At 44.7% G+C, this 72,089-nt stretch overlaps 1 long non-coding RNA gene across 2 annotated transcripts; it reads right to left on the bottom strand.

Moving 5' to 3' along the window:
- Window positions 1-37,392: 37,392 nt before the first annotated feature.
- Window positions 37,393-67,465, bottom strand: LOC133260343 (uncharacterized). 2 transcript variants are annotated; one of them, XR_009740765.1, is made up of 3 exons: window positions 66,249-67,465; window positions 40,449-40,728; window positions 37,393-38,683 (listed from the first exon to the last, which is right to left on the bottom strand). It is a non-coding gene; the product is annotated as an uncharacterized LOC133260343 (long non-coding RNA). The 2 variants fall into 2 exon arrangements; XR_009740764.1 differs by having other exon boundaries at window positions 66,725-67,465.
- Between the last annotated feature and the right edge of the window lie 4,624 nt (window positions 67,466-72,089).

The following is a 72,089-nucleotide window of genomic DNA, read 5'->3' as shown; positions in this document are numbered from 1 at the left end:
GCTAGGCCCTGTCTCAGTCTCTCTCTAGGAGAGTAGGACAGCAGCCGGTTGACATCTTCAACTCACCAGAGCTCCTTTCAGGCCTCAAGCCTTCCACCTTCTTTGTGAGGCGGCTACAGCTCTCCTGGTGTGCCCTGCCCAATCCACTCCCATTCCTAACTAGATTCTCACTGGATCTTTGCAACATTTCTCCATCATTATCAACAACCAACTGAAGCCTTCCATTTCTGGGTCCCACCCACTATTGATGGAGCCATCCCAGACAGTGCTACTGGGTAAAGAATCAGCCTGTCAATGCAGGAGACATAAGAGACTCAGGTTTGATCCCTGGGTCAGCAAGATCCCCTGGAGAAGGAAATGGCAATCAACTCCAGTATTCTTGCCTGGAGAATCCCACAGACAGAGGAGTCTTACGGGTTGCCGTCCATGAGGTCCCAAAGAGTCAGACACGACTGAAGTGACTTAGCATGCACACAGGCACACACCCACTACTGAGATATTAGACCTCACATCCTGATCCTGGTTCATCCCTTGGACCCCACATCCTAGACCACCCTGACGGCCTTACAGAGCTGACCTTCTGCAGCCCCACAGCTTTCTCAGCCCCATTCCTTCCACCTGGACTCTTGCTTTTATCTTGGTTGCAGTTAAGGGACCAGCATGCCTCCAATCCTTAACAAGGGAGCTCATAAAAATCTAAGGTCCAGAATGGACACATGTATATGCATAGCTGAGTCCCTTTGCTGTTCACCTGAAACTGTCACAACATTGTTAGTCAGCTATACCCCAACACAAATGAAAATGTTCAAATTAAAAAAATCTAAGTTCTAGGCTGTATGCCCAAACCAAGTGCATCAGAACTTTTTAGGATAAAACATAGATATTCTACTCTAGGGCATAAGTACTCAGAATGGCATTGCCCCATTGCCAAGCACTTGAAATCCCCAAAAACTTCCATGGGGCTCAACCCATTGAGTAGATATTATACAGAAAGGCTGTGATCACTGGATAATACTGGAACAGAAAGAGATACCATGAGAAAAACTTGGGTTTTGATGACAGTCTTGGGATCAAATCTTGCCACCTACTCAGTTGTATAGTCTTGGCCATGACCCTTAACTTCTCTGGAGCTCTGGATTCTTGTATTTAAAATGGAGATAATAATACTTATCTTAGAACTGGTATGCCTAAGTGAAGGATATTAAAATCTAGCAGAATTTCTGGATCACAATAGGAGGGATCAAAAGTCTTTCTCCTTCCCTTCCTCCTGGAATTTACAGTTTAAATCCAGTTGCAGACGCCAAAGCTGTATCTTCTATGAATGGCTCCGTGGCCCTGGAAAGGGGTTAACTGTTTAGCCTAGATTCTTTAACAAGTGTTCACTAGATTAGTTAATTCCAGAAACTGACTCCTCAGTGATTAAAACAGGGTGGGGGAAGAGTGGAACTGATTTGGCTATGGCTTCCAGCCACTTGGTAGTGATTTGACTAGGTTAACACAGGCTGCAGCACAGAGATCTGGCCCCATGACAGGCTCCACAAGCTGCAGACGTTCTGAGTCTCAAACTCCTTGCCAAAACCCTTGTTTTCCTGCCAAAGCAGAGAAACAAGAGGCTCTGGTTCTCAGCTGCTTGGTCTTCCGAAGGAGCCCAGAGTCCCTGCTCCTGACCACACAGTGTTTTTTTCTGTTGTCCCTGTGAATTGGGCGGCAAACTCCCCTGTGAAATCTGAAGCCAGAATCCACTAGGAAGTGAAAAAGTCAGACTCTTCAAATGGTCTCAGTGATGATGTTGCATTTTGCCTTCCCCATGAGCACCCTATGGAATGCTGCTGCCAAAAAAAATAAAAAACAACACTCAAACCAAATTCCCCTTCCTTTGCACTTTCCACCTGTTCATTCTTCTAATAGGCAGTTTGCAAATAATCTTATTACAGTCCCCCTATGAGATAATAAGGGCTTCTCACATGGCTCCAGTGGTAAAGAACCTGCCTGCAAAAGCAAGAGACATAAGAGACACGGGTTCGATCCCTGAGTTGGGAAGATCCCCTGGAAGAGGGCATGGCAACCCATTCCAGAATTCTTGCCTGGAGAATCCCATGGACAGAGGAGACTGGCAGGCTACAGTCCATGGGGTCACAAAGAGTTGGACACGACTGAAGCAACTTAGCACATATGCACATGAGATCATAAAGACATCTTTATCTTTTCCCCATTTCTTTCTCCCCCACCTCCTTTCCCTAGTACCCAGTTGAATATCAGACACATTCAAACATTCATTTACTCAGTAAGTATTGATGAAACACCTGTTGTGTGCCAGACACAGCCCTTTACCCCCTGTGCAGGCTTAGAAACCGACACACAGATGGTGATCCACCAAGTGATCATTGTAGAGACCAAACTTATTTAGAATGCAGTTACACAAGTGAAGTAGTTGACAGATAAAATGTTAGCAAAATGCCAGCGGGCCATGGCCTTCTCATATGTCCTGAGTAAAATGTGTGATCCAATAGGAAAGCTGATATTGGTACTTTCCATCTTCATCATGAAAGGAATCGTAGCGTTCACTTAGTTCATTGGATTACATCTCTGGATCTCCTGGTGATTCCCAAGTACTACCAGGGTTAAAAATTATTCATCTAATCCAACCTCTCATCCGTAACGCATGTCCCTGATGGGGCTTCCCATGGCCCTTTTTATAGAGAACCCAACTGCCTCACCATGGTGTACATGTGTCCTACACGATCTTGCCGCTGCCTGGTTTCATCTCCAACGGCCCCGTCCCTCTGCTCACTAAGTCAACCACACTGGCCCCTCTTCCTACTTGAGCCCATCAGTCTGGACCTTTGCCCTTGCTGGTCCTTCTGATCATCCAGGACTTAGCTCACAGTTTATCTCCTCAGAGATACTTTCTCTGACCGTGTGCTGTAAAGTATGATTCATTCCACACACACACAAGCACATACAACATACAGGCACACAGAAACACACACACAGTCATCCTCATACACCCTCTTCTTTTACTCTTTACACCCTCTCTTGTAACACCCATCTCCAGCTGCAACTATCTTCATATCTATTTATTTAATTCCTTCTTGACGGTCTCCACCATGAGAAGGGAAACTGCATGAAAAACTGCATGAGGAACACCACGAGAAACTGCGTGAAAGCAAGGATCTTATGTCTTTTTCGGCATTGCATCCATGTATCAACCACACAGAAGATGCTTAAGAAGTACTAGTTAAATGAATGGATCGATCAACAAATCATTCCTTGAGCTGGAAGAGGGGGCTCCCTGGGCTGCTCCTTGCACACTTTCTTGCACATTCTAGACAGAAGCTTCTCTCTCCCACCCAAGGTAATCTCGCTTCCTTGTGGACCAGTTGAAATTGTTAGAAAAGTTTTCCCAACACCAAGCTGACACATGCCTCCCTCTCACCTCCAGCCACTGGTGGAACTTAACTCCCTATAGCTGGTTCCCCCACCACATAACAGTCCCTCAAATATTTGAAGAATGTTAACTGTCCTCCCAGCCTTCTATTGTCCAGGTAAACGTCCTCTGGGAGATGTTGTCAAGAAATGCAGCCGTGTTTGCCCTCGATGACTGCGCCTATAAAACACTTCAGTTTCCTTCATCGGTCAGTGGCCTGAGTTTTTATTTTTCAGAACAGCTGCTGATACATGCCAGGATGGGGCCGACACTTGCATTTTCCCATCTCAGAACTGTCACTGGTAAGGGTCCAGGTGTCCTCTTCAGAGGTCCCTGAGAAATATGCCTCTGGCTGTGTCAATTTTTATGAGAGGTTTTGGGGACTTCTAACAGAAAAACAAAGAGAAGGGTGTGGAACAGAGAAGCCCCTGCAGGAAGCCCCAGCATTGTGGGTGTAGTGAAAGGAGAGTAGGATATGTTTTCCTTCACCCTTTATCTTGATCTTCTCCACCAGCCTTCCCATCTTCCTTCCCAAAAAGCACACACACCCCACCACTGCCGATCATCTATCAGCACTTTCCATTCAGCTCCAAAGCTTTATTTCCTTTACAGCATATGGCTCTGTTTACCTATTTGGTCTCTTGTTTGCTGTCTGTTCCCTTAACTAGAACAGAAGCTCTATGAGCATAGGGACCTCACCTGTCTGGTGGAGCAAGGTATCACCAGGCCTGGAGTGGTGCCTGGTGCAACATCTTTGCTTCATAAGCAAAGAAAGAAGGAATGGAAGAATGCATAAGGGGTGGTGAGATCTTAGGCACATCACCTACGTTCTCTGAGCCTCAGTGTCCTCTTCTGTAGAATGGAGAGAAGGGACAGTAATTCCCTCCTCATCAAGCTCTTGTCAGGATCAACTCAGACGATGTCTGGAAGTCCATCACCAGCTAATAACTTCATCAATGCTCATGTTTGTTGTGCTGTATTGCTCACACAGGGCTGGTCCTCTAGCACAGAAAATCAGTGGTTGATCTTTGAATGTGATTTGAAGAGCCCGATTGCCCAGAAAAGTTTGCTTTTCTAGTTTGACTGTCTGAAAACCCCACCATTAGCATTCTTTTCGGTAAAGGCAGCGTGTTTCCACTGAAACAGAAATTCTTCCCTCAGTTTGAAGACGGGAGGATAGAGATAATGCAGGAGGACATAGCTTTCTTTCTCTTCATCTCTGCTCCTACCTTTCAGCTCCCAAGTCTTGCTAATTTTTGCAGCACTTCAAAGTCGGGAGCCTGGATTCCTTTCACTGCCAACTGTTCTTTAAATGGAGGAATCGCCCTGACTATCATCCACCTATCTTTCCAGCCTGGCTTACTTGGGAGGCTTTTTTCCATCTGGCTCTCAGTCCTCTCGCAACACACATTCCATGCGAGAGGAACCTCACCATGCAAGTGTTTCCTGCTACAGTCCTGCCAAAAGAAAACCGGACTCCAAAGATGGGACTGCAGGCAGAGCTCCGGCCCAGACGGGTCAGGCAGGATTATCACCGTCTGGAAGCAGAGGCGGGGTATACCCCGTGCTTTCAACGGTGGCGGGAAGAGGAAAATGTGGAAGAAGCATTAAATCAACTCCCCAGGGGGACGCCCACACCCCAGTCCACCCAGCTGCCTGCCCTTCCCACAGCCGTCCTGCCTTCTCCCGCCTTCCGACCTCTTTGTGATCCAAGCATCCAAGGCCAGTCACTTTAACAAGCAAGGGTCCAGCTCCTGCTCTGATCTGGAAGTGCCGGGATGGTGTTCTCCAAGACCTCAGAGTCAAGCAAGAGGAACGGAAGAAAATGGCAGGCAGAAAGCAGGGCAATGCAGCTATTCCTGGGGCAGAGATGTTCAGAGGATGAAAACTGAGGAGGGTGAGGCAGGAGGGTCTCAGAAAGTTCAAGGATGCTTATGACAAGAGGGATGAACTGAGTCTTAAAGAACAATGTGTGCTGTGCTAAGTCACTTCAGTTGTGTTCGACTCTTTGCAATCCCATGGACTGTAGCCCAACAGGCTCCTCTGTCCATGGGATCCTCCAGGCAAGAATACTGGAGTGGGTTGCCATGTCCTCCTCCAGGGGATCTTCCTGACCCAGGGATCAAACCCATGTCTCCTGTGTCTCCTGCTTTGGGAAACGGGCTCTTTACCATTAGCATCACCCGGGAAGCTCCAAATGTGCACCAACCCAGGACAGATGGGAAGAAGGGCGCTGCAGCCCCAGGGAATAGAATGTGCAAAATGAGAGCAGGACGTCTTCAGGGAAGTGAATGAGGCTGGTTTGGCTGAGAGAAGGGTAAGTATGAGGTGACAGCCAAGAGGGGCTGGGAAAAGCCACTAGGATCAGACGAGAAAAGCTTAGAAAGGTATGCTGAGAGGTTTGGGCTTATGTCATAAAGCAAAGTGGTGTGTCCCCTGGATCCTATAAAGGAAGTCACTGAAGGAATTTAAAATTGACCCGTGCTGCATTTAGACAAATTATCCAGCTGTAGTTTGGAGGATGGATTCTGAGGAAGGAGGTTTGATGGAAGAGTGGGAAAAAGGAAGGAGCTGTAATTAAAAAAAAAAAAAAAAAAAAAACACCTGAATGATGGTGACAATTACAATTAGGCAGTGGCTGCTGAGGGAAGGGGAAGAGCTGAGCTAAGAGCATCTTCAGAGTCAGATGGACTGGGATCCTTATCCTGGCAGTGCTTTGCCCACTGGTATGGCTCTGAGTGAGGCAACTAGCTTTCAACCCAGTCATTTTATCTGGAAAAAGAAGATGATAATACCCATCTTGCCAGATTCTGAAGATCTGAACTGCAAGTGCCAAATGTCCAGAACAGTCAGGCACACAGGAGGTCCTTGACATGCACTAGCGTTTATGTTTATCCCAACTGTTGAGGAATAGAAGACCACAATGCTGCATTGTTAATCATCTACTTTGGCGATGCCAAGTGCAGGGGTTATGGGCTACCCAACGTTGTGTGAGTCTTAGAACATCATCTGTCCTTATGAGGTGTGGGCAATTTATAAATAAAGGCACTGACTTAATAAGGGACCTGAGCCACTGACAGCCCATAGACATTCTGCCTGCCTGGCCTGGGACCAGAAACAACGGGGACCCAAAGAGCACAACAAAGTGTTGGGTGCAGCTCTTGACCTCAAGAAGTTTCTGGTCTGTTTGGGGAGATAAATCAGAAACCCATGTTTCTGATTTGTTGTTCACTGAAGAACAACGTCTCTTTTCAGTTCTTATCGTGGACTTCTTTATAGCCTTTGTCCCTCGTGACCTTGCCCTCCTTCCTGAAACTTGCTTCACCCTTAATTTCCAGGGAACCACTCTTAATGCTGATGCATTTTTTTTTCCGTCCTCTTTTCCTAGTTCTTCTTCCGTCTGCTTTTAATGGTTGGTATTCTCTGGGGTCCTTCGGTCTTCTTTTCTTCTCACTGCACGCAGCTTCCTACCCTATTCACAGCTACACATCCATGGGCAGCTACCTGGACCTCCGTACTGAGGTTAGAATGGAACTACTACCCCACCTTCTAGGTGATGATACTTGGGCACCCTACACATATGCCGGACACAATATTTCCAAGGCTGACCCATTGTTTTTCCCTCAAACCTGCTCCTCCTTCAGGCCTCCTGGCTTCATGACTTTACTGTCCACTTAGCTGCCCAAGTTTTCTTGACCAAGTGGTAGAGAGCACAAACTTGTGTTTAATTTGGTTAAAACACAAGTACTAGGACTAGGTTATCTGGGTTTAGTTCCCAGCTCTCCTTTCCTGATTTGCTCTGTGATCTGTAAGTTAGTAAACATCTCTGTCTCAATTTTGTCACCTTTAAATGAACACTGTAGTAGAACCTATCTGGTAGAATTGTTGAGAGGACAAAATGAGTTAACATCTATATAAAGTGCATTACAAACTGGTACACAGGGAGTGAAATATCAAGATTTACAATTATTATTACTGTCCTCAACATCATCTTAGATTCCCCCTACTCCTTCAAACCTCTACAAGTGATTGACTCTCACCTCCAGCAAATGCATCCTGTTCAGATTCTCACTTCTGCAGTCAAAGTGCTGCTCTCTGTGTTCGGGTCTTCTTTATCTACTGCGTGTGTGTATGCTAAGTCAACTCAGTAGTGTCCAACTCTTTGCAACCTTGTGGACAGTAGCCCACCAGGCTCCCCTGTCCCTGGAATTCTTCAAGCAAGAATACTGGAGTGGCTTGCATTTCCTACTCCAGGGATCTTCTCAACCCAGGGATCGAACCCACATCTCTTAAGTCTCCTGCATTGGCAGGTGGGCTCTTTACCACTAGTGCCGCCTGGGAAGCCCCACTTTACCTACTGCAGGAGTTGTCAAAGTAGCTGCAACTCATCCCACACCTACCCAGTGATGGGCCTTAGGGCTTGAGGTCCAGGTGTCATCTCACGAAGCTATTGTCAAGACCTTCTAACTCTCAGGTTCTCTGGTTCTAGAGCCTGATGTCCAATCCAGGTAAGCATGGGTCAGTGTCGAGTCAGAAAAGCCCCCTCTGCTTTCCCCCAACGCCCCCACTTAAATCCACTCTCCTATAAGCATTCTTCCTACTTTGCTTTTCTTCCTTCAGCCCTTTCTTTTTCCCTGGTCCTTTTCGTTCTAAAGACCAGTGGGAAAAAGAAAGCAATCAGATCTTTTGACTCCCTCTTGCTCTCCCCAAAGCACCGCTCCTTCTGAGTTGATAAGGCTGAGAACGGTCGAGCCACAGATAAGACTTCAGCTCCCCAGCAGCCTCCACTCCCTTGGCTCAGCTTTGAAGTTCCCCAAACACTGCCCCTGTAACCTGATTGTGTTATCTTGGAAGCCAAGGTAAGGGAGCCAGAATGACTTTATGGCTTCCCGTAAGCAGTCTTCCCCGGAGCCATGATTTCTTATAATGGGAGGGAAAGGAACTGGGGGCTGAGGATTGGGGAGGGAAGACCAGCAGCTTCTTAGCAATTAGAGTACTGGCTGGCCTGGACTAGGGCTTACCTGGTGGCTCAGTCAGTAAAGAATCTGCCTGCAATACTGGAGACCGCCTGTAATGTAGGAGACCCAGGTTCTGTCCCTGGGTCTGGAAGATCCCCTGGTGAAGGAAATGGCTACCTACTCCAGTATTCTTGCCTGGGAAATCCCGTGGACAGAGGAAATCATCAGGCTGCAGTTCACAGGGTCACAAGGGTTGGACATGACTCAGTGACTAAACCACCACCACTACCTGGCAGGGAGTAGGGGCCTATGAGGGTTTAGAGAGTGGAAGAGAGGCAGGTAGCAAATACTCAATTGACATCAGAGCAGCGGTTTTCAATCAGGATGACTGCACTCTCCTAGGGAAATTTGGCAAAGTCTGAGACATATCATTACAGCTTGGGGTATGCATGTCACTAGCATCTGGTGGGTAGAAGCAGGGAATTCTTCTAAACATTCCACAAAGTATGGAACAGCATCCCTCATCAAATACTTCTCCGGCTCAGAATGGAATAGTGTGGAGGTTCAGAAACCCTGCTTTAGAGATTGGAGGAAAAAGAAAAGGAAAGAGAGAAAGGAAACACAGAGATCTCACTTTTACTGCTCCCTTTTTAAAATTAGAGTGGGATTTTGGACGTCTTAAGAATGCAGATACTTGAAGATTAAAACAAGAGAACAAAAATGCCAGGGTAACTTGCCTTTATATTAGTAGAAAGATCTCTGTGCTTACACTCCATTGGTCAAAATTAGGCACCTGGCCACACCCAACTGCCCAAAGCCTAGGACAGGGAACCTAGCTGTGTGCTCCAAAGAAGGAGCAAATGCATTGGCATGAGGCCATGGCAGGTTCTGTCACAAGGGTTTGGTGCTCTGTATGGGGTCCTTGACTTTCAGAGTGACTCGGTGAGAGTCTGCCAAACACTCCTGTGGCCTCGAGAGGAGATCTGGCTGGCCCAGTCAGGATTCCAGCCAGTCAAGGTCAGATTCCATAAGACTGGAGCTGGGATCCAGAGGAGCAAGCAAGCCAAAGGCTCCTGGGTGGGGGAAAACTGAATTTGAATCTTGCAAAGACCAGAGTCCAGAGGGAGGAATTAAAGTTGAGTGGCAAAGCCAGAAAATCAAAAGACAGGAAGAAGAAGAGGAAGAAGAACAGGGAGAGGAAGGGGAGGTAGAGAAGAAAAAGGGTAGAAATTGCGAGAAGAAATGAGAGCCATTCCTAAGGGAAAAGGGGGGAAGGATGCAAGCACAATGAGCCCCAACTCTAACGGAGGTTCCTGGGCCATATTTAGAGGCCAGTGGCTGTATAGTGGGGACACAGGTTGGATTGGCTCAAAAATCTAGGACCAAGAACTTTCTGGAAGAGTGAGGAGAGGAGAACATAGTTGACTATCATGGTCTGAATTGTATCTTTCTCCAAATTCATATATTGAGGTCCAGACCCCCAGTCCCTCAGACTGTGACCTTATTTGGATGTAGGGTCGTGCTATATGCATTAGTTAATTTAAAATGAGGTCATAGTGGAGTTGGTTGGACCGCTAGTGCAATCTGACTGGTATCCTTATACAAAGGGGAAATTGAAACTCAGACACACATGTGGCAGGAACGTCATGTCAAGATGAAGGCAGAGATCAGGGTGAGACTTCTATAAGGCAAGGAATGCTAATGATGGCCAGCAAATCACAAATCACCAAAAGCTAGGTTGTGAGGCATGGAACAGTCTTCCTCACAACACTTAGGAGGAGCCAAACCTGACAACACCTTGATCTTGTACTTTTAGCCTCCAGACCTGTAAGAATATAATTTTTTTGTTTTCAGCCACCCAGCTTGCAGAACTTTGTTCCACCAATCCCGGCAAACAAATGCCTACGATGTTGCAGAGGAAGCGTCCAGGGAGTGCCGTGTATGCGCTAAGTCACTTCAGTCGTGTTCCACTCTTGCGACCCCATGGACTGTAGCCTGCCAGGCACCTCTGTCCCTGGGATTTTCCAGGCAACAATACTGGAGTGGGTTGCCATTTCCTTCTCCTGGGGATCTTCCTGACCCAGGGATTGAACCCACGTTTATTAAGTCTCCTGCATTGGCATGTGGGTTCTTTACCACTAGCGCCACCTGGGAAGCCCCACGGGAGTGCAGAGGAGTTGAACTCTGCCCAGAGTGGACACCATCTCTAGCCATCCTGGGACAGTATAGGACAAAAGAATGCTGGGGCAGAACCAAAGCAGGGCCACCTATTGCCACTGACTGTTACACTCTCTTTTCTATCAATTCACTTTCAGAATAGACTGTGCTCCCTGGATGTGCCTGGCTCCAAGGATCTAAGGAAAGAACACAGCTGGTGCTGTGACATCATCTTGCCAGGCGCATCCCCACTGAAGGAAAGCTGGCGTTTTCATAAAAGTTGTCATCTGAGCGTCTGAGTCAGCAGTGGTGAGCAGGAGGACAAGTACCAAATATAAAGAGGGGCTGAGTGAGTGGAAGGGAGATCAGAGGAGAGGGAACTGGCTGTGCCCAAGGCTGGAGGAAATGGGGACTGACCTGAGCCTTGAAGGTTGAGTTCATCAGGAAAACAGAGAATAGAGAGAGAAAATTCCAGTGCTGTGGACCTCTCTGTAGTACTCCTGCCACACATGGTACCACTTCCTCCTCCATCTCTGTCGTAACTATAACAACAGAGGATGCTGAACAAGCCGGCTTCATGGGGTGCAAGCTGAAAGTAACGTCATCATGCTCTCACTGTCCCTTTAAAGTATATTCAGGGACCTTCTGGTGGTCCAGTGCTAAGACTCCACACTCCCAGTGCAATAGGTGACCCAGGTTCAATCCTTGGTCAGGGACCTAGATCCCACAGGCCGCAACTAAGACCCAGCCCAGGCAGATAAATATATAAAAAAATAAACTTCAAATGTATTCAGCTGGGGAAGGCAATCATGCTCTAGAAGAAAAACATATACAACCCAATGAGTTCTCTGGTCACTCTTAGTTCATAAAAATTGATGTCCCTTTACACCAGAGTCTGTATTCAGATATTGGAATGTCTTGTCATACAAGGATAGTTAAATCATGTCTCCTTCCCGAGGTAAGGTTTGTGCTAGATGAGAAGCTTAGACCTGGGGTTCTCATTTTCTTCCATCAACCTGCTAAGAAGTTTCTTTCCCTCCAACCCCCACCACCCATCCAGAATCAGAGGAAGGGGAGGAAGGGAGGTAAGAAATGTGTGAAAATTCTTGCTTGTCTGGTGTTGCTGTAAACTGGCTTCATGCTATCTGAGCCTAGCAGATATTTAACTCTGACTTGTTTTCTTAAGGGATGCTTTTGTGAGTCCTTTGGTCCCAATTGCTGAGGAACCCTGGCTCATACCTCCCCCTTGATGCTGGAGATGGAGTGCTTTAGTTCCAGCTAATGGATTATTCCTTCCACATGTCCCAGGAATATGGCCATAGTGTCAACTGAGATCCTAGGTAGCCTTCGGGAACAGAATCAGCTACGATCTCACAGCAGCTCTCTTGCGCATGTACCCCAGTCTGGTCCATGAAAACAGTCACGCTCCCTTATTGCTGACAACTCCCAGAGAGTCAGTCTTGGGTCCAATGCAACCTCTAACTTCTAATCACTCTTCTGGTGGTCCTGCCATAGACCCCCTCCAACGATATAAGATGAGGCAAAGCATCTTGCCCCTGTCATTTCAGAGCATCACAGAGCTCAGCAAGCAAGCTGTTCCTGCTTCCTTCCCATTAAATCATCTCTTCTCACAACACCTTCATACCCTGATGTGGGTCAGGGGCTTAAGAGATAGCTAACTGACTCTTCACTGCACACTTTTTATAAATTCTTTGGATGGTGCATTTCAGCACATCATGATGTATCAGAATCTATTACCTTGGGGTCTCAACCAAAACATCCATGTTAATGTCCTCCTATAACTCTTCACTATTCTGTAAATTCCCCACAAGCAAAGTCCCCATCTTTTCATCTTTGTAGCCCAGCCCCAGACACACAATTCAAGAGTCATTAGTTGAATGAATGAACTGATGGATATTGGAGACTTCTACAAAGCATGTTGCTCAAACATTAAGACAGCAACCTGGCTGAAGGAGAGAGTTTGCTTAGGAAGGATCAGGAGCTACGTTGGAAAGATTCAAAAATATTTGGAGCATAGAAAACTACAGATTGGAGACTGGAAAGCAGAGCAGGAAAAGCATTAACTTCAGGAACAAATGAATGCAACTGGACACAGCTCTGTTGCTGAGGTTAACTGTATACCGAAGGCAAGTTACCTAACTTCTGTGACTCTCAGTATTCTCATTGCAAAATAAATACTACTGTTCCTATCTGGTAAGGTTGATACGGAGTTTCATGGAAACAGTGGGTACAAAGCACCTGCTGCGGGGCTTATCACAATAAATGATTGACATATGGTCATAATAACAATTTAAAAGCCATCTTTGAGTGCTTGCTATGGGTCAGAGACTGTGTCAAATGCTTTTCAGGCAGTATTTATTTAATCCTTATACAATACCCACAAGACAGGGAGCATGTTAGCCTGATTCTAGCATGAGGAATTGAAGTTCAGCACCTTGCTCAAAGTCACCAAGCTAGTGAGAAGCAGACTTGGGATTCAGAGGCACATGTCTCCTTCTGCAGAGCCGGCTGTCTGTCAGCCTGACTTCCTCATGCATCTTTAATTAAGGATCACTGCATGTCTCCCATTTAGAGACTCGAGGAAACACGTGAGAAACGGAGCCACATCTTAAGGCGCAGACATGCTTCAGCCCCTACCCTAAAAGCAATTATGAATTCTCTTCTTTTAATTAAGAACAGATCAGTGATGTTGAGAAGGAAATGGCACCCCACTCCAGTACTCTTGTCTGGAAAATCCCATGGACGGAGGGGCCTGGTAGGCTGCAGTCCATGGGGTCGCTAAGAGTCGGACACGACTGAGCGACTTCACTTTCACTTTTCACTTTCATGCATTGGAGAAGGAAATGGCAACCCACTCCAGTGTTCTTGCCTGGAGAATCCCAGGGACTGGGGAGCCTGGTGCGCTGCCGTCTATGGGGTCGTACAGAGTCAGACACGACTGAAGTGACTTAGCAGCAGCAGTGATGTTAGGACCAAAATACGTGTTGAAACTCTGTAAAGACAAGGGACAATAATAGTGTGATTGAACCACACCCTGTGGATAGTGGCCCCTGGAGAGGGTCAGATGAGAAAAATGGGTGAAAATACTTGGAAATCTGTGAAGTGCTTTTAAAGAGGGAGGCAGAAGCTTTCCAGAAGATTTGGGAGAGCGAGGTGACTCTCCTGCAGGCTTGAGTCCAACTCTCCCATCAAGATGTTTCTCCCATTGAAAGTAGAAGTTAACACTAAGGAGAAAATGAAAGGCCGGGAGAGGGGAGAATATTGTGAGATTCCCTTTCCATGCCTGCTATGCCCCAGTCACTGTTCTAGCTGTAGAGAATACAGCTATCATTAAAAAGGCAATCTCTGCCTCAGGGGATTTATAATATAGTGGGTGCAGATAGGTAGATAGGTAATAAATACACACCAGGTTCTGTTAACCTCTGCGGGGGGAAAAAAAAGCCATGAAAAGACACAGAGGAAACTTAAATGTATATTACTGAGTGAAAGAAACCAGTCTGTAAAGATTACACCATATGATTCCAAATATATGCCATTCTGGAAAAAGTAAAACTATGCAGACCATAAAGAGGTTACTAGTTGCCAGGGAATGGGGATAAAGGCAGAGATGAATAGATGGAGCACAGAGGATTCTTAGGACAGTGAAACTACCCTGTATGATCCTATGATGGTGGATACATGGCATTATATATTTCTCTACATTCACACAATGTATAACATGTACAGGGAACTCTAATGTAAACTTGGATTTTGGGTTATAATGATATACCAATATAGATGATATACCAATATATAATGATATACCAATATATTTAGATGTAATAAATGTACCACTCTGGTGAGGAATGTTGATAATGGGAGAGGCTGTGTGTGATGGGAAATCTCTATACCTTCTTCTTACTTTTACCATGAGTCTAAAACTGCTATAAAATAGATGGGTGAACAGATGGATAGATAATAGATAGGTGGGTGGATAGATAGGTAGGTAGATAGAGCTGGAAAAGAGACTGAGCATGACAAAGAAAATAGGAAGTTCTTTCTTTTCAGGTGGGTGTTCATGGGAGACCTGCCTGACAGAGTGACATTTGAACAGAGATGCGTGAGACAGGGTGCTCAGGGCTGGTGCACTGGGATGACCGTGAGGGATGGGATAGGGAGGGAGGTGGGAGGCAGATTCAGGATGGGAAACACATGTACACCCGTGGCTCATTCGTGTCAATGTATGGCAAAAACCATTACAATATTATAAAGTAATTAGCTTCCAATTAAAATAAATAAATTAATTTTAAAAAAAAGAAATAAGCCACCCACATGGAAATCCAAGGGAAAAGTACTCGAAGCAGAAGGAACTGTAAATGCAAGGCCCTAAGGAAAAGCAAGGAGACTGTGTGCAGAGTGAGAGCAGGAAAGAACCATGAGTGATGAGATCAGAGGTGCAGCAGCAAGGGGTGGCCATCAACCCTGTAAACCACTAAAAACTTTGGATTTTTCTCTGAGTGAGACAAGATGTTCTTGGAGGATTTTGAGCTAAGGGGTATGATAACTGAACATTTGTTTTTAAAATGTCATTCAGAGAATAGGCCACAAAGGGAGACAAATGGAAGCAGGGGGAGGAGTAAAGAGGTCACTGTAACAGATGAGGCAAGAGAGGAAGGCTTAGACAGGGTGGTAACATCAAGGTGCGATAATTGGTCAGATTCTTTATGTATTTTAAAGACAGAACCTCTGAAATTTACTAATGGATCCAATGTAAAGAGAAGAAAAGTCAAGGATGACTCTAGATCACCAAAGTGATCACTTGGAAGAAGGAGATAGTCATTGGCTAAGAAAGGAAGACTGGAGCAGGTATGGTCTTGGGAAAGATGGGGAGTTCAGTGTTGAACATACTATGTTTGAGATGCCCATTAGGCCAGTAGTTGGATGTATAAAAGTCAGCAATCCAGAGGAGAGATTCAGGTTTGAGATAACAATTCAGGGGTCATAAACGTACAGATGACATTTTAAAATGTGCAACAAAGAGAAGAGAACACAGACGAGGCCAGAGCTCTGCTGAGGCCCTCTAACACTTAAAGCTCTGGAAGGCAAGGGGGAACTTACAAAGTGAGACTGAGAGCAGCCTCGGAGGCGAAGGAGGACCAAAGGAGATGGGGGTTCCAAGTGAAGAGAGGATTCCACAAAGAGAGAAGAGTCAACTGTCACTGATGGCAAGCGAGGCCACTTTAAAGATGGAAGATAAAGCTGAGGCTGAGGGTGCTGAATCAATAACTGGATTGAACAATGCAGAGGCCACTTGTGATGTTGATAGAAGCTGGATTTAGGGGAATCATGTAACCAAGTTCTGCTTGGAATAAGTTCAGAGGGACTAAGAAGAGAGGAAATAGTGACAGTAAGTCTAGACAACTCTTTTGAGAATTTTTCCACAAAGGTTTATAGAGAAATGTGGTGGTTGCTGGTGGGCATCCAAAGTCAAGGACAAACTTCAGTGTCTTTTCATTCCATTTTCCAAAGACAATAATTGGAGAAAAAAAAAAAAAAACCATTAATTTCTAAGGGCTATAGAAATGCTCTACTGATTGATCCATGCTGACTATTTAATTATCTAGGGGTCTAGACTAATGAGACAGTTCCCTGGATGAGACACACTGGACTGCCCATATTTATAAAGACCAAAGAGGTCATGTTGAAAGTGGCGCATGCTGAGGTGGGCACAACACCAATTATCTACAATATTCCTAAAGCGGAAGGCAGGAGCCCAGTTTTCCTTTGTTTTTTGAATGGAGCGAATATATAGGACTAGGAAACTATTAAGATCAAAATTCTGAAAATTTTATCAAATCATTGTTTAAAAAGAAACATTCTCCTCACCAATCTCCAGGCCTAAAACTAGACAAAGGGTGGACTCATTGAGTCTAAAAGCATCATTTAACATATATACACCATTATGTATAAAATAGATAACTATTGAGAACTTCCTGTATAGACGTCTACTCAGTGATCTGTGGTGACCTAAATGGGAAGGAAATCCAAAAAAGAGGGGATACATGTTTGAGTATAGCTGACTCACTTTGCTGTACACCAGAAATGAATGCAACATTGTAAAGCAACCATACACCAATAAAAATTAAACAGATAAATAAATGTCTTTTACATTTACATCTGCTAACACATTAAAGCCACACAACAGCCTGGTGATGTAGATTAACTGTTGCCCTGCATCTGCTGTGTAACAAGCAAGCCCCAGTGTAGGGATAAGATCACAGCTATTTTGCTACACAAACAGAATCTGTGGGTCAGGACACACAGGGAGTAGGGTGGGATATGGCTTGTCTCTGCTCTTTATTGTCTGTAGCCTCAGGTGGGAAGATGCGTAGGGGCAACTCAAGGAGCTGGGGACTGTACTCATCTGACGCTTATTCATTCGCAGGTCTGGCTGCTGGGCTGGGAGGACTCAAAGGTTGTGGACCGGAGGCCTCTTCAAACAGGCATTCTCATCGTTCTTGGTTTTCTTATATGCATCTCAGAGCTCCACAAACAAAAGTTCCACCAAATGAGACTGAAACTGCTTGACCTTTTAAATCCCATCTCGGAAATTATAGCCTCACTTCTTTTTTTTTTAAGTTATTTACTTTTTAACTGAGGGATAATTGCTTTCCAGAATTATGCTGTTTTCTGTCAAACATCAACAGAATGAGCCGTCACAGCCTCACTTCTGATGCACTGTGTTGGTCAAAGCCGTTATCCAATTCATCCAAATTCAATTCCCCCAATTCAATTAAACTCTGCCCAAATTCAAAGGGAGGAGACACAGACCTCTCAAAGAACTTGCAGCCATGTTTTGAAATGACCACACTCTATTTTTGCAGAGGGAGGAGAATTAACACCAAGTGCTTAAGTAACTTGCCCAAGGTCATAGATCTGGGTTAAGTCTATCTGAACTACGCACCGTACTCCTTCCTGATCTCCTCGTACAAAGCAGCAATCCCAGCCCTCTCCCCAAGATTTACCCTGGTTGCATCACTTTTTTTTTCCTCCATAGCACTAATCACCCCAGACATGACCTATGATCATGGGGACTTTGTCTCATTTACTCTTACATTCCTGTCTACCAAGACAGTGTCTGGCATGTCTTTTTAAAATGATGCTTTAAAAAAAAGAGAGAGAAAAAAAAACTTTATATTTTACCAATACCAAATATTTAAGGAAACTCTAAAATTCCCAAGAGGTCAATCTTTCAAAATTAAGTTTTGCTCAACCACAAGCCTTAAAGATAAAGATTATAAGCCCTTCAAACACTCTCAGCTTTATCTCTATAGACTCCTGGACTCATAATACCAGAAGGCTGCATGTTTATGGGACATACTTTTTACTACTGATAAAGAAACATAGTTAATTAGTTCAGTCACTCAGTCGTGTCTGACTCTTTGCGACCCCATGAATTGCAGCATGCCAGGCCTCCCTGTCCATCACCAACTCCTGGAGTTCACTCAAACTCACCTCCATCGAGTCGGTGATGCCATCCAGCCATCTCATCCTCTGTCATCCCCTTCTCCTCCTGCCCCCAATCCCTCCCAGCATCAGAGTCTTTTCCAATGAGTCAACTCTTCACATGAGGTGGCCAAAGTACTGGAGTTTCAGCTTTAGCATCATTCCTTCCAAAGAAATCCCAGGGCTGATCTCCTTTAGAATGGACTGGTTGGATCTCCTTGCAGTCCAAGGGACTCTCATGAGTCTTCTCCAACACCACAGTTCAAAAGCATCAATTCTTCGGCGCTCAGCCTTCTTCACAGTCCAACTCTTACATCCATACATGACCACTGGAAAAACCATAGCCTTGACTAGACGGACCTTTGTTGGCAAAGTAATGTCTCTGCTTTTGAATATGCTATCTAGGTTGGTCATAACTTTCCTTCCAAGGAGTAAGCATCTTTTAATTTCATGGCTGCAGTCACCATCCGCAGTGATTTTGGAGCCCAAAAAAAATAAAGTCTGACACTGTTTCCACTGTTTCCCCATCTATTTACCATGAAGTGATGGGACCAGATGCCATGATCTTCATTTTCTGAACGTTGAGCTTTAAGCCAACCTTTTCACTCTCCTATTTCACTGTCATCAAGAGGCTTTTTAGTTCTTCTTCACTTTCTGCCATAAGGGTGGTGTCATCTGCGTATCTGAGGTTATTGATATTTCTCCCGGCAATCTTGATTCCAGCCTGTGCTTCTTCATAGAAGCCACCAAAACAGAGACCAGTTTAGTTAGCCTTTCTAAGAGCCTGTGGTTCTCTTCTACCTGCTAGATCATTTGCTGAGACCCTGTGACCCTGAGACCCTCTCATCCCTTCCCTGTATCCAGCATCAGTCTCTCATCTGTCCAACTCAGACCCAGTCATCCCCAAGTCCTTATAGTCCCCCAGAGATATCATGTTTCACCTTTACCAGAATGTGTTTCCCTCCACTCTTCCTTGCTTTCCTGGCTCAAATGAAGCATAGTCTTCCACAGTGGGCTGAATGGTGCCCCCCAAAAATGTTAGTTCCTAATCCCTGCAACCTGTGACTGTTACCTTGTCTGATTAAAAAAAAAAAAAAAATTGCAGATGGGGATTAAAGGGAAGATTTGGAGAAGAAAAGATTAGCCTGATTTATTCACGTGGGCTCTTCAATGCCATGATGAGTATGCTTATAAGAGAGAGACAAAGGGAGAACAGATACATAAAGAAGAGGAAGTGGCCACATGAGCCCAGAGGAGCAAATCGGAGTCATGTGTTAACAGTAAAACAAACAAACAAACAAAATAGCAGCCACTAGAAGCTAGAAGAGGCAAGGAGGGATCCACCCCCGGGACCTCTGAAAGGAGCCTGGCTGACGACATCTTGATTTCAGCTCGGAGCACTTGATTTCCAACCTCTGGCTTCCCAAACTGTGGACCTCCAATCACAGCTCTGCCAGCCCCCAGCGGTTAGTTACCTTCGGCTCAGACTCCAGACACTGAGAAGTAAAGACAAGCCATCCCTTCTGTGTTCCTGCTCAGATTCCTGACCTGCAAAATCTCTGAGCCTAGTGAGATGGTTGCTTTATCCCCCTAGGTCCAGAAACAATCTGTAACTCAGTTTATAAGTCACGAGTACATGCTGCTACTACTATTCAATGCCCTCTGTTTCCCCCCAATGACATGAGTGCCTAGATTAGCTAAATATTCTACTGTAAAAAATCCAGAGCGTTTCTTCTGATTTTTAAATTTTAGTGACTAGCCAAAACTTTTTCTAAAATTCAGTGGAAGGCAGAGAAATTCCATCTGCACTTCCCAATTGGCCCATGAGTCACCGGTTTGTGAACTCTTAAAGGAAATGACAATCCACTCCAGTGTTCTTGCCTGGAGAATCCCAGGGACAGGGGAGCCTGGTGGACTTCCGACTATGGGGTCGCACAGAGTTGGACACCACTGAAGCAACTTAGCAGCAGCAGCAAACTGTAATTAAGTACTACCTGTCATTCCCCCAGAGATTTGTAAGCTCACGAATATTTATCTTCATGTCCCTCCCACTTTACAGCCTGAAGATGAGGTTAACCAGGGACTTGACCTCCAAGCCCTGGATGACGTCAGGAGACCTAACCAGCAATGCAACCTAGGGCTTCCCTTCTCTTCCCTTAACCGACAAGTGGGGGCACAAGTATCGACCTTCACTGCTTCGTGGGCTGCTGTGAGGTTAGTTATAAACAAGCATGTGTGTATAAAGAAGCAATTTGTAATGGATGATGTGCTAAGTACTTTTAATGGGTTCATGGTGGATCCCAAAAAGACGTGTCCTAATCCCCAGAATCAGTAAATGTGACCTTGCTTGGAGAAAAGATTTTGCAGAGATCAACCAGGCCCTAAATCTAATGAGAAGTGTCCTTATGAGAGACACAAAGGGAAACATACATGTGCACAGGAAAAGCCCACATGAAAATGAAGACAGAGATAAAACATGCAGCCACAAGCCAAGGAAAGAGAGAGACCACCGGAAACTAGAAGAGACAAGGAATGAAACCTCTCCCTGGAGGTTCTGGAAGGATCACAACCCTGCCGATACCCTGATTTCAAACTTCTGGGCTCCCGAGCTGTGAGAGAATAAATTTCTGTTGTTTTAAGTCACTGTTTGTGGTCATCTTTACAACATCTTTTTAGAATACTAATACAGAACATAGCAGAATGGTCATGGCCTCACTATGGATTCCTTTGAGTGTTGCATCTTGTGGGCACTTTGTAATCCATTGGTCATCTGTCTGGCCACCCTAGCTCAAGGAGACTCCTCCCTGAAGTCACCCATCTGGTCATTAATCAGTAATGCCTTGTGAAATCACATCCGTTCTGGGAGGAATTACTCAAATCATGCATTGTTGTTCAGTATTATATTTTCTCTCCTAGTGAGAAGCTCCTGGAGGTGGTGAGTCATATAACACAGGAGACATCCTAGAAAAGTGGTCCCCAAACCACGCTCATCAGAACTGCCTGGAACAGGTCCTAGAAATGCTGAACCTCAGACCCTATCCTAGACTTAGGGAGTCAACTGCCAGAGGTGGGTAGGATAAGAGAGGGGATTGAGAATCAGTAGTTTGAATAAGCTCCCTAAGTACCTGCTATGCTCACTAAAATTTGAAAAACACTAACATGGGAAGGCGGAGAAGGCAATGGCAACCCACTCCAGTACTCTTGCCTGGAAAATCCCATGGATGGAGCAGCCTGGTCGGCTGCAGCCCATGGGATCGCTAAGAGTCGGACACAACTGAGTGGCTTCACTTTCACTTTTCACTTTCATGCATTGGAGAAGGAAATGGCAACCCACTCCAGTGTTCTTGCCTGGAGAATCCCAGGGACGGGGGAGCCTGGTAGGCTGCCATCTATGGGGTCTCACAGAGTCAGACACGACTGAAGCAACTTAGCAGCAGCAGCAGGAACATGGGAAGGAGCTATCATGGCCTTCAGTCAGATAGCCTGGGGCTGATTTCTAGCCCTGCTCATCACTATCCATAAAAGCTTAGGCTCTCAGGGACTTCTCTGGTGGCCCAGTGGTTAAGACTCCATGCTTCCAACACAGGGAGTCCAGGTTCAATCCCTGGTTGATGAGTTAAGATCCCACCTACCTCATGGCCGGAAAAATAAAACTTAAAACGGAAGCAATATTGTAACAAACTCAACAAAGACTTTAAAAATGGCCTACAACAACCAAAAAAAAAAAAATCTTAAAAAATAAAAGTCTAAGGGTCAGTTTACTCCTCTGTAAAATAGAGATAGCCAGGACGGCCTATCGAAGGGTTGTGCTTGCATAAATCATGCATGCAAATTTCCTAGTGCAGGTGTTTAATAAACTCCAGATATTGTTAGCTATGATGGGGGTGGCGATGATGACCCTTCCCCCACTAAGCAAATAGTCTGAGGTCGCCCATATTTAATACCAGGTGAGCCTCCTGAGTGGTCCTCTCCGTTCAAATACACCATTCGCCATCATGAGTCATTCACTGAAAGTTCTAATCTGATCCCATTTAACTGATTAAATTTGTATCACATTCTCCAAGAAAGAGGATGAATATAGTGATGATTCAAATCTCTCTCTTTTTTTATATCTTCTAAGACTACTATAAGTCTTTGGTATATGTTGCTGTGCTTAGTCGCTCCAACTCTTTGCGACCTCAGGAACTGTAGCCTGCCAGACTCCTCTGTCCATGGAGAGTCTCCAGGCGAGGGTACTGGAGTGGGTTGGCATGCCCTCCTCCAGGGGATCTTCTCAACCCTCAGTATATGTTCTTAAGGGTAAAAGAAGAACATCTTGACTCTGTCAGTCTTTTGCTTCAAGTCATCTGTCTGAGCGTAGCACACAGTAGCCCATGCGACCCCTTCAAACCACTTCCCCCAACTCATCTCATTCTGCCTTCTTCCTTGAAACATTTGCAACTTCTAAACAACCTGCTACAATTTCAACCCTCCGTGCCTTTGTGCCTTCTCTCCCCTCTACCTCCGATGCCCTCCTCCTTCCCTAGCCCTCGTCCATTCATCTGTAGCATTCGTATTCACTTTGCAGGGCTCAACTAAACCGTCACCTCCTCTCTGAAGCCTTTCCTGATTCCCCTATATTACTCCAATGATCCCCATAACTGAGCTCTTCTTTCCTTCTCTGTTCCACCCTCTTTCCAGTACGCACACTACATAGAACCTAGGGTCTCGGTTCTATTGCATAGAACCTAGGATCCCAGGCTAAAACCACAGACTACCTATCTTTAAATCCTAGGACCATGACTTAGTAGTTAGTTGCGTGACCTAATCTTTCTGGGCCTCTGTTCCCTGATCCATACAATCTGAATTGTTGCAAACCTTCAATGAAGTGACTCTTGGTAATCATTGAACATGGTGCCTGACACATAGTAAGTAACTAGAAATATTTACCACTCTGGCTATTATACTTTGGCTTCATCTAAAAATATAAGTAAAGTCACCTCTTTCTTTTGCTTTCCAGACACCCACAGAATAGTTTGAAAGACCATCAGTGATTCGATGTGTGAGTCATAGAAGCCTGGGCTTGGAAGGAACCTCAGGGATCATTTGCTCCAACTCACTTTTAACCACAGTAGGTCAACATCACTGTCACTCAGGGTAGAAGCCAGAGGGCTCTGTTTACCTGACTGACGGGCCCAAGACAAAACAAAACACCCTGCGAACTTCACCGCCACAACTTCCTTGAGAAACAGGTGTGGAGCAAGGACTCAGAGCCCCAGTTTCTAAATGAAGAAACTGAGTCATGGTAAGGTGACCAGCAAAAGGTCACATAGTCAGCCAGGAGGGTCAGTTCCTAGAGAACCTCCTCCACCTATCAGTTGACAATCTCAAGACGAGGAAGTTGTTTGGGTCACAAATAATGTTCTTGTGGGAAACGAATGTGAGGAGATAAACATGAGGTTATGAGAACCAGAGCAGTAAGGGAACATTCTGGGTTGTTCTTTACTGAACATTTGCTTTCATTCCAGAAAAGCCTTGTAATGAGAATAGGCGAGGAAGCAACTCGGAAAGCAGTGTGGGCTCAGAGGAAATAGGGAAGAGTTATCATTAGACAGAGCTCTGCCTCAGTCCCCACACTGCCTGGCACTGGATGGATGGATTTGGCCCCATCCTGCATGCTCTTAGAGCTTCATCTTCATCTGTAGGATGGCAGTAACGGTAATGCCTCCCTTATGGGGTTGTCAGTAGAATCTTGGATGATATATCTAGAACCCTTGACACATAATAGGGGCTCTAAAAATAGCTACTATTGCTGTGATTGGGGGTGTTAGGACACCTGTAAATGTAAACTCTTTAGAAGGAGGTGGAAAGTGCTTGAAAAGACTGATGAGTGTTAGTGTTAGGGAGTTAGTACGTCCAGGAAGTAAATATTTGTGGAGCACCAGCTATGTGCCAGGAACTGTTCTAGAACCCTACAAGTGTGCCTTCACATTTGTAACCTCCTCCCCAGGTACCGTGCCTAGGAAGCAGTCAATAAATATTTGTTACTTATTGCATAAGTTGAAGGTATGAATTGAATGAACCATTCATTCATATAATCCTCACAGATCTACTAAATAAATATTATCATTTGCACCTTAAACATTTAAAGAACAGAAGCCTGGAGCAGAGAACCCACTTCTCCAAAGTCAGATAGTAAGCAGAGGAATTGGCCAGGTAAGGCCTCTTTCAAAAGTGTTTTTAACTAAAACCTCTGGTGGCTCAGACAGTAAACAATCTGTGTGCAATGTGAGAGACTCAGGTTTGATCCCTGGGTCAGGAAGATCCCCTGGAGAAGGGAATGGCTATCCATTCCCATATTTTTGCCTGGACAGGATCCTGACAGGCTATCATCCATGGGATCGCACAGTTGAATGCAACTGATTGACTTTCACCTTCAGAAGGTGAGATGGATATAGCTAAGGCAAGAGTACAAGGAAAGAATTGTAGGTAGAGGAAACAGCCCACGTGAAGGCTGTGAGGTAAGCTGGAGACCAGCATGTTGGAGGAGCAAAGAAAATGCCAGTGCATCCCGAGCACAAGGACTGTGGTCTAAGATGAGTTTGGAGGACTTCTCTCATGGTCCAGTGGTTAAAAATCTGCCTTGCAATGTAGGGGACACAGGTTCGATCCCTGGTGGGGGACTAAGATCCCACAGGCCATGGGGCAACTAAGCCCATGAACCACAACTACTGAGTCCTTGTGCTGCAGTTACTGTGGCCCAAGCACCCTAGAGCCCAGGCTCCGCAACAAGAGAATAGCCCCTGCTCACCATGACTAGAGAAAGCCACACACCGCAATGTAGAGCCCGTGAGCCACTACAAAGACCCAGCATAGCCAAAAATAAATAATAATAAGATGATTTGGGGCAGCAAGGTGGAGCTCAGAGCAAGTAGATTATGAGCTTCGGTCAAGACTTTTGGATTTCATTCTAGGCACAAAGGGAAGCCTTGTCTTTAAAGCAGAGAAGAGACATGATTCAAATCTCATCTTGGTGTTGATTAGAGAATGGCCAGGATGAGAGCCAGGAATAGACTCCAGCAGGTTGTCAGAGCAGAAGCCCAGCCAAGCACTGCTGTGGCTGGTCCCAGGTTGAAGGAGTAGAGATAAAGTGGACAATCGGGAGGAAGCCTTGGATAGTGTACCCAGTAGATCATGCTGATGGTTGGTGTGAATGGTTATGGGAAAGTGAAAAAGGAAACACAATCCTCTGGCCTAAGCCATTTTGTGAGACTCTAAAGTCTAAATGAAACGCAGATGGAGGGAAGATTAAAAGCCTCATTGGGGCATGTTAGGTTGAAAGGCTTGTGAGACACCCAAGTGGAGGTGATGTGATGAAACCTAAGGGTTAGCTGGAGACATGCCTTAGAAAGTTCTTCACATAGGGATGATATTTAAAGCTGTAGCAATCCATGAAACCACCTGGGTTTGGAGTGGAGGACAGGGGAGTTCAATATAGCATAAGAAGTGGACCAAACCCTGGGGAGCTTTCCTGGTGGCTTAGATGGTAAAGAATCTGCCCACAATGCAGGAGACCCAGGTTCAATCACTGGGTTGGGAAGGTACCATGGAGAAGGAAATGGCCACCCACTCCAGTATTCTCACCTGGAGAATTTCATGGACAGAGAAGCCTGGCAGGCTACAGTCCATGGGCTCGGAGTTGAACTCGACTGAGCAACACTTTCACTTTCAAATCCTGGGGAACCATAACAGGTAGAGTCTGGGAGGAGTGAGAGAAGGAAAATAAGAAGCAATTAATCACCAAGGAGGAAAACCAAGAGGGTCTGGGATGCTTCAGAAACCAGGGCCAGTAAGAACAGCCATCATCAAAAAGCCTACAAATAAATACTGGAGAGGATGTGGAGAAAAGGGAACCCTCCTGTACTGTTGGTGGGAATGTCAACTGGTATAGCCGCTATGAAAGAGGGTCTGGAAATTCCTTTTAAAAAATTAACAACAGTTACCAAATGATCCAGCAGTCTCACCCTTGGGCATCTATCTGCAAAAGACAGAACTGTAATTCAAAAAGATTCATGCACCCCAATGGTCATAGTAGCAGCACTGTTTACAATTGCCGAGACATGGAAGCAGCCTAAATGTCCATCAACAGACGAATGGGTAAAGAAGATGTGGCATGTGTATACAATGGAATATTAGTCATAAAAAAGGGGAATATTGCCATTTGCCACAATAAGGATGGACCTAGAAATATCGTACCAAGTGAAGTAAGTCAGAAAAACAAATGTTAGACGATATTACTTATTTATGAAATAAAAAAATACAAATGAACTCATTAACAAAACAGAAGCAGACTCACAGACATAGAAAACAAACTTATGATTACCAAAGGGGAAAGGGTAGAAGGATAAACTAGGAGTGTGAGATTAACAAGGAAAAACAAGAAAGAAACCAGGAGAAACACTGGCACGGACTCAAAGGACACAGAAGCCTAGAATCAGAAGGTCAGGTCAACTCGCTCAACTGCCTTGTTGTCATATGGGAATCTGCAGTGCAGATAGGGGAAACGGCTTGTCCGAGATCACACAATTAGATAACCTCAGAAGAACTTTCTAACAATGATAACTATCACCCTGTAGTGAAATAGACTCTCTCTCCTCAGGCAGTGGACCCTTTGCCACAAAGAGAAGCTGGCTGGGACCACTCAGTGCGACAGAAGCGTCCCATGTCTTCAGGGTAAGAGGTGGTGGTGATTTCTCTCCATTTTAAGGTTGTAAAATAAGTGACTCTTAAGTATAACTGGAAAGCCAGAGGTTTCTTGCAATGAATGAAAACTTCAAGATCCATAAATGCAAATAAATGACCTCTATTGATAAGCAATAGAATATTTGCCCAAATCTGTTTGCGAAAAGCATGTACCACAGAAGTTTCTGGCTGAGGCTAACGATGCCAGGAAAGAGATAAAAGGTATTAGCAGGCTTCCTTGTGGTTGTCATAGCAGAGATGGTTGGATGACATCACCAATTCAATGGACATGAACTTGGGCAAACTCCGGGAGATGGTGAGGGACAGGGAGGCCTGGTGTCTGCAGCCCATGGGGTCACAAAGAGTTGGACACAACTTGACAACTGAACAGCAACCATAGGATTGTCCCCTCTGTTGGGGAATCTCTGGACCTGTACTATGACTGAAAAGTATCAAGAGCTTAGACATGGAAGACTGTGCATCTCCAGTGTCCCATGAACTCCAGAGGGGAATCCCAGATCCCATCACTCCTGGGAGCCCTGGTGCACCCTCCCCACCAGGGTTCATGGGCTGGGGCTCTGCAGGCATCTGGGGGAGAGAGCATGTTGCCTCTGTAAACCTTATCTTCCTAGCTTCGTCATCAGACAAGCCGGTGAGGCAACCCAACGTTTGGAGGGAAGCAGGTGAAGATAAGGCCACTGAAAGAACCCTCAGAAGTAAACCCCTCAAAAAAACCTTAGAACATTTTAGCCAAGGGCTTGGGGGGTGGAGGGGACTAAGCACCTCTCTCACTCTTCTTGCTTTTGTCACCACGTCTCTAGCCTTCCAACAGGTTTTCTCTTTTGCTCCATCTCTTCTCTCTCCTCCTCCTCCCTTTCCTTCTCTTAGGATCCTGTGCTCATGTCGTCTGGCTGCTCTGTGTAGTCCCAGGAACTAGGAGTAGTAGTTTCTGATATGACAAAGGTGATTTGGTCCCTGAAACTTAAAATAACGAGGCAAAGGTGGGTGTGAATAAGACATATAAACACTCTTGACACTATGTATAAAATAGGTAACTGATGAGAACCTATTGTATAGCTCAAGGAACTCTATTCAATGCCTTAACCTAAAGAGAAGAAAATTTTAAAAAGAGGGGATATAAGTTTAAGTATAGCTGATTTACTTGCTGAAGAGTAGAAAAGGACACAACATTGTAAAGCAACTCTCCTCCAATAAAAATTATTTTTTAAAAAAACTGTTTAACTGTGCAGGGGATGAAAGAACCAGAGAGAAACCACACGGGGCAGTGATTCTATTTTCTCACAAAGTGACAATACAGGATAAGGAAGCTGAATAAGAGCTACAGAGGAGAATAAAGAGTGAGAGTGGGCCAAGGGTCACCACGAGGACTGTTAGAGGGCACCTGGCACCAGCTGAGTCACGATGCTGGGGAAGTGTGGTGGCACCAATCAGCCTAGTCGTGTATTTTGCTCAATAGTGCTCAGAAGTCAGGGTACAGGAGGCTGTACCCTGATCACAGATGATCAGGCTGGGAGTTTCACTCAACAGTAGTGGCAGAAAACCAAGGAAGCAAAGGTGTTACGCAGAGAATCCTTCTGATAATCAACCAAGTGGTCCAGGTTGAGTGGGCAAGCAGCCAAGGTGGGAGCCACTGACTGACCGAGAGGAAAATGGAGGAGAAACCCGAAAGGGGCCAGACATTTGGAAGCCAGAGTCAGAGGAAGAGAGGCTGATGGTGAAGGTTTCAGAGCTGGAGCCCTTTGGCGCTAACGTGAGATGAGGTATGACTATGGGGTCGGGATGGAGCAGGTGTGAAGGCCACTGAGGTCAACAAGGTCAAGGAATGAGGAAGCAATGATGCTGAAGGCACTGTTTCATTGCCGCTGAGGTCAGTTGTGATGATGGGAAAAGTGAGATGAAAGGAAAGACTCTGAGCCAGGACCAGTCACCAGTGAATGGTGGGGAAGGGGCAACAGCAGTTAGAGGCTGGTGTGAGCCTCCAAGGAGAAAGCAGCATGATAGGGGAAGGAGCAGCAGAAGTCTGAAAGTAACAATGGGGAGCAACGAGGGACCTGGCCCACCGCTATGAACCCCCCCCCCCACCGGGTGATGGGTTCATGCAGGATCACTATGCGATTAGTCTCTCTGTTTTTTAATTCATTGGAAGTCTTCCATAATAAAAAGTTGGTGGAAAATGGATTTTGATGGGATAAGACCAACAGGAAGATATTTTAATGGGTATACATAAATTCTATGTTTGAGCTCAGAGTGGGAGAGGGAAACCAGGTTTCAAGAATTCCCATGACTATGGTCTGGAAATTATTTGGCCCCAAATCAAAGGGTCAGTAAAGTGAGGCATCTGTTACAAAAGTCAATCCCCCTTTTGGCCAAGATCCCAACAGGATCCTCTGGGTCTAGGTTTGCTAAAGCATGTTTGGGGTAGTGTGCTCAATTCTGGACCCAGAACTTACAGGGGACATTGTCAAACTCAAAGCTACTTACTGCCAAGTTCAGCCTGGAGAAAAGAAGACTTGGTTAAGGACACGTAAGGACATAGTGGCAGAAGGAGGCAGCTTTGGGCTACGTAAAGGGATTTTTTTTTCCACATCAGGAAGTAATCTGGGACATCACAGTGCTGCTTGACATTTTCCACTCTATCATCCCTAAGAACAAAGGAGAATAAATATATCCCTGGAGGTAGCAGCACAGACTAGAAATGTCTCAGAAATGTGTCTGGTCTTTAAAAACCATGTGGATTTGCATTCTATTCAATCTTGAAATGGCAAAGATGGTGATCTAGAACCTTGCCTTCACCATGCAGCTTCCTCTGCCACTGGCTCATGATCCCATGATGGGATGTAAGTGGTGATTTACCCCAGGGTTAGATTCATAGAAGTGTAGACAGAGCTCCTGCCCCTTCCCATCTCTGTGCTCTTGAGCACATGAGTTAACCTCTTTGAATCTCAGTTTTACTCTTCTGTAGATGAGATTCTTCATTCAAATGTCACCGGGTTTAATGAATGGATGAAAGATACCCGATGGAACAATTACTAGGGTTCTTCATTGAGCACTTACTGTGAATTCTGTATAGTCAGTTCTGCTACAGCACTTTTTTGGAAACATGAATTTGTCTCAGCACAACTGATGTATCAGAGAACCACCAGAGCGTGGGGCAGAGTCTGTTTTCTTATGTGAGATTTAACATAAGCAGCTGGATACACCCAGCTGAACCAGGCTACGTTGGAGTGCGACAAACATCTGCCAGTGATCTCAGTTGCAAATGCAGGGTGTGTGTGATGAGCCACACCTGTGCACATCTGGTATAACAACTTTCCTCTTGACTTCAAATAAGCCTCCTATCGCTGCTCCATGGTAACTCACAAACGGCAGGGCTTCTGACACCCACTTAACCAAGTAAATTCTAGGTCTCTCTTAAGATAAAGTATCCTACTTATTGGGGCTTCCCAGGTTGCCCAGTGGTAGGGAATCTGCCTGCGAATGCAGGACACACGCAGGAGACACAAGTTTGAAACCTGGGTCAGGAAGATCCCCTGGAGAAAGAAATGACAACTTGTTCTGTATTCTTGCTGGGATAATTCCATGGACAGTGGAGTCTGGCAGGCTACAGTCCATTGGGTCTCAGAGAGTCAGACATGACTGAGCACACACACCCTATTTATTTTTATTTTTTTACAGTATTTAAGCAGTTCTTAGCCATTTAATGTATAAAACTGTATTAACCGTTTTAGGTTTGTATATCTATCTATGTATTTTTGAGTGTTTTCCCTTAATCCTATTTTCCCACAGGCCCTGTGGTTTTCATTGTGTGATTTTTTGCATAGCACAGTTATTTTTAGGAATGCGTATGTCGTGTTATAACAAAGCTGGCTGTACTAAGCAATTTGCATGCTTTCCATTTCCACTAACTCAATGAGATGGATGCTATTATTGTCTTCACATTGTAGGTACTCAGTAAATGACAGCTGCTGGTATTACTAATAATAACATGAAGTACATCCAGGATTGTTAAAAAGCGCCCTTGCCAGCTGTCATGACACTTCCCCTTATTGATGGTCAAGCACTTGAATGATCAATGATGAATGATAATTTGGATGTCGTGGGCTCTTCCACTGCTCAGTCTCCAGTTTTGGAGCTCTCTGACCAAGGAGCCCTAATCAGAGGCCTCGCTGAGCCAGCCCCTTGGCTGCCACTCACCCAACAGACAGGTCAGGCAAGTCCATAGCCTGGCGGCTCTCTCTTGTTCAGGCCTGAGAAATGTCTTCCTAATCTATGCCTTCCTCTGTGATTCAGAACCTGAAAGATCAACTTGATCAATTTGTTGCAAGACCTTATTGCAAATCTGACAAATACTTTCCACAAAATCTGCATGATTACTTGTTGCCCAGATGTCTGAAACATCTGTCACTTCCTGCCCTGTGTTCTCCGTGAAATGAAGACCCAAAGTGAGCCACTGGAAGATTCATGCGAGGGACCAGGGTCTGCTCCAGAAACCCGCCCAGGACCTGTAATTCTAAATGTTTATGTCTACCGGCCACCCTTCTGTATGGCTTTGTTGGAATAAGTAACCTCTTGAAATCAAAAGCTAAGAAGATCGTCTGTTCATCAGTCAATACATTTGATTGATAGCCTCCTTCACTCAAGGCTCCATGCAGGGTCCTGGGAATGGAGCTCAAGCAGCACAGCTGACACTGTCTACCCACCTGCAGCATACAGTCTAAGGAGCTCATAGAAATAATTCAGCACAGTCTACATATGTTAGGCGTGTTTTCAATTTACACTGTAGGAAGGATGCCCACAACTCTTCTCTTCACTCAGATTTCTAGGGCAAAAAATTGCAAGTTTTAACTTTCAGATTTGTAGTTTTTCAGATGTATCACCTTGAATAAATATTTGGGTTATTCCATCTAAGCCTCTGTTTTCTCATCTGTGAGATGAGCCTATACTGAAGTGCTGCTGTTTGAATTACAAAGTATATGGTATACGAAGCATCCTGCAGGGCTTCCCTGGTGGGGAATCCACTTGCAATGCAGGAGAGCCAGGTTCGATCCCTGGGAAGATTCCCTAGAGAAGGGAATGGCAGCCCACTCTAGTATTCTTGCCTGGAGAATCCCATGGACAGAGGAACCTGGTGGACTCCATGGAATCGCAGAGTCGGACATGAGTGAGTGACTAAGCACGCAGGTGCAAAGTATCCAGCACCATTAGATGACATTGCAAACATGTTAGTTATCCTCCTCTTTCAACACAGTTGGCCCTCATCCTTTAGGGTAGCAGACAATTAGCACAGCGGCCTCCAAGCCGCATTTTCTGAATGTTCATCATGAAGGAGGGCTTCCCTTAGACTGGGAGCCTCAACCCAGCACTGTTTCTTGTGGACTGGGATTCAGAACAAGGAAGTAGCCTCAGGTTACATTTAGGAAAAGCAATTGGCCAAAACATCATGGCCTGAGATAGCCTTCCCACTCTTCAGCCTCCCCAGCTGGACCCCGGAAGAGCCTACAGTGTTCTGGATGTGATGAAAATCAACCAGTGGCTTGGACGGGAAACGAAGCAACAGAGGGACTTCCCCGGTGGTTGGACCTCTGTGCTTCCACTGCAAGGGGGTGCAGGTTCCATCCCTGGTCAGGGAACTAAGATCCCGCATTCCACACAGCACAGCCACAAAGAAAAAAAAAGAAAGAAAAAAAAATTTCACGATGGTGACAGCAGAACATTAAATCAAGTGTGGGACTTCTTTTGAAAAAGAGAGAGAGACAGAAAAAACAAATGAAAAGAAAGAAGCAACAGAAGCCATGGCTCTCCCCCTTCCCCATCTGCTTTTGTTCCTCTGAAACTTGAGTTCTCTTCACCCTTCTTAAATGGTTATTTTAATCTGTGAATCCACTCCTTACCTGTTTGCCACAGAAACGTTTAGTTGCTGACTCATTTTTCGCCAGGGGCTAAAGAGAGAATGAATCTGATAGCCATCAAGTTCACAAAAGATTTTGTTTTTGTTTTTCCCTTATGAAATAAATGATACCTTATTTTCCCAACATTGTCAGGAAATAAGTTGTGAGAAATTAACACCTGTTACTTACAAGCTGCGACTTTAGGTTTGCATCTAGGTCCACCAACATGCGAGAAAATTCCAACGGCAGCGTCATCCCACTTCAGTCACTTTTCCTGAGGACTTACCAGTTCTGCATTAGAAGATACTGAATGCACTATGTTCTAGAAACTTTCCGTACATTATCTGTAAGCTCTCCACAACCCTTGGGAATAAGAATGATTATTTTCAGCTTACAAACAAGGAAATTGAGGTCCAGAGAGGTTGAGACCAAAAAAGAAAAAAACGCTTACCAGCTCACTTCCTGGAACGAGTCAAGAAAGAGATGGCATTTCTTGACTCTTTTGGGTCCCCAGAGAATTTGGGTCTAGCCCTCCCAACTATGTTCATATAATTAAACTCATTGAAATTGTGTTCAACAATCCATTTCATCTCTTGTTAAATGCCCGTTTTTCTCCTAGTCAGCAATCTACATGGGTAAGGACGGTGTTTGTTTTGCTCATTTGGTCAACAACTATGTGAGCCCCCTGGACACCAAACTCTGGTCTCATTGCTGGGGGGTCAGTGGTGACCATGGTGGGGTTGTGTCCTCGAGACATTGCAGTCCAGCACTGAATGCTGCAGCCCCAGCTCCCAGCCCAGAACCTGGCGCACTGTAGGCTTTCAGTAAATACCCTTCAGTTCATAAATGCCTGGAAGTCAGGTTCCCTGCTTGAGTCCTCATGTGCACACACCTTCACCAACGTGCCTCTTGGTGTGTCCTTCGCAGTCTTTTGTGATCTGACTACTTCCTCCTGCTTCATTCTCACCCTTTACAGCCCAGTAGTGCCAAAGCAAACAAACCTTAATCAAACAAGTCTCTCTCACATCTCTCTGCCTTTGACTGTGCCATTCCCTCTGCATGGACTGCAAAACCCGTCTGATCAAAAGTCCACCTAAAGCCACCTCCTCTCCGAAGCTTTCCCTGACCCTATGTTGCAGACCAAGCTTACTCCCCTATGCCCTCCTGAAGCGCCTGGTTTGCACCTGCATTCAGGTGTGTATCACACTGTGCTGGCATCAATTACTGCTTTGCTACTTTTGCAACCAGGCTGTGAGTTCTTGGTGGATAGAAGGGCTCCACATGTTCCTCACTTTTGCATCATCTTGCATGTATTAGAGATAGTGGTTCAGTTGTGTCCGACTTTGCAACCCATGGACTGTAGCCTGACGGGCTCCTCTGTCCATGGAATTCTCCAGGCCAGAATACTGGAGTGGGTAGCCTTGCCCTTCTCCAGAGAATCTTCCCAACCCAGGGATCAAACACAGGTCTCCTGCATTGCAGGCAGATTGCTTACCGTCTGAGCCCATGGAAACCCTGGATGTATTAGAGAGCTTCCAATTATAAGAGCCAGTGCAACTAAGTGGTGGAACAATGAAGACATTTCACAAAATAAGAAGCCTTGCAATAAGAGACAGCTTAATTCAAACTCTCAATGAACCCTTTAGGATCTTCTCCAAAGACCCTCTCTGTCTTCCCTGTCAGAAATAGATCTCCTTATCATTACAGGATGGTGGTCAGAGCTTTGGCATCACACGAGAACACAGCAATGCCTGCAAGGGAAAATGTGGAGAAGGAGAAATACCACCCCCACACACGGATGTCTCTAAGACTGATAACTTTCTCAGTTATCCAAGCAGATTTCCCCTTATTTATAGGCCATAAATATGTCACATATGCATATCGAAACCAGTCTCTGGCCAGAACAAGACCACTCTGATGGCTGAAATAATTTTTTTCTCTCCTTCTGAAAGGTGAGTGAACAAGATTAGGGCTCTGCTAATAGGGAAGAAGGGATGGGAATGGATTAAGTTGGCACACCAGTACGTGTCTGAAACACCCTTTATGACTTTTTACTATACAGATTCACTATTCTTTTAAATAACTCAGGTATGCTGGCTACAATGAAACTCTTGCTTATGGTGGCATTCATTTAGTCATGAAGTCACGTCTGACTCTTTGCAACCCCATGGACTGCAGCCCACCAGGCTCCTCTGTCCATGGGATTTCCCAGGCAAGAATATCGGGGTGGGTTGCCATTTCCTTCTCCAGGGGATCTTCCTGACCCAGGGATGGAGCCTGCATCTACTGCACTGGCAGGAAGATTCTGAGCCATCAGGGAAGTCCATTTGCCTATGGTAGACCTAGGTAAGAACTGGCTGGTTTATTGGAGAAAGCTACCCAGTCCCTTCTAGCTAGCCTCCTCTATGCAGGCCCAACTCCATCTAGGTCCTATGGCTTGCTCTGGATTTGTGCTGTGAACTTATTTGTTTGTTAAGCAGAACTGTGTTGAGTTCCATCCTTGCTCATGAACAAGGTATTGGGGACTCAGGAAATAAAGTCACAGACTTGTCCTCAAGTAGCTCTGTCTATTGCTCAGTCTCATTTGATTTTCCTTCCAAATTATGAGATAGGCAGTGGAGAAGGAAATGGCAACCCATTGTAGTATTCTTAGGGGCAGGGAGTAATTGTGGATGACTTGGAGAAGAGAATAACAGCAGTGTGTAGGGTTATAAGAATGGGCTTGGAAGCCAGATCAACCTGAATTTGAGTTCAGCTCTGCCAGTGATTAGCAGGGTGATCTTGGGGGTGTTAGATAAACTCTAATCCTCAGTCCTTTTATCTGTAAAATGGGAATAATGGTGTCTACCTCATCAGGTTCTGGCAAAGATTTAATGAGATAACTCTTAGATTCTTAGGACAATACTTAATATAGTCAAATCCACAGTGAATGGCACATATAATCACGCCAGAGTTTACTTTGCAAACTAAATCTCATGAGCGCTTCTGATTCTTACCCCTCCTCACACCATTCTGACCTTCTTTGGCAAGTCTGCATCTCCTGGCCTAAAAGAGGCCACTGGGTCCTCAGTGAAGTGAAGGAAGAAAAACAAAGGAAAAGATAACAAGCGACAGGTGTGACAAGCTGTTTCTTTGGGAGCTGCTTAATTATAGACAGGTCAACCCTAGTGACATATGCAAATGACATGCCCAGGACAAGTAAATATACCTTGGCCTCCTGGTATCCAAATCTGGCTTTGGAAGGAGAAAAAAATTCTTTCAGAATTCAAAAAAAAATGAGGAAGTGAAGGCTTGCAAGGGGAAGGTTAGTATGGAAGCCTCCATATTCTCTGCTACCAGCCTAGGTTATGGGGAGGACAGGCCATTCTCACCCTCTCTACTCAAGGAGGAAAAGCAGCCTTGTTATCACAAGTTCTAATTGTTAGGGGCCCTGGCTGTGTGCTTCTCCTTCCTCTTTGATGAAGGGGGCTGGTTTCAGCAACATGAAGTCATGCACTTGCAAACCACATCAAGGTCATTAGCAATGGAGAGGTTGTCTCACCATGTTCAGTGATGACCCATTGAATCTTTGGGGTAAGAAACCATGTAAGAAGCATCTTAGGGAGCCCTGGGACTCAGAGAAAGAGCAGGAGGTTCAGAGGAGGGGCTCTGCTTCTCTTGAGAGTGTCTGCATGAGGTTCTGCGTGTCAGGAGTCACTGAAGCCTCTGCAGAGCTATTTTTCTTTCTGTGCCCTGCTGCTATGCGTGTGCTCAGTCATGGCTGACTCTTTGAGACCCCATAGACTGTAGCCCGCCAGGCTCTTCTGTCTAGGGGATTTTTCAGGCAAGAATACTGGAGTGGGAAGCCATTCCCTTCTTCAGGGGATCCTCCTGACCCAGGAATTGAACTGTTGCCTCCTGTGTCTCCTACATTGCAGGTGGATTCTTTATTCACTGAGCCATCAAGGAAGACCCCTATCCTGCTTCTGCTGCTGCTGCTGCTGCTGCTGCAGCTGCTAAGTCTCTTCAGTCGTGTCCGACTCTGTGCGACCCCAGAGACAGCAGCCCGCCAGGCTCCCCCGCCCCTGGGATTCTCCAGGCAAGAACACTGGAGTGGGTTGCCATTTCCTTCTCCAATGCATGCAAGTGAAAAGTGAAAGTGAAGTCACTCAGTTGTGTCCAACCCTCAGCAACCCCACGGACCGCAGCTTTCCAGGCTCCTCCGTCCATGGGATTTTCCAGGCCTGCTTCTAATTCTGTCCAAATCCAGAAGACAAGGAATCTCTGCAACAGAGGCATTGCCTAAACGCTTACTGTGTGCAGAGCCCTGGGCTAAATCCTTAGAGTCTACTGTCTACCTGCAACCCCATGAGGTGGCTGCTGCTATTGCTCCCATTTTCCAAATAAGGAATTGAGGTTTCAAGAGTTGAAATAATTTGCTCTAGAATGTATGTGTAGTGAGTATCAAAGCTATGATTCAAAGTCAGTCCATTTGACTCTTGCCTGGTGACTCAGACTGTAAAGAATCTGCCTGCAGTGTGGGAGACCCGGGTTCAATCCCCGGGTCAGAAAGATCCCCTGGAGAAGGAAATGCAACTCACTCCAGTATTCTTGCCTGGAGAATCTCATGGACATAGGCGCCTGGGGGGTACAGTCCCTGGGGTCGCAAAGAGTTAGACACAACTGAGCAACTAACACACATACTTGTTGCACTGTAAGGACTTGTGTTGTGGAGCCAAGGAGAGCACCAGCTGTGAAACCTGAGAAACTGTAGGAAATGCGTCTCTTTCCCTGGGACCGGATAAGTCCGCGATCTGAAGGTAGCCCATCAAGTCACGTGGCTCATATGAAGAGACCCAAATCATCAGCAAGAGGAACAGATGGATGAGAAGCAGCATCCTCCCAAGTCGTCCTCATCCCTGCTGTATTTACCATCTTCTGCAGTATCACCTCTGTCCCTCGCCAGCAGCTACAGTTGATACCATAGCCGTAATAGCATCCACCAAGATCACTTAGGCAGGCCCCACCAGGACTGACACAGATCATAAGAAATACAGAGTCTCAGGTTCTAGAAGGGGCAAGAGGGGTGGGATCTAGACAAACAAACACAGAGATGCTCACAAGACAAAAGATAACCCTCTAGTTGCCATTCATCCCAATCTCTGTACTTAACATGTGAACTTTCATCTGTATGAGATGTTCTTTTCACCTCCCCTTTATTACACTATACCTCTATCTCCCCCATTGGACGGAAAAAGTGTGTATTACAGGGAGTATGTTTTATTCATCTTCAGGTGCCTTGAACCCAACCCATTGTAGTACCTAGTGAGTGCTCTGTAACTACACAAATGAATACTATTGTTCAACAGAGTCCTGGAACTTCATATTTCTACAGCACTTTCCTGATGCAAAATGCATCTTTGTGCTTCTCAATAACTCTGCAAGTCAAGCAAGGCAGGTTGTATTCCACTTTTTCAGAGAAGAAATCAAGCCTCCAAGATGTCAAGTGACTCGGCCAAGATCACCAGTCAGCAAGGTGTACAGCTGAAAACCAGGTCTTGTTAAACACACAGCAGGAGCATAATAAATACTTATTGGGGAGATAAGGAAGAGAAGAGGAAAAATCAACAGAAAGAGGAAACACAGGGGTGATTTGGATCCAACTCCAGTGCAATAGTCTGACCATCTGCCCATGATAATCTGGCAATATCCATGTTGAGAGACTGAATCAATGATTGTTTTTATAGCCAGAGATAAGTGGACACATTTTCACTTTGATGGATTATCAAACGGCAATTTTAGTAATGTCGTTAGACTGCAGTAGAGATAGAATGCAATTTAGATATGCATATCCTCTTTCTAATCATCATTTATCCATCAGCCTTGGAGGTCAAGTTGAGTTTAATCTTCCTCGATGGCCGTACTTTCGGTTTCCGTCTCCCCATAGTCACAGAACCTCCTGTAACTTCCATTCCAGCACATAATGGGAAAGGCATGTGTCCAGAGTCTAGGAAGGTAGAATGATTCTTTAAAAAAAAAAAAAAAAGACAAGGAAGGTTTGTTTGTAACACTGGTTTTCCTCAGATACCCAGCCTTGTCCACACCTCCATAGATATACCCACTTGAATCTACCGCTGTATATTTTAGGAAACTCCTAATGATTCTGCTAAAGGAGATGGCTGTTTGCATGGAGGTTTTCAGCAGCCTTGACAAGCATGATGTTGGGAATCTTTGGAATCATCTATTTTTTATGTGTAAATAAAGAGTGGGAGGAAAGGAGAGGCATCCATACAATTTTAATGAACAAGATTCTCATTGGTCATCAAAAGAAAACAAAAGACAGCTTAATGGGCACAAGGAAGCTATTTTTCTCATAATTTTGCTGCTCAGCTCTCCTGGGATGAGGAGTGGCTTCTAAACTAAAAAGAAAAAAGAATATATTTTTTTTCTGCCATTTCACTGTCTTTGATCTTGCATTTCCTAAGAAAGAGGCACTTAACCTCAAGTGTCAGATCAATGTCGGAAATGCATGCTTTATTTTAAGATCCTCTTCTAGTGCCTAGACACTCTGTGAATTAGGCCAAATCTGTATCTTCACCTATGAGCTTAAACAAATTCAAACAGTGGGTGGCATTCAAACAACCAATATGCTCCAATCTATTGACTGAATTCAGGCATATAGCTGGATTTTCCATCCACTCAATGAATTATTTTTGAGATAGTAACTATCTTTCAATAGGATGTATTTAACTAAATTTAACCAGTCAGAATGCTTTAAAACCAGTTCACATGTGAACACTAACCAAGTAGACTCTCTATTCACCAAAATAGCAGATTCTCCACCGATTTCTCCTGAAGGGAGGTGAAAGCCCCCTCCAGTTCCAGCAGTCTATCATGAATCTGTTTGAATTCCCTTTCCAAGTGAATGAAGTGTATTATGTTGCCAGAAGGATACTCCATCATCTATAATAAATATTCATCTGCATGTATCATGCACTTGAGCTGCATGACTGATGAACTCCAGCTCCGGAAATGAATGGGAAACTCACTAAGACAAATGTCACCTTTCAGTACTGTTCTTACAGATAAATTGCAGTTAGATTTAAACAAAGTCAGTAATTTCATGCTTTCCAACTGGTACCTGATTCAGTTCAGGCAGCCCCCAACGTGTTGTATAATGATGCTAACACCCAATTTGATCTGTTGGATTCTGGCAAGCTCTCCAGGGAATGGTCAACAATTTCTTCTCAGTGGTCTTATTATTGAAATACAATTATGTTAAGTACACCTGTCCATGTATTTATGCAATCTGGCTAGTCTAAAATTTGGGCAGTTTTCATTTATGGTTGGAAGGCAATGGCACCCCACTCCAGTACTCTTGCCTGGAAAATCCCATGGATGGAGGAGCCTGGTGGGCTGCAGTCCATGGGGTCGCTAAGAGTCGGACATGACTGAGTGACTTTGCTTTCGCTTTTCACTGTCACGCATTGGAGAAGGAAATGGCAACCCACTCCAGTGTTCTTGCCTGGAGAATCCCAGGGACAGGGGAGCCTGGTGGGCTGCCATCTATGGGGTCGCACAGAGTCGGATATGACTGAAGCGACTTAGCAGCAGCAGCAGCAGGAATATACAGATGTACAGCTCTCTTGGAAAGAAATTTGGTCACCATGCCATAAAATTACATTCACCCTTTGACTCAGGAATCCCCCATGGGATTAAATCAAAGTATTTCTAATGGGGTCCACTTACCTCCCAGTCCTCTGGGTTCTTTTTATGGAAAGAAATTCTTACCCTAGAAGACTCTGCTTCTTCTCCTTTCTTGTGCTCTTCTTCATGGAAGGAGAAGACTCAGCTGATGGGTGCATTTGGGAGGGCGGGTCCAATGAGACCCTTCTCACAAGTCACACTCCCTTTCTCCAGGCTGCCTTTCAGGAGGTTTGATTCATTCTATGCTGAGCAAGAAGAGATGTGAAGTTCAACTCAGTGGGGAATGTCTTAGGAAATCCACAGAGCTGATGTTTCTTCTTCTCTGTTCATCTAACTCTAGCATCTCTCTCTTCTTGTGTTGAATCTTATGAAAGGAAGAGAAAAGTTTCATATATTAGTCTTCGTCAAACACCAACAAGCATTAAATGCAAAGACATCCACTGTGGAGTTGTTTATTAACTAACAACGGAAAAACTGTAGGAGCATGATCCACTCCAGGTAATGCACAATGTTAAGCAGCCATTGGAAATAATGTCAACACAATGTTTACAATTTGCTTTAAAATAATAAAGCAAAAAGTGGAAGGATGGATAAAACAATACTGGCAAAACATCAGTAATTGTTAAAGCCACGCGATGAAAATGTTAGTGCTATCCTACTCCCTTCTAAAAATAATCAGTATACAAATGAGACAAGCATCATACTCATTTAACTTCTATGAAAACTATTTGAATATCTATTTTGAAATGAATTTTGGTTCATTTTTTATATACAGTAGTAAGTGGTGTTCTTTACCTGCAGAGAAAGTTTTATAACTTGTAGTAGGATAGAATGGGCAAAGTTCACTGATGTGATTTAGTTCAAAACAGTGTGTACTGAACCATTCAGACGTGGAGAGTGCTATGGAGTGTACGTGCCAAGGTGTTCACTTTATTTACTGTTTCAAGGAAGTAGGAATTGATACCTTCACCTCCAGGCACCTCCCATCCTGCCCCCATTGAAATGTTTCAGGTGTAATTGTCCTTCTAGAAGTTTGTAGAGAACCCTTAAAAATAATGTGTATCTCAATTTAAGTTAACAAATATAAAAGCAAAAGCTTACACACAATTTAACAGTTGTGTTCCTTGTTATCTACCCAAGTTAGTTGACAATTTAATGCTCACAAAAGCTTGCTTGCAAGTATTTATAAGCTGTATTCCAGCATGGAAGCAAATAAGATGTCCTTCAATAGATGAGTGGATAAATACACTGTGATACATTCAGACAGTGGACTATTATTCAGTGATAAAAATAACTGAGCTACCTACCTATGAAAAGACATAGATTAACCTTAAATATATATTGCTAAGTGAAAAAAGCCAATCTGAAAAGGCTATGTATCATATTATTCCAACTATATGACATCCTGGAAAAGGCAAAACTGTGGAGAAGTGAAAAATCAGTGGTGTGGCCAGGGCCTCAGAGGGAGGGAGGAAGGGATGATTACAGGACCACACAGGAGTTTTCAGGCAGTGAAATTATCCTGTTTAATACTGTAATAGTGGGTACGTGTCATCTGTTTGTCAAAACCTAAAATGTACAACACAAAGAGTGAACGCTAATGTAGACTGTGAACTTCAGTTTATAATAATATACCAACATCCGTTCATCATCTGTAACAAATATACCATACTAAAGCAAGAAGTTAATAATACACTATGAGTGGGAGTGGGGAGAAATAAGGAACTCTCTACTTTCTGCTCAGTTCCATAGACCTAAAAATGTACTTGAAAACGGTTTAGTAATTTTTTTAAGTGATAATTCTACCATGATGGCTGTGATATCAACTCTGCAACAAAACACAGAGAGGTGACATCAAGTAGTTAAGAGGATGATGGAGTCAACCAGCGTGACTATCAGAGCATTGCTTCTCTGATACATTCCTTTCATGGCCAAGGCCAAAAGAAGTCCTCAGTGACATCTGAGATTTTGCCTCCTTGGATTCTGCCACCTCCTCCAGTTCCTTGAACTCTGGGGAAAACGTACACATTTGGGAATAAGTCACAGTGCAAAGCATTCGAAAGATATAAAACCAGACAACTCAGATATTCAACAAAAACATCTAATTGATGATACCAATATTACCTAGTAAGAATAAGCAGCGACATCAAACTGCTTACGTAGTACTGAATTCATAAAGGGAAACACAAGGACAGAAAATCTTCTGGGCATGAAAAAGTGATGAGAGTGTGTTCTGAATTGAGTGTTAATATCTTATTCAGGACACCTGTGGTCCTAAAAAAATCATTATGTGTGCAATTTAATGGCAATTACAGTTAAAACTGCACTTGAAAATGTAACAGGGGAGAAAAAGAGGACAGGAAGAAAAATTCAAACTGAGAGTTGTGATGTCAAGATGCTGGGCTGTGTGTGATGACAGCATGTCAAGACCTGGTTTCGATCCCTGGGTTGGGAAGATCCCCTGGAGAAGGGAAAAGCCTACCCACTCCAGTGTTCTGGCCTGGAGAATTCCAGGGACTGTATAGTCCATAGGGTCGCAGAGTTGGACACAACTGAGCGACCTTCATTTTCACTTTCATACAACTTGGACTATTTAAGTGTATTTTGGGGGGAAGTTGATCATCAGTCATTTGATTGTTAAACGATGATTCTATATAGGCACTATGCATTCTTAAGAATTGAATCCTTTGTATGGCAAACATCTTCTATGTTTCAGGCTCAAATGTACCATGAGGAAATTAAGCCCAGAAGTTTGCTGAAGTCCTGTTGTTTGCAGAACCGGTACTAAACTGTAAAGCTCAGTTCTTAATTCTATTCTTGGGAAAACATTTTTCACACGTACTGCACCAGTCCTCGTTGAAACACCTGTCTACAGACCGTACTAGATCGTTAGTCACGTTCTTCTGATTCATTTCTATGTCACGGTACTTAACATGGTCCCTGACATATAACAGTTGCCCAGTAAATGAACAAATGATTTCTATTCAGTAATACCCCTGTCTTGTCTTTGAGTCGATTCCTCATCAAGAACTGCCGAAACTTTGACATCTGGAATGATCTCACCTCATATTTTTTAGCATCTTCCCAAAAAACACAATACAAGCCAAGTATACTGTCAATAAATTGATTGATGTTTGAAGAGAACTTTTAAAGCTGACCAACTTACCAATTCATTTGGCCTCATTGTCAATCGCTGCCCTTGAACATTTTAAACCCTACAGAATTATAATAATGCTTCACACTACTATGCTCCAGACTGGGGCATTTTATGTACAATTTCTTAATCATCACAGTTCCATGCAGTAAGTATCACTCATGCCTCTATTTCCTAGTTGAGTAAAATGAGGCACAAAAGAGCTAAATCCAAAGTTCACAGGAGCTAAGGTGTAAAAAAGCAATTCAAACACAGACCCCAGAGTCCAAGTTCATAGACATCCCTTTAGTCATACCTGGTCCTTACAAGTAAGATCTTGGGAGACACCCTGATGCTAGAAAAGATTGAAGGCACAAGGAGAAGAGGGCAGCAGAAGATGCGATGGTTAGATGGAGTCACTGACTCAATGGACATGAATTTGAGCAAACCCTGGGAGATAGAGGAGGAAAGAGGAGCCTGGTGTGCTATGGTCCAGGAGGTCTTAAAGTGTCTAGCGATTGAATAACCACACCAAGATCTTCCCTCTTGTAGAATTTTCAGGACGGGGGTAAAAATTTTATCCACAAAAGATCCTGGTATGTTTCTGTGATTACCAGATAAATTTAACTGGCATTCTAGTATATTTCATCCTGGTTTCCATACAGCATGAAATCTGCCAATGTGCTGCCATACTATTTGACTTAACATTGACACAGAGAGATGAGAAGTCAGATCACAGAGGTAACACTGTCTTGATTTCCAGACAGATGAAGTCTGGCAAACAATGTATTTTTCCACTCAACACTGACGCCAACTCCAAAAATTTCTGAAGCTGGCAGGAAAATGGCAAAACAAAATGTAAACATTGTCAGTGCTTTTAATAAATGATAGTTCATAAAACCTGAAAAGATTATAGCTCAGAAACTTAACCTCCTGTGTTTCCTATTATTTAATAATTTATTGTATGGAATCCATTGACCTTTCAGTGGGCTTTTTTTTTAGAGGAAGCTGGAGCGTTAATTATGGTTTAGCTACTTTATCGAGCAACATTAGCATACAAATAGGACATCAATAACCAATTACAATCTCCATCTTGGCAAAGTAGGTCTCTTCCAGAGCCTCTGTGACTGCTAAGTCAGCCACTTAAAGGTCTCAGAGCTTAATGATGGTGGTGTTCAGGGCACTTCTCAATTGACCCCCAGGGACTGTCTCCAACCTGATGTCTATAACATCCTGTTCCTCCCTCTGGCCAAACAGGTCCACCTGCTACAACCAAACAGAGTCTGTGCTCACCAGCCAGTTCCTTATCTCATGCTAACCCAGTTCATGCCATCTCTAACCCTTTGATTTTTTGGCTCCATGCACCTCCTCTCCCATTCTTCATTCATTCAAGATGTTTATTGGATCGTGGCTAATACCAGTCACTGGGTGACTTTGGGGAAACACCAGAAACGAAGTAGACATGAGCCCTCTCCCCACCCACGGGCTACAGGTTCAGTGAAATTTCTCTCTAAAGAACTAGGTAGTGAATATTGCAGCCTCTGCAAGGCCATACAGGGTCTACCCCAACTACTCAGTTACGCTGTTGCGGTGAGAAAGTGGCCACTGACAATACATAAATGAATGACTGCGGCTATATTCCAGTGAATCTTTAATTGCAGACAACAGGTAGGATGCTGGACTTGGCCTTGAGGACAGTTTGCTAGCCTCTGCCTTAAAGCCTGGACTCTTGAGTCAGAGAGAGCTGGATTAGAAGTCCAGCCACGCTGCCCACCACTGTGTGACCTTCTACAAGCTGCTCTGTTTCTCTGCATCTCAGTGTTCTCATCTGTGAAATGGGAATAATGAAACAATCCATCGCAAGGGCCTTGAACAATGTCTTTCACCTGTGTCTCTTAACCTGTTCATAACCAGTCTTCCGTCCCTGACTCTGTTTCTACCACGCTGATCTGCTTTCTGAGCCCAGGGCCATCCTGATGTGGTCCCCAATGCCCAGGATTCTCTCCTCCCTACTTAGCACATGCTCAGCTCCCACCCACCAGAGTCCAATTTCCAGTTTCCTCTAAGGGGCTTGCTATGCCATCCCATCTAAAAGTCCCTCATGCACACAGGAAAATATGCCACCAGTCGTCTGCTGTCTCTGCCCCTCATTTCTCTCTTTTGGAGCACTTAACACAACTTGTGTTTGCTTAATTCTTCATTTTATGTCCGTCCACCAAAGTGTCAGTACTTTGAGCACAGAGGCTTCACCATTGTGTCTCCAGCATCTAACCCAGGGAATACCATGAATCACCAATCAAATAAATATTTGTGTCACTAATAAATAAATCAATAAACATCAGTGGGTAAATGCATCTCTGTCAAGGAAGTGGCCTGGTGTTTTCCCTTTCCCACTGTGACATCAAGTGTGGTAGACCACAACTTACGTTTCTTAAAAAACTTTATCTCCTTTAATATTGATTCTACCTTATTGCATGGCTTTTTTTTAGATTTCTGGAATGATTAAATTACTGACTGCAGCATTTAATTTGAGTGTGCCCTCAACATCCCATGCTGAGTTACCTCTAGTGTTCCTAGGGCTATCTACTTATTTATTTCTGGTGAGATTCAAGGACCAGAAGGATCAAGGCATGAAAAGTGGAGAGCCCTAGGTTCTGCTACCAGTTCTCTCCAATTAGTTGCATGACCTTGGACAATTCAAGTTACCTCTCTGAGCTCTGCTTCTTTTACTCCGAAGGAAAACCATGGACAGTTTTAGCAACAACAGTTGAATACTCTCTGAAGCATCCTTGAGCTGTGGAGCCACTGGTGTGGGCAGATAAAAGTAAATAAGAAGAATATTTGAACACCCCTGCTTCTTAGGAACAAACTGATTCAAAGCACTTATACCAATGCTATCCAATCTTGTAGAGTTCTCAGCCAGAATGGACTTTCCGAGGCCAAGCCAGTCTCTGAAATGATTAATTATTGTAACAGCAGAAAGGTAGTTGAAGAAGCGACAGATGGCCTGTGTGAAATCGTCTAGAATCACCTGCTATGAAATTAATTCCACGTCTTGGAGGCTTGGGGCTCAGAACACTGTGCAAAAAACTGTGACTGTTGATAAATCGTGTGTGTTTGTGTGTCAGCCTCTCTGCAAACACCTAAATAATATATGTTGCATCATGTTTCTTTCCCCCATCTCGTTTTAATACATTATCACTTATAGAAAACTGTGGGGAACTGTGGAACATCAATCAAGCCATTAATTCCTGAGATTATGCTAATGAGATGCCTGGAGTGTTTGTTTCTGAGAATAGCTGCTCCCCTGGGGGAAGGATGCTCTCCGAGTTCCCCAACTCAGGCCTCCCTGCTTCCATCAGGAGCCGGCGCCATGGTGTTCTTAAAAGGGCACCCAGCACGTCGGCGCTGGCATGGGAAGGGTTTACCCAGCCAGACAACAAAAGCCAACAGCTTCCCTGGCAAACTGCAGATGAAATGGGAACATTGGAAACACGAAGGGGAGAAAGATGTGAGAAACCAGCTAATGAGCTTAGAAAACCTCTGCCAGTTTTGCTGGGGAGCAGAGTGGAGGAGGAAGACAGAAATGAAAGAAAGCCTCCCCAGAGAGATGCTCCGTCAGCTGGGATGGCAAGAGGGGACCACAGCAGCCGTGAATTCTATCCATGCAGAAGTGAGAGGGATGAAACTGAAGCCAAAGGAGAAAATCTCAATTATATTGATAGTAACTGCCACTCACTAGGCACTGATTGGCTGCTATACCACAAGGCTGCATGTCGCTGCAAGTGCGTCACCTCTGCTTATATCAACAGGGATTGCAGGGTGATACAAGGTTGCCCGGCTGTGAGGAGCTACGCTGTTCCTCAAACTCAGGGATGCTGGAGTCCAGAGTTTATGCTCATTCTGTTTTGTGTATCATATACATATTACAGATGTGAGAGATGGACCATAAAAAAGGTTGAGCACCGAAGAATTGATGCTTTTGACTTGTGGTGCTGGAGAAGATTCTTGAAAGTCCCTTCGACAGCAAGGAGATCAAGCCAGTCAATCCGAAAGGGAACCTACCCTAAATATTCATTGGAAGGACTGGTGCTGAAGGTGAACCTCCAGTACTTCGGCCACCATGAAGAGCCGACTCATTGGAAAAGACCCTCATGCTGGGAAAGATTGAGGGCAAAAGGAGAAGTGGGCGACAGAGAGTAAGATGGGTGGATGGCATCACTGACTCAATGGACGTGAGTTTGAGCAAGCTCTGGGAGATAATGGAGGACAGAGGAGCCTCGTGTGCTGCAGTTCACAGAGTCACAAAGAGTTGGATATGGCTTAAAAACTGATCAAGAACAAGAGAAACAGAAAATGTATTTAATGATCAGCATCTTTAAAATGCTTCAAAAGGAAAATCACAGACTAGCTAAGAGCAGCAAAAGGGACCAGTGTGGTGAGGGGCAGTTCTCTATCTTGACTGTGGTAATGAATGAATGGAATCTACATATGTGATACAATTGCTCAGAACTGCAGACACACGTGTACACTCAGGAAGGCAAGAAAAATGGGTGAAGTCCAAATAAACTGCAGGTTGAACCAATGTCAACTTCCTGGCTTTGATATGGTATTTTAGCTGTGCAAAATGTTACCGTCGGGGGAAACTGGGTGTTGGGTATAGGAAATCTCATTTGTTACAGACTGAATGTTTGTATTCCTCAAAATTCATATGCTGAAGCCTTCAGCCCCAATTCAATAGCACCTGGAGGTGAGACCACCGGGACTTGATTGTGTTTTGATTAGGTCAGGAGGGTGGGGCCCTTGTGATGTGATTGGTGTCTTTATTAAAAGAGGAAGGCACACCAGAGCTTCCTCTCTCTTTCTTTCTCCCTCCCCACTTCGTTCTTTCTCTCCCTGCTCCCCACACCTCCCACTATGTGAAGACACAGTGAGAAGGCAGCCACCTATAAGCCAGGAACCAAATTTCTCAGCCACTTGATCTTGGGCTTCCAGAACTGTGAGAAATAAATGTCAAGTTTTCCTTTGTGTCAGCCTCCACTTATTCCTGTCCCCACTACAGCCTTTGCTTCCCTCTTCTTATCGGTACATAGATCAGCAGTAAGAATCACAAGAAATTTAATCTATAAACGCAAAGATGGTAAATTTGACTCCATAAAATATATTTTTTTACACAGACACCATAACCTACATGAAAAGATAATGCATACAGTAGAAGAAAAAGTTGCAATACATATAAACAGAATGAATAATCCAGAATGTATAATCATATATAGAAGACATGTGTATATCCAGAATATATGAGATACTCCTAGGTAACCAACAGGATAATAATAAACAACCCAATCAAAACTGAGCAAAGAATAAGAAAAGTCAATGGAAACACAATTGGTCAATAAACACAAATAAAGATGTTCACCCTGACTAACAATCTGTGAAATATGATTTTTTTTATTCCACTATAGTTGATTTATAATATTATATCAATTTCAGGTGTAGAATATAATGATTCAATATTTTTATAGATTATATTCCATCTAAAGTTATTATAAAACAAAGGCTGTATTTCCCTGTGCTATATAATATATCATTTTAACTTATTTATTTTATACAGAGTAGCTTATAACTCTTAATTCCCTAATCCTATCTCATGCCTCCCTCCATCCTTCCCTCCAGTGGTAATTTCCCTCTAGTTTTTTGGTTATTATGCCACTTCCCTCATAGCTCAGTTGGTAAAGAATCCGCCTGCAATGCAGGAGACCCTGGCTCAATCCCTGGGTTGGGAAGATCCCCTGGAGAAGGGAAAGGCTACCCTACTCAGTATTCTGGCCCGGAGAATTCCATGGACTGTATAGTCTATGGGGTCACAAAGAGTCAGACGTGACTGAGCTGTTTTCACATCACTTCACAGTCAATTAACGTAGGGATATCAGACAGAAAAATGCCAGGGGCAAAAGCATCCCACAGTTGTCGGGCTCAGACATATGCAACGTTTCATTTGACCTTGACTGTAACCATAACCAGTGAAGGTCATCGTTAGACCCACTGTACAGAAGGGAAAAAGTAAGATAGCCAGAGGAACAGTCACATGACAAGATACAGACCCATGAAAGGGAAGAGGTGGAACATAAACTCAAGGCTACTGACTCCAAAACAAGAGTCATTTCTTAAGCCTTATTACAGCAACTTCATTTCCAAAAGCACCTCTCCTTTCTGATCAATGATATCTTCCACTTTTTATAGTTCAAACAGTTGATTCACTAATAAGTTTCAACTTCTCCCCGAACCCAAGCAAGGACTTTTCTCCTTCTTGACAGCGGAGTTCAGCCTAGCCCCACTTAGCAAGCAAGATGCTTCATTCTCCAGATCAATAGCACAAACACACCAGTTAGGAGGCAGGTACTGTAGACTCCAGTCAGAGTTCCCTTATTAATCTGCTGGATGGCTCATTTCGTTCTGCCTTAGTTTCATCAGGAATCATCTCCAAACGGGAACTCCAGCCCTTAACCATCTCATAGGGTTGTTGTGAAGACAAACTGAGATAACATATGCAAAGCATTTTGTAAACATTACAAGCACTATACAAATTTAGGCGTCATTATTATAAAGGCAATAAAAGGATTGATCTGATAAATGGTGAGCATGTTTTCATTCCTGCGTAGTTTCCAAGAATGGCAGTAATTGCACTTGGCAGACAAATCCGCGGCAGTTAACCAAAGCCGAGAGTATTGGAGAAAGGCACAAGTTGGCCAAATCCAAATGATTTTAAAAGACTCTATAAAAATAAACACGTATTCCAATATAATTAATTCCAGTTCCGTCAATCCTGCCTGCTACTTGCAGCAATGTGGCTTGTTATGAAGCAATTATCCTTTGAATCCTTTTAATCCCTTCTGACCATTTTCAGCTTTAATTGTCTTGCTGGGTTTGAAAGTTGTTATAGTTCAAATACAGCCGATTAGCACAGGCCTGGCCATCTCGTGATGATTCTCGTGCAAAGAACACTCCTTGAAATCCCTGGTGGACTTTGCTCCAGATTTATCCGAGTAACCAGAGTTTACATTCTCAGGTGCTGTTTGGGGGAGGAAGGGCCAGTACAGACTCAAGAGAAAGCACCAGGAGCAGTGGGCCATGTTCACTGGGGCTCCACAAAAGTGCACAAAACCCCTATAATGCTAGTGTCCCAGGGTATCTGGGCAGGATGCAAGCCCTTGTCACTGGAGATGTTTAAGCAGATGACAGGGGAAGGATCTGAGCATCTAGTTTGGGGTGTGGAGAAGCAGGAAGGTGCCCCTAATGATCACAAACATTTCTCCCTTCCCTTAGGGTCTATGATCCAATGTGATTTGGTGAGGCAACAAATATAGCAGAGAAAAATGGTGGAGAGCTTAATAAGAGTCTCAGCGTCAGATCTGCCATCTACTAACTGAAAACGTAAGATTCAGAGCAAGAGGGTACATCTCTTCAGGGTTTGTTCCATTATGATAGGAACAGTTGGTATTTAACCTCTTCGTGCCTTAATATCCTCATCTGGAAAGTGATAATAGTAGTATTCACGTCGTAAAGTGGACCTGAATATTGAATGAGTGAGAATATGTAATACATTAAGCACAGTATCTAGCACCTAAGTGCCCAGTCCTGAAATCATCTCATCGCCATCAATCTATTCTCTCTTTCAGTGGCATTATAATTGCTGTTCCTACTTCTGGCCCAGCCCCTGGCCCCCTGCCCTCTGTCCTCCACATTGCTGCTGGATGCTCTCTCTAAGTACAAGTCCAATCCTCTTCTTCAGTTGAATAAAGCCCTTCTGTGGTTGCCCAGCACCTACAGGATAAAGCCCATGTTCCTGCTGTCGTGGTTCATTTGCTAAATAGTTGTCCAGCTCTTCAAGAACCCATGAACTGCAGCATGCCAGGCTTCCCTGTCCTTTACTATTTCTGGGAATTTGCTCATGTCCATTGAGTCAGTGATGCCATCCATGTTCCTGAGCCCAGTGGATAATGCTCTTGAGTAATGCCCCTCTCTCATCATTATCATTCCTTCCCTCCTTCCTCCCACCTCCCTTGCAGTTTTTTTCCCAACCACTCATTGCTCTCCAGGTCTCCAGTGCCTGCCACACAGTAAGCGCTTAATGCATGCTAGCTGTCTGATTTTTAAGTCAATGATCTTGGCACATCATTGGGATACTTACAGAAGGAGTTTAAGTATTAGGAAAAGTATGAATCTAAATCTCAGTTCTTCCGGGTGGCACTGGAAAAGTGTCTTAACCATTTTGAGCTTTCATTTCTTCATTAGGAAGAGATGGGAATGATAATTCCTTTGTCGTAGATTAATGATGAAGAATATGTGGGATAACCTGTGTGTTGGTTCTACTGTGATGCTTGGCACACAGTGGGAGCTCTGGAACTGCTGGCTTCCCTCCTTTCATCCAAGTCTTCCCTGGAGCCAATAAGCAGAGCATCACCAGGAAAGACCTAAACACCCAGAGCAGCTTCACTTGGCAACAGATTTGACTGTAGAAATACTCAGTGGTCAATGACCGATACAGGCACTGACACAGACGAGGAGCACAGACGGGGCTCCCGTTTGGGGGCAGTTTAGTTGCACTTGAAAGACCTCAAGCCAGACCTGAAGCAGGCTATCACTGGCAGGCTCTCACAGGGCATGAGTTTGAAAATCTAATCCTTCCCCAAATTGGGGAGAATTACGCAAGCTTGCCATTTCCCTCACTAAAAGGCCATCAAGAATGAGGGAATGGAGATTTCCCTGGTGGGCTAGTGGCTAAGACTCCTCACTCCCAATGCAGGGGGCCTGTGTTCAATCCCTAGTTGGGGAACTAGATTCTACATGCTGGCACAGCCAAATAAATAAACATAAACAAACATTTTAAAAAAGAATGAGGGAATGATGTCAGTGACCCCTTCAGGGACTTCCTGATGAGTGAAGAAATTCAGACCACATTGACGAAGGACATACTCTAAGACATCACCCTACATGCCACCCTAGCCAGCTATCTTATTCAAATCTGGAATAAAGAGCAAATTATAAAAAGACTAATGCTAATGCTAAGTCACTTCAGTCATATCCACTCTTTGCAACCCTGTAGCCCACCAGGCTCCTCTTTCCATGCGATTTTCCAGGGAAGAACACTGGAGTGGGTTGCTATGTCCTCCTCCAGCAGATCTTCCAGTCTCATGGATCAAACCTGAGTCTCCTGCATTGGTGCTAACCACTAGCACCACCTGGGAAGGTGATTATGCTACTTTAAGGCACCACCCTACATGCCATCCTACACAGCTATATTATTATTCAAATCTGGAATAAATAACAAATTATAAAAAGACTACTTGCCTGATACTTTTGGGATCACTCCAGGTTGGTGGCATCCAAGGGTGCTATGTGTTCTAAATCCATCATCGGCCACAAACCCACCCTTACCATTGGGTGCACCCACTGCCCCACCCTCTTCCAGATCCTTCCCTCCCATTGTATGTATGTTGGATAGACTCCTTTTCCCTTCAAGGTTGATTTTGACACAGATTTTAATTTTATTTCTCCTGGTCATAAGGATTATATGGGAAAGCATGAAGCTTGACTTGTCTACATTACAATACTCCTGGGGGCTTATGTGGTACCTGAACTCCCATTCCCTTTCCTGAGAAAAGCCTGGAATTTGGGGAAATGGAAGAGAGAATGGGTGAGAGAGTTAAGAAGAAGAAGAAAGGAAGAAATGAAAAGGACAAAGCAGGGAGGGAAGAAAGGGGAGGAGGGAAGGAAAAAGGGGAGGAAGTTCACCGAATTTTGACTCTGAGGCAAAGAGTACCACATGCATGTAAGTCATTGGAAGCTCTTTGTAATGGAAATTCTAATAATATTATTTGACTTTCATAAACAATGGCATATATTAATTGAACTAAACTAATATACGGTTTTAACTGTCCAGACGTGACTGGGCACCCATGTACAGATGCAGACACTGAGACGAAGATGCAGCAACTTTCCTAACACTCTACCACTGGATGAAGAAGCAGGGAATCTAACCCAAGTCTTCTGAGATCAGGATTTTAGCTCTTCCCTCACCTAGAAGAGGGTATTTGTGTGACTTCTTACTTGATCCGCTGCCTTGTTCCCAAAAGGATTTAATGCCCCTTCTATAGCTTTTTCTCAGTCTCAGAATCCCAGATTTTCCCACTGCGTCATCCCTGCAAGGAAGAGCATATGATTGCACTCAAGGTCAGACCACTTGATCCCTGTGTAGAAGGAGCACCCCTTGCTGAGGTCAAGGTTGCCACCCTCAGACACTGAGTGGGGCCCATGTCAATGTGACCATGAACATCAGAATCTGGGGCAGAATTTCCCGAGTCCCTTTCTGAGCTATTTCCTCCCTGATTCTCCTCCACCTGGAGTCACCCAGAAGGTTTCCTCTCCAGAAGTTAAGACTAAAATTTGGAAGAAAAGAAGATAGAGATTATTGGGAAGATCCACCAGCATAGAAAATAACACCTACTCCAGTATTCTTGCCTGAGAAATCTCAAGGACAGAAGACTCTGATGGGTCACAGTCCAGGGGGTCAAAAAGAGTTGGACATGACTGAGTGACTAAAATAACAACAGCAATTCAAAAATCTACACTGGTAGTTCTGAAACCCCAATATCCATACAAATACCTGACATCTTGATAAAATATAGGTTCTCATCCAGCCCATCTGGGATAAAGCCTGAGATTTTGCATTTCTAATAAGCTTCTAGAGCTTGGATACTGAGCTGTGAGCCAAAATTTGAAAAGCAAAAGTCTACACAACTCATGATTATTTCAATTCAAAGATGCCCAGTAGACTTCCATTTCTGGCCAGGGACCAGATTTACCTTCCAAATGTAAGTTAAAAGAAAATAGGCAAAGCAATAATTTTCAAGATGTTGGCTATCAGGCAGTGAAGGTCAGTGATTCCTGGGAGGTGGAAAATCAACAAGGTGAGGCCTTGTATTTGCCCCAGCTTATTGCCTGGAGAGAGCTTCCAGGTCCTAGTGCATGGAGGGACAAGCCAGGTGGAACCTGGTGCCCCTCCAGAGTTGAGGAGATGGAGCCGAGAATCCAGAGAGAACAGGGTGGCTAGACTTTGCAGGACTGAGGACCAGGGAGGAAAGATCTACACAGAGTAAGAAACCCAAAGGACTGTAAGTAACCCAGAATTCCCTGTGAGTATTCAGCAAAATATAATTTAGGTCTTGTTTAAGGAGACTCCCCAAGTCCAGAGGAAGAACCACTTGCAAAGACTGGTGGGAACAACCCACAGCACACAGCGCTCTTATGGAATCAGAAAAAGTGCCCATTAGCACCAGCCAGACTAGAAAACTCCATAACTCATGGGACATTGCGTGGAATACTCAGAAAGGTTTTGCTTCACTGGGGGAACATTAGCCCTTCACTAAATACAGCTCTAGTCCCACCTAAAAACTCTTAAAAGCTAGACCTAAAAGAATCAAGTTATTTCCAAGGAACTTAACTGCATCCCAGGACCACACTCAAGAGTATTTATAGTAAAACAAAGCTATCCAACACAGAACAAGATAATACTACATTCACTATGTCTGGCATGTGATCAAATATTATCAAAAATTACCAGTCAGACAAAGAAGCGGGAAAATATGACCTCTACTGAGGAGAGAAAGCATTAAGTCGAAGCAGACCCCAGGGACTTCTCTGATGGTCCGCCTACCAGTGCAGGGAAAATGGGTTCAATCCCTGGTCAGGGAGGATCCCACATGCCATGGAACAACTAACCCAGCTGTGCACTGCAGTTGCACAGAAGCCTGACTGCCCCAGGGCCCATGCTCCACAGCAAGAGAAGCCACCACAATGAGAACCGCCCACAGTGAGACTAGAGAGCAGTTCCCCTTTACCACGACTAGAGAAAGTCTGCATGCAACAACAAAGACCCAGCACAGACAAAAATGATTAGTAAATGAAGAGTTTTTAAAAAGCAGACCCCAAACTGACACACATACTAGAATTAGCAAACAAGAATATGAAGGATTTCAGTAACTGCACTCCCCTTTATGTAAATTTTTAGAAAATGCAAACTAACACCAAGTAGAGCAGAGAGCAAAGAGAGGAGAGACTCCAAGGAGACAGGATATCTGGGGGACTGATGGATATGTTCATTACTATAGCTGTGATGATGGTTTCATGGACGTAAGTGAAAATGTAACAAACGTATAATCTAACTGGGCCGATGTATTGTGTATCAGTTATACCTCAATAGAGCTGATTGAAAAAGAAAAGATGCCTGACCCACTGGAAATAGTGTCAGATGAGAAAAGAAACGAAAGCAAAGAGATACATAAGATCGTGTAGGGGGAACCTGAATCTTGGGTGCAGAATCCTGCTCCCCAAACCCTTTATCCTTTATTGCCAGAATCAGACTTTGATCTGCCAGAGTTCAGCAGAAACAAAGCAGACTGAGAAAATGCTGAGAACAGATCAATGTGCTATAGCCTCAGGTAAAATCCAAAGTATCCGGGCAGAGCCGGTCTCCTCAGAGATGTGTACGACCAAAAAATTTGGATGACTTATTTAGAAGAAATACATACACACACCATACACACACACACACACACACACACACACACACATACACACACACAAGCTTAAAACAGTGCCAGCAATCAGTGTGAGAAGATGAGAATACATTTAAAACCAACCAATCATTCTGTGCCTCTGATCCTACTGATATGACAGCCAGTGGCAGGTGGAAGATAGAAATGTGAGTTGAGAAACCAAAGAGGTCTCAGTAAGTCAAAGGGTTGGACCAGAAAGAGGACAGGAGAGGAGGCTGAGCGGGGTAACAGCAAGGGAAAGATCGAGCAGACCTGTGTTCATTTCACTGCCCGGAGGTGCTGCTGAAACGACCAATGGATGAGCATCCGAGGACTTCCCTGGTGGCCCAGTGGTCAAGGTTCCACCCTTCCACTGCAGGTAGGGCAGGTTCAATCCCTGATCAGGGGACAAAGATTCCACATGCCTCCCAGCCAAACGAAACAGAAGAAGAAGAAGGGTATAATTTGCAAAGCATTTTCACATCCATGGTGTCATTTGATTTTCATCTTTTGCTGCGCTTAGTCATGTCCAACTCTTTGTGACCCCATGGACTGTAGCCTACCAGGCTCCTCTATCCATGGGGATTCTCCAGGCAAGAATACTGGAGTCGGTTGCCATGCCCTCCTCCAGGGGATATTCCCAACCAAGGGATCGAACCTAGGTCTCCCACATTGCAGGCAGATTCTTTACCATCTGAGCCAGCAGGGAAATCCAAGATACTGGAGTGGGTAGCCTATCTCTTCTCCAGGGGATCTTCCTGACTCAGGAATTGAACTAGGGTCTCCTGCATTGCAGACAGATTCTTTACCAGCTGAGCTACCAGAATAGCCCTTGGTAAAATGGTAGAAAACAAAGAACTAAAGAGCCTCTTGGTGAAAGTGAAAGAGCAGAGTGAAAAAGTTGGCTTAAAATTCAACATTCAGAAAACTAAGATCATGGTATCCGGTCCCATCACTTCATGGCAAATAGATGTGGAAACAGTGACAGACTTTACTTTTTTGGGCTCCAAAATCACTGCAGATGGTGACTGCAACCATGAAATTAAAAGACACTTGCTCCTTGGAAGAAAAGCTATGACCAACCTAGACAGCATATTAAAAAGCAGAGACATTACTTTGCCAACAAAGGTCCGTCTAGTCCAAACTACGGTTTTTCCAGTAGCCATGTATGGATGTGAGAGTTGAACTATAAACAAAGCTGAGTGCTGAATAATCGATGCTTTTAAACTGTGGTGTTGGAGAAGACTCTTGAGAGTCCCTTGGACTGCAAGGAGATCCAACCAGTCCATCCTAAAGGAAATCAGTCCTGAATATTCATTGGAAGGACTTATGCTGAAGCTGAAACTCCAATACTTTGGCCACCTGATGCGAAGAACTGACTCATTTGAAAAGACCCAGATGCTGGGCAAGATTGAAGCCGGGAGAAGGGACGTCAGAGGATGAGATGGTTGGATGGCATCACCGACTCAATGGACATGAGTTTGAGCAAGCTCTGGGAGTTGATGATGGACGGGAAGCCTGGCGTGCTATAGTCCATGAAGTCTCAAAGAGTCGGACATGACTGAGTGACTGAACTGAACTGAGAGGAAAAAAACACAGTGTTCTGGAAAAATGAAGCATGACCTTCATCTTAACATGCTTCATTTTTCTCAGCATTCTGTGCTTTTTTTCTCTACCATTTTACTAAGGTATATATTTCACAGGTAAGGAAAAAGAGGCACCAAAAGCTTTTGAGGTGTCTTAACCCAGGTCACTGGAAAAGGAAACAGCAACACACTCTAGGATTCTTGTTTGGAAAATCCCATGGACAGAGGAGCCTGGCGGGCTACAGTCCATAGGGTCACAAAGTGTCAGACGAGACTGAGCAACTGAACAACAGCAAGCCCAGTTCGGATGCCTGGTTAGCCACAGACCCAGGACTTGTGCCCCATTTTCCTGGGACAGCTCTTCCTTGCTTTCACTTATGTACAACCCTGTCTTTCTACCCACTGCCTTCACAGAAAGCTGAACTGCAGTTGTTTGCCACTTTACTAAGGTTGGTGAATACTGGAGCACTTGCCCAACTTAAAATAATCCCTTTAATTTTTTCCACCCCCTCCCATCCAAACAAAGGGCTCCCACCAACCATACTTGATGCTTGCCCCTGCCTTGGTGAATTGAACCAGCTATGTGCTTCTGGCTCAAGCTGAGCTGATCAGATTCTCTGCCTTAATAATTTGGAGTTACACTGTGCAAACATCTTTCCTCGGTGTGGCCAGAGCTGTCACATGTCTACTTGGAAGCTTCGTCGTAGGTAATAATAATGTGGAAATCGTCACAGTGATGCTTGCCAAGTATTTCCAGCTCCCTGATTTTGGGGCAGGAGGCAAGATTGCATTTTCTAGGCCCCTTGTGATTGGGTGGGTCCCTGTGCCTGGTGCTGCTGATGAGTCGTGAGTGGATTTGCCACTTGTACTTCTGGGCAGGCTCATTTAATCACCGCTTCAGGACCTTCCAAATTTCTCTCTCCCTCTCCCTCAGAGGCCAGAAATATTTGGCTGCTTTCTCAGCCTGGGTTCCAAAGCAAAGAATTATGGGGTGGAGCTCCCAGCCAACTCACAGTGGATATGCAGTGTGAGCAAGTACAAAACACTTCTACGGATAAATCACTAAAGCTTTGGAGCTGTTTGTTAATGCAGCATAACCTAGCCCATTCTGATGGATAATTATAGAAATAAGAGTAACCCTCATAAACCAATAAGCTTTGGGGGTTGAAACTGCAGCATAACCTAGACCAAGGGATAGCAAAGTATAGCTTGTGGGTTGTAGTTTTAGAAATAAAGTTTATTGCAACCCAGCCATGCTGATTTATTTACATATTGTCTATGGCTTCCTTCTGGAGAAGGCAATGGCCACCCACTCCAGTACTCGCCTGGAAAATCCCATGGACAGATAAGCCTGGTAGGCTGCAGTCCATGGGGTCGAGAAGAGTCGGACACGACTGAGCAACTTCACTTTCACTTTTCCCTTTCATGCATTGAAGAAGGAAATGGCAACCTACTCCAGTGTTCTTGCCTGGAGAATCCCAGGGATGGCGGAACCTGGTGGGCTGCTGTCTATGGGGTCACAGAGTCGGACACAACTGAAGCAACTTAGCAGCAGCAGCAGCATGGCTTCCTTCACGACATAATAAAAGAACTGAGGAATTGCAAAGTAGGCCTAATGGCATGGAAAGCCTAACAAATTTCCTATCTGGTTCTATCTAGAAAAAGTTGACTGATCTTTGACCTAGAACATCCTGATGACAATTTGTATGTGCTCAGTCATGTTCGACTCTTGGATCCCATGGACTGTAACCCGCCAGGCTCCTCTGTCTATGAAATTTTCCAGCCAAGAATACTGGATAGGTTTGCCATTTCCTCTTCCAGGAGATCTTTCTGACCCAGGGATCAAATCCGTGTTTCCTGCTTCTCCTGCATTGGTATGCGTGCTTAATCACTCAGTCATGTCTGACTTTTTGTGACCCCAAGGACTGTAGTCTGCTAGACTCCTCTGTCCATGGGGATTGTCCAGGCAAGAGTACTGGAGTAGGTTGCCATGTCTCCTCCAGGGGATCTTCCCAACTCTGGGATCGAACAGAGGTCTCCTGCATTGCAGGCAGGTTCTTTACAGTCTGAGCCACCAGAGAAGTCCCTACAACAACAGTAGCAAATAGTTTATATGTACTGTGACTATGACAGGTGCTATTGTATGCATATGACAAGAATTAACTCATTCAATCCACACACTTAAAAAAAAAAAAAATCCACACACTTACCCTGGCTTCCCTGCCCCCAGGCTTCCCTTCCTTGGCCTTCTAACATCCATTTATGGAAATCAAATCATGTGGCTTTAAATTCACTCAAGATCACCACCTTCTACCTGCTATTTAAAAAAAAAAAAAGAAATCCTAACTCCTTCCGTTGCATATGAGGGCCTCCATAATCTGAGCCTCTTTTCTCTCTCCTGCTTCATTTTTACCACTCTTGTCATGAATTTTATCCTCAATACTTTATGCCCATTCTGTGGATTCTTCCTGGAGCATCTTTCCTTCCCCTCCTTCTTGGCATCTTTCCTTCCCCTCCTTCTTGGCATAATTAACTCCTCAAGTCTTGGATCAGATTCTGCCTTCTACCTTAAAATCTTCCACACTAACCCCTCCAAGACTGGCCATGTGCTCACACTCTGGGCCCACATTGTTCTGTTTATCTTCATCTTAAACACTTAAAACATTCTTTTTAAAAAACTAGTTCTTTACCTAGCAACCCCTTGGTAGACTGTGAGCCCCCTGAGGGCCAGCTGTGTCTTGTTCACATTTGTAACCTGAGATCAGGCACAGGTTCTAGCTGGGAGTAAGTACCTGCTGAAATAATATCCATTTTCTTAGAATCCATTTTGATATTTATTTCTATGATTATTGACTTGAGGAGGAGAGAGAGGCATTTCCTTTCCTAAGTTCAGAGCTAATGGAGAAATAAGACATAGAAAACCCTGATGGAGATCAAACCATCTTCCAGATGGAGATGTGTTACTGATAAATCAAGTAGGAGATTTAAGCTTTGGAGCTATAGTGTTACAAGCCAGTGTGCCGCTTTAGCTCCCCGAGTTAGGCAGATTTACCACCCGTCCTGGCTGAGTTGGAAAATTTGGGGTGTCCCTAGAGCAGGCAGAGAGTGCCCCAGTGAGCTTACAGAGTGGAGGACGGAGAAGGTGGGTGTCCTAGGCGGGCTGCCCCCAACAAGGCAGAAAGGTTCTAAGACAATGCTCAGACCTTCTTCCAAGCTGCCCTCCTTAGTGAGTGTGAGAGAGGCGTGTCCAGGAATTCCCTCCTCATGCAAACAGGAAGCCTGGGAAATGGGGATCCCCAGTGTTATTATTTGCATCTACAGAGAAATTTGCAAGTAATGCAGTGCTATGAAGTACACGATCTCTTCTGCGCACAAATAGTGTAAACTGGGGTGTGCCTGTAAGTGGATCCAGCATAATTCTTCTTCCAACCATAAATCGGTTAGCTAAGGGGTGGCTGCGGCTCCTATGTTGCCTCCTGGCATGGATTTAGTAGACTTTTCCAAAGGTGGTGATGATGTCAGCTGGCATTCTAGCCTTCAGCATGACCAGGGGCAGAGGGAGCAGGCAGGGGCCTTTGCAACATTCCCTGTTACCTGCCACCATGAGATCTGGACAAGATCTTCAAAGGCTGAGGAGCTGAGGGGCGGGATTTGGGAACATGAGAGAACCAAGATTAAATCATGGCACTGCCTTTACTGGCAGTGCATGCCTGGGCAATTGACATGCTCTCTCTGAGTCTGTTTTATTTTTAGCCAAACCATTTCACGGGCTACTATGATTGTTTCAGGCAGGAATAGTGGGAGTCAGAACTAGGACTGTGATGGAGAAAAGGGAAAAAGTTTAAAAAATACTTCAAAGTAAATTCCACAAGATTTTGGTGGTTATGGTGAAGGTGAGAGAAGAGAGAAGAGTCCAGACTTCAAATTGGGAGGATTGGATGGGTGTGACTCTGTGCTTAATTAAGATCAGCAGACAAATTCAAACTGAGGTATAAAAAACAATTTGTTGTTATTCAGTCAATAAGTTGTGTCCAAGTCTTTGTGACCCGTGGACTGCAGCACATCAGGCTCCTCTGTCCTCCACTGTCTCCCAGAGTTTGTGAAAATTCCTATCCATCGAGTTGGTGATGCTATTCAACCATCTTATCCTCTGTCGGCCCCTTCTATGAAGATTATTAATTTGGCTTGGGGCATGCGGAGTTTAATGTGCCTGAGGACATCCAAGTAAAGGTGTCCAACAGACAGATGACCCTAAGGCTTAGGAAAGAGGACCAGGCTGGATATGGGGGAAGGTGTCATCATCCCCATGTGGGATTTACAACAATGAGTTAAGTTTCAATAAAATATTTTAATACAGTCATCCCTCCCCCAGATCCCATTTTATTGTCTTCATATCATTTATTATCACTGGTAGACTATATATTTTATTTGAGTGATATTATTATTTGCCATCCTCCACTATAGAATGGCTCAGACTGTAAAGTGTCTGCCTGCAATGCAGGCGATCTGGGTTCTATCCCTGGCTCGGGAAGATCCCCTGGAGAAGGAAATGGCAACCCACTCCAGCACTCTTGCCTGGAAAATTCCATGGACAGAGGAGCCTTGTAGGCTACAGTCCATGGAGTCACAAAGAGTCAGACACGACTGAGTGACTTCACTTCACTATAGAATGTGACCTTCAATGGAGTGAAGATTTTTGCCCAAATTGTTCACTGCTACATCCTAGTATCTGGAGAGTTACCTGGCACATAGTAGATGCTCAAGACTTTGGGGTTTTTAAAGATTTTTTTTTATGTGGACCATTTTTAAAGTCTTTATTGATATTGCTTCAGTTTTATGTTTTGGTTTTATGGCTCTGAGAAATGTGGGGTCTTAACTCCCTAACTAAGGACTGAACCCACATCCTCTGCATTGGAAGGCAAAGTCTTAACCACTGGACCATCAGGGAAGTCCCTCAAGACTTTGCTGAATGTATATATAAATGATCCTACCATGAAAGTTCACCACTGTGTTAGTTCAGGAATGTAACAATGTAGCTACTGTAGTAATTCTCAAAGTCTCAGTGATCCTATTGACATTTTTGTCCATATGCTATTTTGGTTGTGGGGTGTATAGCTGTATCCCTAGCCTCTACATACTGGATGCCAGTAATATGTCCCGTCTCCCATTCGTGACTCCAAAACGTCTCCAGACATTACCAGGTGACACAGTTTGCTTTTCAGTCACACCTCAGTTCCTTGTGTATGGTCCAGTAGACTCCAGGGTACCTATTTCAAGGACTAAGTCTCCTTCCATCCTGAGGCTCCACCATTCCCTAGGGCCTCACTCTTCCTTGTGGGATGCTCAACATTCAGCCAGAGAGGCGTAGAGGATTACGTGAAAGCCAAGCCTAGAAGCAGCATCCATCATTCCACCCACACGCCCCACCTACCTGCAAAGAAGGCTGGGAAATGTGGTCCTTCTCTGTAATGGAAAGCAAACGAACTTGACTAAAGAACACTTGTACTTTGTTAGTGGAAATGTAAATATGTATAGTCACTATGGAAAATAATAAGGGGATTTTTCAGAAAATTAGCAATAAAATTACAATATGATCTAGCCATTCCATTTCTGTGTATTCATCCAAAGAATGCAAAAACACTAATTCAAAAATTATAGGTACATCCCTATGTTCATTGCAGCATTTTTTACGGTAGCTACAATATGGAAACAGCTTGTGTCCATCGATGGATGACTGGATGAAGATGTGTTATATACATATACATATATATACACACACAATGGAATACTACTCAGCCATACAAAATGCAGTCTTGCCACTTGTGACAACATGGATGGCCCTTGAAGATTTTATGCTAAGTGAAATAAGTCAGAAAAAAACAAATGCCATATAATTTCACTCATTTCACTCATGTGTGGAATAAAAACAAACAAACAATAAATGAATCAAACAAAAATAAAAACACAGATGACAGAGACTTGAGTAGTGGTTACCAGAGGAGATGGGCGAGTGGACACAATGGGTAAAAGGCGTCAAAGGATGGTGACGGATGGAAACTACAGTTTTGTGGTGGGCACACTGCAGTGTATACAGAAGTAGAAACAGAATGCTATTACACACGAAACTCATATAATGTTATAAACCAGTGTTAGCTCAATCAATTAGGAGAAGGCAATGGCACCCCACTCCAGTACTCTTGCCTGGAAAATCCCATGGGCAGAGGAGCCTGGTAGGCTGCAATCCATGGGGTTGCTAAGAGTCAGACTCGAATGAGCAACTTCACTTTCACTTTTCACTTTCATGCATTGGAAAAGGAAATGGCAACCCACTCCAGTGTTCTTGCCTGGAGAATCCCAGGGATGGGGTAGCCTGGTAGGCTGCTGTCTATGGGGTCGCACAGAGTTGGACACAACTGAAGTGACTTAGCAGCAGCAGCAGCTCAATCAATTAATCTATCTACCTATCTACAGTCCATGGAATCACAAGAGTCAGACGTGACTTAAAGACTAAACCACCACCAACCGTCTATCTATCCAGCTTTGATATACTTGTTGCTGAAGAATTCAGCAAACACAATGCAAAGGATTCCTGAAGCCAGCCACTGTGTAAGGCATGGAGACCTTTCTGTCTCTAGAAGTATTCATTCTCCCTAGGTCCACTTCAGGCTGTTTTTAAATTAAGGTGGATCATACACATACAAGACCTACCTCAAAGTTCATTATTGGATTACCGCCCTTGGCATCAAGGGAGGAACCACACTGGTTAAAATGATCTGGTTTGCTCCACCTAAGAATCTCCAGGGTTTTATAGTTGACCTCCAGGTACTATCTGACTTATCTTTAGAACTCTAGTGCTTCCTTCCCTAAATCCCTTTACATTTAACAAGTAAAAAAATACGTACTGGCACAACATGCCAGTACCTAGTAGGGCCTCAATAAATATTTATTAAATAAATGAATGTTTATTATTTTCATGCCTAATTCTGACTTCTGAAGACAGTGCTAGGTGTATCTCCTACTTCAGTCCATAAAGAAATATTGAACATCTCCATCTGCTTCCCTAACCACATGAATGCCATCAAGCAATTCCCTCTGAAGCCGTTCCCACTGCTAGGATGCTATGAAAAGGGTTGTTCGGCTCACTATGTGGTAGCTGCTGTGTCATTTTTAAGTAATGTATGTTCTGAATTTCAAAGGAAACGTGTTATATAAAAAGGAACATTGGGTCGTGAATTTCCTCCAACATTATCGTATTTACCTTTAAACTGGGCTTATGTGTTTAAACTTGTCTCTGGAGTCTTAGTCACTCAAAACACCAACACATACTTTGCAGAGAGAGTTTGCCACTCATAAGATCCACAGGCATTTGATGATTTTTTTCTTTTTTTTTTCTTAACATACACTTTCCTCTTCTGTCACTCTAAGCTTAGTTTAGTTGTACCTACGCTCCCTTTCGAAATGCTATCTCCATGAATCTCATCTTGCTCATTCTTTCAAGCTGCTGTCTTTCAAGAAGCATCTCAAGGGAAATACACCCTGAACAGCCTCATCAGGCCTCAATGATGTCTTCTGATTATACATTCAATCAGTACAGACTCCATTTCTCTCTTCTGCTTTCCTCATCACAGTAACTACAGTCTCTCCCAGATAACATCAACACACCAGCCTCATAGGGTCATAATGAAGAGTCCTTTCAGGAGATTAGACCAAGCATCTCTAGTTGGTCTGAATTTCATGACAAGAAGCAGAGGAGAGGAGAGAGGGTGGGAGGCTGAAAGCACCCAGGACTCCTTTGAACAGCAGCCTGGGGCATCACCAGGAACAGGGACATGGTTGGCTGGAGAGCACGGGGTCCATCCCCAAACACAATCTCTGTCATTGTCACTTGTAACCCATTTTGATATATGTTCATTCCCACAAAACAACAGAAGCAGATGAAGTCTGAGGCTCAGAGAACAGTAAGATAAGGGAAGTCTAACAAGAAATGCAAAGGCAGATTAGGGAGGCCAGTGGAAGCTGGTGAACACAAGTCATCAGGCCACAGAGAGCAGCAATATTACACAAGGCTTTGGAATAGGGAGGAGGGGACAAAGTGAACAAGGATACCCAAGGGAACTTTGCGGTTTTGTAAAGAATTTTTGATGTGGACCATTTTTTTTTAAGTCTTCACTGAATTTATTACAATATTGCTTTGTGTTTTAAGATTTGGTTATTTGACTGCAAGTCATGTGGGATCTTAGTTCCCAGACCGGGAATCAAACCAGCACCCCCTACATTGAAACGCAAAGTCTTAACCACTGGACCACCAGGGAAGTGTCCCCCCGGCCCCGCCCCCTCCCCCACCTCGCTCCATGAGAACTTGTAAATCATGCAGAAATGTATATTGCTGGCCTGGGACACTTACCCAGTTTTAGCCTTCTCAAAGACAGTGCCCCTATGTCACAGGCATGAACAAGGATTCATTTGCCAAACTGGGCGAGAGCAGCAGGTGCTTCATCTAGGGAGTTGGGAGGCTGGGTCTTAGGATGAACATTCTGATATGACTGGTAGAAAGATGAAGGACTCTTACCCACCTGGATAACAGCACAGTGAAGGGGCATCGAGGGCTTCCTGTGGGCCTCCATGCAGTAGTTTTGTTCAGACCTTGCAGCGACCAGCTGAGGTCGGTGTCTTTATCCCCACTTGATAGATAGGAAGACTGACACTCAGCCAGGTTAAGTGGTGGCTGGAAGACCACCTAGCTAGGGAGTGGTTGCCTGTTCTCTCCTGCCCTGTGTCCTCCTCGGCTGCCTGTGACGCGTGATGCGTGAGAAAACATTTTGATATGGGTTTCTTCTTCTTCAGTCCCTAAGTCATGTCTGACTTTTTGTAACCTCACGGTCTGCAGCACGCCAGGTTCCCCTGTCCTTTACTATCTCCCAGAGTTTGCTCAAACTCATGTCCATTGAGTCAGTGATGCCATCCAACCATCTCATCCTCTGTCATTCCCTTCTCCTCCTGCCCTCAATCTTTCCCAGCATCACTGATATTTATTTAATGCCTTACAGGTAGAAACACAATGATCACTATTCAGAACTCCAACGGCCAGAGGGGTCCGCAGTGAAAACGGCTGCCTCCAAAAGTTGTCTATTTGCCCGCCCCTCACTGACAGGTCACAATACGGAATGTGACCTCCGGAGGTGGAGCAGGTACCGTCATAAACCCACCTCACTCTCCTGTTCCATCCAGAATGGTTTGACTTCACCTGTGGTTCCTTGCTCCTCACCTCCCCCGCCCCACCCGCCATGCCAAGTCTCACGTATCTCTTCCTTCTCTCTTCTTAGCCCCTCCACTTTCAATCACTCTGCCTGGAGTCTCCCCACTCACTCCTACTCTGGGCAACCTCCACGTATCCTTCTGGACTCAGCTCAGAAGCCCAAAAACTCACCATGGCCTCCAACTGTGGTGTCACGCCCCCTCTGCCCCTCTACCCGTGTGTTGGCATCTCTCTCTCCCCCCACTGGGCAGTGACTGGGGAAGCTAGGACCGCATCTCACAGGTATATGCCCTAGTGTCCAGCACAGAGCTGGCCTCGTCAAGACTGACATGCTGATTTTACACTGAATGCACAATTACAGACAGAACTCAGGCAGTCTGTGCTCGCTCTGATGTCTCTTCTCCTCTCTCAACTCCACAATTCTACACCCAGACTTTTGATAAAGATGATGCCAACAACAAACTGCAGATCTCTTCTCCTCATCTGCCACTCTTCCAGAAAAGTTCACCTTCTGCAAAGTCCAACTTGCAGAGTGGTAGAAACAGGGAGATTCACAGCCAGTTCCTAGCTTTGGAAGGATCTGATGGAGCCTGAGGAGATGGTTGGGCTCTTTTTTCTTCCTTAAATAATAGAATTTTTTTTGTCTGAGGCCAGAAGTCTCCAGCTGGGCCCTGGTTTAGTCAGGCATCTCCCAGATTTCCTCTTGTCCCAGGGCCCCTTTGAGATTTCACATGCAGTCTGCATATACAGTCCTGGAGAACTTCAGTCGAAACGAAGCAAGTTGGAGAGTCCTTCCAAGGTGGTGGTGGTTTAGTCTCTCAGTCATGTCCTACTCTTTGCAACCCCATAGACTGTAGCCTGCCAGGCTCCTCTGTCCATGGGATTTCCCAAGCAAGAATACTGGTGTGGGCTCCATTTCCTTCTCCAGGGGTTCCTTCCTACCCAGGGATTGAACCCGCATCTCCTGCATTTCAGGGGGATTCTTTACCAACTGAGCCACCAGGGAAGCCTGTTCTTCCAATTGGCTTAGCCAAATAATTAGAAAGGTTGGTCTGGAAACACTTTGAACATTCTGACCTTTATGTTATTGGAACAAGCAAGAAGGATTCAGACTTCTAAACCTGGAGAACCAGAGAAGGACATTCCCAAAAATGAAACATGAGCTATAGGTTCAGTATTCTACCTGGGAACAGAGACACAAAGAAAACCACTAGTATATTCCACATTTGTAAAGTGAGATGAGAGGCATGGGCTGTCTTTGGAAGGCAGAGAAGTAAGAAACTGTCCTTTCCCTGGAGGAATTCATAGTAATTTTAAAAGAGGAAAGTCAGAAGAATTACATAACTTAACATCCTAACTCCAGGCCCAACAGACTTTCTCCAGCTTACATACTTACCAGATGTTCATTCACCCAGGGCCTTCCACATTTTCCACACTGTGGACCACTTCATAAAGGGCAAAGACCATGAACCCCATCAAGAGCTATAGGAGAAAAAATTACTAAGAGGGCTGGGATAAACTTACTTGCAATATTAGTGAATGCTTTCTTCTTTCTGTTCATGTTACAGTTGAATTAATTGTTCACACTCAAAGCCAGTATGACAAGAGGCCAACCCAGAGATCACCAAAAAGACTACAGTTGGAAAGCATTCATTTCCATTTCTCCTTCCAGACTCATGTGAGATTTCACTTCTTCCAGGAAGCCTTCCTTGATTCCCTGCTTTATTCAACAGAATGAATTCCTCCTTACCCTTTGATCATGCTGCACCATCATTTCTCTTTGTTTATTTGTGTGTAAGTCCAGCCTTGAACCGTGAGCTAACTTCCCAAGGGCAGGACTGTCTGCCCTTACCACATCCCCAGGATTTATCAGACTAATGGCATCCATGAGGCCTAGTAATGCTCTGTTGAATCAAACTGACATGTGTATAGGAACCCAGTTCCTATGAACCCAGTTCATAGGTTGTCAGGTCTTACATATGAACCATTTGAATGCCTTACCCTCTTCCTCAGCACAAGTCAAGGTGCCTTGGAAAATCCATTAACCTGGAAAACATAGGCCAATTAGAGGGACATGTTGCCTTGCTGAGCCACCAGCTGAAATGCCAGCCAGCCTTCACCCCTTTGAAATCACCTACCTGCGTGAAATTAAATTTTCCACTTTGTTGCTGTTGTTTAGTTGCTAAATCATGTCTGACTCTTTTGTGACCCATAGACTGCAGCTCTCCAGGCTCTTCAGTCCATGGGATTTCCCAGGCAAGAATACTGGGATGGGTTGCCATTTCCTTCCCAATCCAGGGATCAAACTTGCATCTCCTACATTGGCAGGTGGATTCTTTACCACTGCGCCACCAGGGAAGCCCAAACTCTTCACTAAGAGCATGGCAAAGTCCGCTGAGTCATTCTTGGCCGAAATGTGGTTTCCAGTAACCTAAACTTCTGCCACAAAGAGATGATCCATCACATACGCAGGTTCCTAATTCTCTCATGGGGAGTGTAAGAGATTGGCTATTGACCAGAGAAATCATCCAATTAACCCTCCCGCTCAGACCTGATTCATGCCCTATGACACCTGCCAGCGGGTCCCCTGACCTGGTTCCCAGGGGAGGACAAGGCAGCCTAAAAGAGCGAGGCAGGGAGGCAGGGCGGGGACACCACTTGCCAGCGGGGAGGGAGGCTTCCCTGGAAGAGGGACATAAGCCTGGCTCCTGGCACACACAGAGCCTGTGTACCTGGGAGCCTGACACTCCGTGTTGAAAGAGTTCCTCCACCAACAGATTGCAGCCTGCAGATTACTCAGCAGCAGCGTGGGGGAGCCTGAGGGGAAGCAACAGCCTTCACAAGGAAACCAGTCCACGCCCAGGTTGCACCTTTTACCCGGGGAACTCGCCCAGGGCCAGTTCCTATGCCCGCTGCCAAGACAGCCAGGTTGGCCTGTGCGCAGGGAGGCGGAGCTGGCTGGCAGAGCTTCTGCAGGCTGGTGATTTATGGCTCATCCCTTCTCCATTCTCCCTCCACCAATTTCTCCTACATCTTCCTAAGGTCTCCCCTACTGAGAGCCCAGGATGAACCAACAGAGATAAGAACGGAGGTCCCCACATGGAACTGCTCAATGTTATGTGGCGGCCTGGATGGGAGGGGAGATGGGAGGAGAATGGATATGTGTAATGTTATGTGGCGGCCTGGATGGGAGGGGAGATGGGAGGAGAATGGATGCGTGTCTTTTGTTGTTCAGGCACCAAGTTGAGTCTGACTCTTCTTGACCTCGTGGATTGCAGCATTCCAAGCTTCCCTGTCCCTCACCATTTCCCAGAGTTTGCCCAAGTTCATGTCCATTGAATTGGTGATGATACGTGTATAGGTATGACTGAATCCTTTTGCTGCCTATCTGAAACTATCGCAACACTGTTAATTGGCTCTGTTAACATTGTTAATACAAAATAAAAAGTTTCAAAACAGGAAAGTGAAAGTTGCTCAGGTGTATCCAACTCTGCAACCCCATGGACTATACAGTCCATGGAATTCTCTAGGCCAGAATACTGGAGTGGGTAGCCTTTCCCTTCTCCAGGGGATCTTCTCAATCTAGGGATCGAACCCAGGTCTCCTGCATTGCAGGCGATTCTTTACCAGCTGGGCTATCAGGGAAGCCCTCAAAACAGGAAAGGTGATCCCAAAGAAAGCTTTCCTCAGGGAAGATCACAGCAGATGCTTGCAGCAGCCTTGACTGCCCTTGCCCTCAACCCCCATCCTGCATCATCCACTCCATCTTCCTCAAAGCTCCAGAGTGAATTCTCTAGAAGGCTCATCAGAACCTCTCGCTCATCTTCAAGGACAGCTTCAAAAGTTCCTTGTTTGCTCTCATCAGAACTCATTAGCAAGACAGACACCGCCTTGTGTGCCTTCAGTCTCCCCAGATTTGTCTCCAAGTTCAAAGGAAGCCCCAAGGAGCGAGGGGGAGCTGTGATCCCATCGCCTCCATTAGTGGCGCCCTATGCATGTATGTTTGGTCTTTCTCCAATCTCACGTAGAAGGCTGTGCCCACACAACTTCATGGTCCTCTCAGCTACCCCACAAAGCCCCTCAATACAGAGAATTTGGACCCCTAAAATGCCTCATTGCATTTTAGGCTCCAGTTAACCTGCACTCCAGTTAACAGTCACTCAGTCATGTCTGACTCTTTGTGACCCCGTAGACTGTGATCCACCAGGCTCTTTTGTCCATGGGATTCTCCAGGCAAGAATACTGGAGTGGGTTGCCATTTCTTTCCCCAGGGGATCTACCTAACCCAGGAATCGAACCTGCATTTCCTGTGTCTTCTACACTGGCAGGCGAATTCTTTACCACTGAGCCATCAGGGAAGCCCTTCAGACTCCAGAGTATAAGCCAATTTACAGTTTCCCAAACATACCATGCTGATTTTTAGCCATCAGATAGCAGTGTTTCTGGAGCGAGGCACTGGCAATACCATCAGGAACCACAGGCAGACCCGGTGTTCTCAGATTCCCCGGAAGGGAAGATGATGCTGAACAAGCAGCTGTACCTTTGCCCACCTGTTCCCTCTGGCTGGGATGCCCTTTCTCCTCTGCTTCCTGGCCAGGTCACAAATTCCCACTCCTTCTTCAGGAGAGTCTAGGGACTTCCCTGGTGGTCCAAAGGCTAAGGTTCTGGGTTCCCAATGCAGGGATCGATCCCTGGTCAGGGAACTATTAATAAATTCCCACAAGCTACAACCGAGAGTTCGTATGGCACAACTAAAGATTCTGAATACTGCAACCAAGACTGAAGATCCTGCATGCTTGCAGACCAGCCGCAGCCAAATAAGGGCTTCCCGGGTGGCGCCAGTGGTAAAGAACCCGCCTGCCAATGCAGGGGGTGTAAGACACATGGGTTTGATCCCTGGGTCAGTCCGTGGGGTCAAAAAAGTCAGAAACCCTGGGTCAGTCTGTAGGCTCGAAAAAGTCAGACATGCTTCACTGACTGAACACTCAGGCACGCTCAGCCAAATAAATAAATATTAAAAAAGAAAGGAAGACAGCCTAAATGCTGTTCAGTGTAGGTCATTCTTAGCCTTCTGCCTTCAAGATTCTCATCCTATCTTGGTCCACTTTGCTGTGTGTCTCTCCCTGTTAAGAAGAATGCAACCTCCTTGGTGAT

This window comes from Bos javanicus, chromosome 14, assembly GCF_032452875.1.
Source record: "Bos javanicus breed banteng chromosome 14, ARS-OSU_banteng_1.0, whole genome shotgun sequence".
Taxonomy (NCBI): Eukaryota; Metazoa; Chordata; class Mammalia; order Artiodactyla; family Bovidae; genus Bos; species Bos javanicus.
Note: the sequence above shows the minus strand (reverse complement) of the source record. Positions and strands in the feature narration are given on the sequence as shown.